Below are 72,089 nucleotides of genomic sequence, written 5' to 3'. Positions count from 1 at the left end.
TGAGGATTGTTCTCAAACATGATAAAAAAACCCACAAAGCAGGGTGGTAAAGGGAAGGACAAAGAAGTTTCCAGACCCAAACCTACTGCTCATGCTTTCAAACCTAGCAAAGGTATAACAAAGGTGAGCACTTGCATCCATTGCGGTAAAACTAGACACTAGAAGAGAAACTGCCCAAAGTACATGGGAGATAAGAAGAATGGAGTTGAGACATCAAATTTAGGTATTTTTGTTATAGAAATAAATTTAGCTACTTTTGCATCATGGGTATTGGATACTAGATGTGATTCTCACATTTGTACTAATGTACAAGGACTAAAAATGAGTAGAGAATTGGAAAAAGATGAAGTTGATCTACGAGTTGGCAATGGAATAAAGGTTGTTGCTTTAACCATAGAAACTTATGTATTAACTCTACCTAGTGGTTTAATAATTAGTTAGAGAACTGTTATTATGTACCTTCAATTAGCAGGAATATCATCTATGTTTCTTGTTTGGACAAGTTTGCTTTTTCATTTATAATAAAGAATAATTGTTTCTCTATTTATTTGAATGATTTGTTCTATTCTACTGCACAAATTAACAATGATGTGTATGTCACTGATCTTGAAATGCCAATTTATAATATTAACGAGTTAAATCCAACTTACATTTGTCATTGTCGCTTAGGACACATAAATCAGAAACACATTTCAAAATTCCATAAAGATTGACTCTTGGACTCTTTTGATTATGAATCATATGAGACAAGAATTTTTTTTAATTGGAAAGATGATAAAATCCCCATTCACAGGAAAACGTGAAAGGGATAATGATCTTTTGACCCTCATACATAGTGATGTATGTGGACCATTAAATGCACCAGTCAGAGAAGGTTTTAAAAACTCCATCACATTTACTGATGATTACAGTAGATACGGTTATGTGTATATAATGAAACACAAATTTTAATCCTTTCAAAAGTTCAAAGAGTTCAAAAATGAAGTACATAACCGAATAGGCAAGAATATTAAAACCCTTCGATCAAATCGAGATGATGAATATTTAAGCCTTGAGTTTAGTGACCATCTAAAAGAGTGTGGGATTCTATCTCAACTTACTCCTCCTAGAACACCACAGTGGAATGACGTACCTGAAAGAAGAAACTAAACCTTGTTAGATATGACTCAATCCATGATGAGTCACGTTGATCTTCCAAACTCCTTTTGGGGACATGCTTTATTGATAACGGCTTACACATTTAACCGTGTTCCATCCAAAAAGGTTGAGAAGACACTATATGAGATATGGAGTGGTAAGAGACCACATATGTCTTACATGAATATTTGGGGTTGCGAAGTTTGTGTGAAATAAAAAATTTCAACTAAGCTTGATCCCAAATCTTAAAAATGCTTATTTGTGGTGTATCCTAAAGAAACAAGAGGGGTATTACTTCTACAATCCTTCTGAGGATAAAATGTTTGTCGCTTGGCCTAGAGTATTCCTAGAAAAGGACTTTATTTCCAAAGGAATCAATGATAGGAAATTAGAGCTTGAAGAAATTCAAGAATCACAAGGCATTGATACACCTATGGAGGAACTAGAGTAGGAAACACAAGAAGTTGTGGAATAACAACCTGCTCAAGTAGAACAAGACTAGCGTATGTAAACTAGATATGTCACCAACCTAAGAGATATGGTTATCTGGTAATTGATCAAGGTGATGTATTATCCATGGATGAAGATGAGCATTTGACCTACCACGAGGCCATTATTGGTCCTGAGTCTGAGAAGTGGCTAGAAGCCATGAAATCTAAAATGGATTCCATGTACATAAACCAAGTTTGGACATGGTTGAGAATCCTGTAGGAGTTAATCCTATAGGATGCAATTGGGTCTTCAAAAGGAAGACTGGCATGAATGGTAAGGTACATATTTATAAGGCAGGACTGGTTGCTAAGGGTTGTAAGCAAATGGCTTAAATAGTCTTTTGGTCCCTTTAACTTAGCGAGTTTTTAATTTTGGTCCCTATATCTTCTTTTTTTGTCTGAGTCCTTATACGTCACTTTTTTGTTGGTTTTAGTCCTTAAAGGTAAAATCCGCAGGAAACTTGCGGATTTTCCTGTGGATTTTGACTTTAGGGACTAAAACCAACACAAAAAGTGAGATATAGGGACTCAGGAAAAAAAATTACAGGGACCAAAATCAAAAACTCGCTAACTTACAGGGACCAACAGACTATTTTAGCCTAAGAAAATTTATAGGGTAGACTATAATGAAACTTTTTCACCAGTTGCAATGCTTAAATCTGTTCAGATTTTACTTGCTATTATTGTATATCATGATTATAAAATATGGAAGATGGATATCAAGACTGCTTTCCTCAATGGGAATATTCTAGAGGATGTGTACATGACATAACCTAAGGGATTTAAGATACCAGAAGAAGTCCAAAAGATATGTAAGTTACACAATACTACAAATAATACATTTCATGACGAAACTTTCATTTCAGCTATTGAAAACACGAGGTCAAATGACATGGAACGTGCCATTTATTTTTTATTTTTTTACAAACTTAATCTTTTACCTTGATTTTTCCAGAAACCGACATAACAAGTTGCTCAGGGTTTGAAATTCGATTCCCAGCGCTTACAATTTTATGTTTTATTTAGAACTAAAATGGTGCCTTTATTTTTTATAGTTTTCACATCGGATATGTTCCCTCTCTTTTTAATAAAACCGAGATAAAAACTCTCTAAAAAAGTTATTATTCCTTCAAATTTAATATTAAGTCTCATTCACTTTTTGCGTCATAGCTAGCGAATGAAGCTGAAACACCATTATTCTCCAAGGAGGAAAGAAGCTCGAACCTCAAACCAACAATTTTCTTTGAGTCTCTCATCATATTTTTGGTATGTACAAATTCTCCATTACTGTTATTGTTTGTTGTTGTTGTTTCTATTGTTGTTGTTGGTGGTGGTGGTGGTATTGTGGTCGTCATTGATGTTGTCATCATCATCGTTGTTGTTGTTAATATGGTTTTCGAGACTTATACGGTTTATTTTTGTTGATCGTGTATTATTTTTATTTTATTTTCAAAAGTTGTATGTAATTATGGATCGTAGTTGTATGGAAGCCAATATATTAAGGAAATATTATGAGAATGGAGTGATTCACTTTCTTGAATTCACGGGAAAAAAACCTTCCTAGCGATAATGAGATTTTTTTTGTCCTTGTAAATTTGCCGAAATATGCAAAAACATCCAATTGTTGTTATATTCAATCATTTAGGCTGTGATAGAAATATTCAAAACTACACTAAATGGGTATGCATTAATGAAGTGACAAAACAAATACCTATGTCACATACAATTGAAGGTGATGATGAATTTATGAATGATACTTTAGAAGGCATGATTTGTGATATTGGCGTAGATGCTTTCGAGAAAGCTAATATGGTAAACACTTTACAAAGAGACATGGAAAAGTCATTGTATCTGGGATGCAAAAGTTTTACAAGATTGTCAGTTGTCTTAATACTATTTAATCTTAAGGAAATAGGTGTGTGGATGGATAGAAGTTTCACTGAATTGCTTGAATTGCTTGAATTATTGAAAGGAATGCTTTCATAAGGTAACATGTTGGCGAACCTTAGTTATGAGACCAAGAAGATATTTTGTCCAATGGTTTTGGACTATGTCAAAATACATGCATGTCATAATTATTGCATATTATATAGGAAAGAGTATGAAAAATTTAAGGAGTGCCCAATATTTGGGGAGTCATGCTACAAACAGAAAGAAAATGGTGTTGAAGATGATGATAGTGTAACTAGAAAGGGTGTTCCTTCCAAGGTGATGTGGTACCTACCGATAATTTAAAGGTTCAAGAGATTTTTTGCTAATATAAATGATGCAAAGAATAATAGATGGCATGCAGATGAAAAAGTGTGTGATGGAAAAATTCTCCATGTAGCTGATTCATTGCAATGGAAGGAAATTGATTCCTTGTTTCCAGATTTTTCCCTTGAACAAAGGAACCTTAGGTTTTGACTTGCCATCCGACAGAATGAACCATTTTGGTAATTTAAGTACTAACCATATGTCATGGCATGTTCTTCTCATAATTTACAACCTATCACCATGTTTATGCATGAAACATAAATATATGATGTTATCTATGATGATTTCGAGTCCAAAACAAACAGGGAATGACATATATGTTTATTTAACACCATTTATTGAAGATTTAATACTTCGTGGGAGGAAAGCATTAATGTTGATGACGTGTACGCATGCGATAACTTTAAGTTGTGTTCCATGTTGTTTTGCACAATCAATGACTTTCATGCATACATAAATTTGTATGGGTACAACGTCAAGGGACATAAAGCGTGTCCTATATGTGAGTTTGCTACATCCCACCACTAATTACAAAATGAAAAAAATACTGTTTATCTTGGGCATCAAAAAATTTTAAGACTGAATCATTCATACCGTAGATTGTAGAAGGTTTTTAATGGAGAGCCAAAGTTTGATGTTGCTCCAAACCCCTTAACTGGGAAGGAAGTTTATAAAAGACAACAACATATTAATTTGGTATTTGGAAAGAAACAAAAAGGGCTTGTGGAGAAAAATATTTGGAAAAAGAGGTCGGTGTTCTTTGATCTTCCATATTGGTCTAATCTTGAAGCAAGACATTATCTTGATGTGATGCATGTGGAGAAAAATGTATGTGATAATTTGATTGAAACATTTCTCAACATTAAAGGTAATACAAAATATACTAAGGAATCCCGTGAAGATATGGCGGTGATGGGTATACGACAAGAGTTATCCCCAAAAGAAATAGGAAAGAGAAGATATTTCCCCCTAGCTTGTCACATCTATCTAAAAAAGCAAAAACGTTTTTGTGAATTTTTCTGAGGTATCAAAGTTCCCCAAGGGTACTCATCAAATGTGAAGAAACTTATGTCAATGAAAATCAAATTAGTTGGCTTAAAATCTCATGATTGTCATGTTTGGAAGCAACAACTTCTACCAGTGGCTATCTGTGGCATTCTACCAAAAAATGTAAGAGTAACTATAGCTAGATTGTGTTTATTCTTCAATGCTATATATAGTAAAGTCACTGACTCTGGAAATTTAGACGAGTTGGAACATGAGCCTGCAATTATCTTGTGTCAAATTAAAGATATTTTCCCTCCATTATTCTTTGACATTATGGTTCACTTAGTTGTTCATCTAGTAAGAGAGATTAGAATTTGTGGTCCAAATTATTTATGGTGGATGTATTCGGTAGAGAGATACATGAAGATCTTTAAAGGGTATACAAAGAATCATCCTTGTCTGAAGGCTTCATTTGTTGAACGATACATCACAGAAGAAGCTATTGAGTTTTGTAGAAACTATTTGTCATAAGCGAACTCTATAGGAATTCCCGAGTCTCGTCGTGATGGAAGATATGATGGTAGAGTTATTTAAGGTTTAAATGTTAAGACTTTTGCCAAGATGTAGTTCTTCAAGCACATTTGTATATATTGAATAACATGGATGAAGTTAAACCTTACATGACCATTTACAAAAGTCTTATAAAGGAAAAATCCCCCCCAATGAATGAAAGATGGTTGTTGACAAAGCATAACAAAACTTTCATAAATTGGTTTAATGAAAGTATTTCTAAAGAGAGCAGTGCATCAGAGACAATTAAACGGCTATGACATATGCCTAAGTTGTATGTAATTACTTGAAGTGAATACGACATTACTAAATTTTCATTCTATATAAAGCCAAAGAATGATCCTAGTACCATACAAAATAGTGGGGTTATGGTTGTAGCTGAATCAATGTACTTCTCTAGTTCAAGTGATAACAATCATGTACTAGCATCTACAACATACTTTGGGGTCATTGAAGAGATTTTAGAGATTGATTATCGTGTTTTTAAAGTGCCTTTATTTAAGTGCAAGTAGATTGATAGTAACACTGATGTAGAAACCGATAAATTGAGATTCACACTGGTTGATCTTAGAAAGGCAACTTATAAGAACGAACCATTAATCATGGCAACCCAAGCAAAACTAGTTTTTTATGTCACTAATCCTTCTAACAGTAGATGGTCAATTGTTCTTCATAGAAAATATCTTCCTAATAATACTGATGAAAATCAAGATTTTAACTATGAGCCCCCTTATTTCATAACACGTGTACGACATTCATATGAATAAAATGATTCAGATGATATGCATGATATTCGTCGTGATCATAAAGAGGTGTTATGAGAAAACTAGTAAGTAAATATTTTATATCACTTAGTAATTTATAATTATTCATTTTACTCATTTTTATTCCTTTTACTAAAGATTTAATGTTGTTGTTGATTATTCTAATTGGTTTCAAATGTTGTTCAAATTATATATGCTTAACGACTAGTCACAAAACTTAGCATAGAACTTTTGGACACCCTAACGGACTTTCCATTTTGTTTATTTCCTTTGTTGGTTAATCATTTGATTCAGTTTTGTTGTAAAATTATAAGGTGTTTGTCATTTTGGCTTTGCATTTGGTGCAAACAATGAATATGTATGGTACAATGTTTATGTTTGAGAAATTGACAAAATGTACAAATTTCTATTTCAGAAATCTGTAAAGTATAGTTCTATATTCTGTGATATGGTTTTGTAATACAGGTATGAACGAAATTATAGAAAAATATAATGTTTCCCCTTGATTTTTACTTATAACCGAGATAAAAATATTACATTATTACCTCGGTTTTACACAAAACCGAGATCTAATATTGGATGCGCCACCCAATTCTGAAAATAATAAAAATGCATATGTTGGGGTTCGAACCCATGTGCGGATAAATTTACCCCTCAATTTTTAAATAACCGAGGGGTAAAGTGGAAGCTTTTAATGACGCCATTCGTTACCTCGCTTCTGTAGCCATGGTTAAATGCACTTTGCATCCGAGGTTAAATGTGTTTTTATAGTAGTGACAGTGATCAATCTACGGATTGAGGCAAGCTTCTAGAAGATGGAATCTTTTAAAAAAAACAAAGATGATACATGTGTCTACAAGAAGGTTAGTAGGAGCATGATCGTCTTCCTGATATTATATGTAGATTACATATTACTCATTGGAAATGATGTCCCTACCTTGAAGCAAGTGAAAACTTGGATAAAGAAATGCTTTTCTATGAAGGATCTGGGTGAAGCATCTTATATATTAGGAATCAAGATCTATAAAGATGGATCAGAAAGATTGATTGGCCTAATTCAGAGTACATACATAAACAAAGTGTTGAAGCGCTTTAATATACATGATTCCACGAAGGTATTCATGCCTATGCAACATGGCTTGTGTCTATCGAAAACAAAATCTCCTTCAACTAAGGAAGAAAGGGATTGCGTGAATAAGATTCCATATGAATTTTCAATAAGGTCTATCATGTATGACATGTTATGTACTCGACCATATGTCTCGTATGCTATAAATGTAACGAGTAGGTACCGATCTGATCCTGGTGATGCTCATTAGGTTGTTGTCAATGTTGATTCTAAGTGTTGGCAGCAATTTTGGTAAAACAAAGAGTGTTCACAAGATGTCATGTGTGATGTCTTAACATAAGATATCTATGTACCAGTTGGAGTTCAAGAACATAATTATGCAGGATTGTTTCAGGATGTAATACACGATGTCATGACATCTGATATTATGTACCTGCTGGAAATTATAAAAGGAATTATGGAATTATGCAGGATTGTTCCAGGATGTCAGACCCGGTGTCATGACATCCTGTACACAGAATATTCAGTATGAATGTATGGTGTTTTGTGATTGCACAATTAATGGCAATCATTGGATGATTGAAGATATGGCTAGCTGGCGCATTCAATCATGGATTACAACCAGATTTGCTTATTTTCCAAGGAGATCTCTACAACTGTTATAAAAAGATTTGATTGGAAAATATATTTAGGGTTTTCAAGATGTCCAATGCTTCTATAAAAAGGGACTTAGAAAACCTGTTTGAACACACAACCAAGACTGAGCGAAATAGAGAGAGAGAGCTAGGGTTTGTGTCTGTTTTAGTCGTAAGACTTGTAGGTCATTCAAGTCATCCATTGATGATTGAATTGGACTGATTTGTGGTTGTAATTTGTCACTCTAAAGCTGTTAAGCAAGAGTGTGTGTCTACTTGATCAAAGCTGTGAAGCAAGATCAAGTGTGTGTCTTCTTGATCAAAGCTGTGAAGCAAGATCAAGAGTGTGTCTTCTTGATTGAAACTGTGAAGTAAAATCAAGAGTTTGTAATTGAAAAGTATTTTCTTTTCACAAGGGATTGTTGTTTAAGATCACTGGTATGTGATTGTAAGGGAAGTGAGTGGGTTCTCATATCTAAGAGTGCTTAGGTAGAAGTTGCACGGGTAGAGATTAGGTGAGAAGGACTGTAACTTGTTGAAGTGTATGGATAGTCTTTGAACTAATTCTATTTTAGTGAATTTCCTTCCTGGCTTGGTAGCCCCTAGACGTAGGTGAGTTGCACCGAACTGGGTTAACAATTGCTTGTGTTATTCGCTTTACCATTCTATTTATTTTATCCATTGTGTGTTAGCAGAATTCAGTGTCGTAACATTACCTTCGACATCTTATATCTGATACCAGAATTTCAATTGGTATCAGAGCAGGCATCCTGCTCTGGTTCTGGGTGAGATCTAGGGGCAATACTTTCTGGTACAATGGAGAGAAATGGAGGATCTGTTCATAGGCCACCAATTTTGGATGGTTCTAACTATGACTATTGGAAACCTAGAATGGTAGCGTTTCTGAAATCCCTTGATAACAAGGCTTGGAAAGCTGTGCTAATAGGTTGGGCGCATCCTGTCATTACTAAAGAAGGAGAAGCCACCACTGAGAAGAAGCCTGAAGAACAATGGTCCAAGGAGGAGGATGATCTTGCTCTTGGAAACTCTAAAGCGTTGAATGCAATATTCAATGGGGTAGACAAGAATATTTTCAGGCTGGTAAATAACTGTGAAGTGGCCAGAGATGCTTGGGACATTCTCAAGGTCACTCATGAAGGCACCTCTAGGGTAAAGATGTCTAGACTTCAGCTGCTCACCTCCAAGTTTGAAAACTTAAGGATGAAAGAAGATGAAAACATTCATGAATTTCACATGAGTATCCTTCAGATTGCTAATGCTTCAGGAGCCCTGGGAGAGAAAATGACAGATGAAAAGTTGGTAAGAAAAATACTCAGGTCACTCCCTAAGAGATTTGCTATGAAGGTGATTGCCATAGAAGAGTCTCAAGACATCTCCAACATGAGGGTAGATGAGCTAATTGGCTCCCTCCAAACCTTTGAGATGGGATTGATTGAGGGAATTGAAAAGAAAACCAAGAGCATTGCCTTTGTATCCAACACATAAGAGGAAAATAGTCAAGATGTGGATAAAGAGTGGGCCAATGAAGTAGCAATGCTGGGGAGACAGTTTAACAGATTGTTAAAGAAAATGGATGTCAGATCCAAGGCAAATGTCAAAAACATCTCATCTGACATCAGCAATGGAAGAAGTGTAAGATCAGAAGAAAATCCCAAAGAAGGAAAAGAAGTAAAGTGCTATGAATGTGATGGGTATGGACACATTAGAACATAATGTGGTACCTACCTCAAGAAGCAGAAGATGAGTCTTGCTGCCACCTGGTCAGATGAGAGTGATACAGAGGAGGCTGCAAATCTTGTGACTGCTTTGACAAGAAGATGGGGATCTGATGAAGACTCAAGTGATGGTGAAGTAACCTTTGAGGAATTGGCCTCTACCTACAGAGAGATGTGTCAGAAAATTGTAGAGCTAAACAAGCAGTCTTGAAACCAGGAGAAAGACATAACTCAACTTGAGAATGAGAAGGTAGAATACTTGGAAACCATCTCCAAATTGAAAACAGAAGTTGTGGCTCTAAAGGTCAAGCTAGATGAAGATCAACAAGTTGAGAGCCAGAAGATAGTTCAACTGGAGAAAGAAAAAGCAGAACATGTGGAAACCATCTTCAAGCTAAAAACTGAAGTTGTGCTCTTAAACTCAAAACTAGAAGAGACAACCAAGTATGTAAGGATGCTGAACAATGGATCTGACTCCTTAGACAAGATTCTTCAAACTGGATAAATCACAGGAGTCAAATCTGGAATAGGGTACCATAAAACTAAGGCTGAAAGTAGTTACACTGGATGCAAACCTCAAGTTAAACCTAAATGCAGCAATAGTAAGAGCAGTTCTAAGATGTCACATCATATGTCACACCATCAGAAGAAAGAACAGCAGAAAGACAAACACCAAAGATGGAGATGTCATTACTGTGGGAAATTTGAACACTCAAGGCCCTTCTGCTATAAGCTTTATGGTTACCCTACCTCCTTTCATCAACATCATCAGAAGAGAAAACAACAGGATAGCAAACACCAAAGATAGAGATGTCAATACTGTGGGAAATCTGGACACTCTAGGTCTTCCTGTTATAAGCTGTATGGTTATCCTAGCCATGTTCATCAACAGACTCACTATCAACCCAGACCCAAACATCACAGGCCTATCAACAAGAAGCAATGGGTTCCTAAGACTAATGTTACAAGTCTAATGGCTCACAAAGAAGAGTGGTATTTTGATAGTGGATGCTCTAGACACATGACTGGGAACTCAGACTTGACAACTGATCTTCACCCTCATGACTTAAGCTATGTAACCTTTGGTGATGGAGCTAAAGGTGAAATAAAGGGGATAGGCAAGCTTGAGTGTCCTGGAGCTCCTAAACTTGGCAATATTCTACTGGTCAAGGGCTTGACTTCAAATCTAATAAGCATCAGCCAGCTAGGGGATCAAGGTCTGAAATGCAACTAACCAACAAGACTGCAAGGGATTGGAGTGTTGTTCAATTGAAATATGAAAAGGGAAAATTAGGGGATTGGTTTCTTGAGAAAATATGGCAATTAATGAGAAGTGGAAAAGGTAACAAAAATATTATCTGCCCAATGAAAAGAAAAAGCCACATTAATAATGAATCATCTCCTAGTATTGGAAATAACATCTATTTCATTTGCACACTCTGCCTGAACACAATTCTTTCCATCTTCATCAAACTTCTTAAAGAACCTCTGCTAGGGCAAAGAAAGTTTTCTCAAAAGTTCAACAACATGTCTCAACATCCGTCAACATCTAGCTCAAAATCCTTTCATACTAGAACTTCCTCCATGGAATTTTTAGATGAAGATTTGATGGACGCGACTCCTCTGCGTATGTTACCAGGTAACGTTCCAAGCTCCCCTTCAATGGCTAGAGCTAAGCAAGGTAACACTCCTGAAAAATCGCCTGATAAAGAGGACATGCACTCTACTGATCGCATCATAAGAAACCTAGTTACTAGGATACTGAATGAAGAGCATGGAGTTAAGAACATTTTTACCCCTCTGTCCCGAAGGGACCCCTCACCTGAGGTGGAAACCCAAGCTGAGAAAGATGATGACTCATCTAAAACAGAAAAGGAAGTAGCTGCTGAGGGACTATGTTCTCTTGGAAAAAACTTACCTAGTATGTCCCCTGATACTGCTCAGGACATTGAGGAAGAAGGGTCTGAGGAAGAAGATGGCATGTTGGTCAATCTTGTGAAAACAAGTGTAGCTAATAGACTGAGAAAAAGGAAGAGTATGGCTGAGATAAGGACTGGTAGGAAAGAGAAAAGGGTTGCTGGTATAGGTCCCTCCAAGACTTGGAGTAAAGTGGAGGTCAGGAAGATGAAGGAAAGTGAGAGTTCTGAATCTGATGAGGATGTCGAATATGATGTCTCAGACATTCCCCCTGTTAAAAGGAAGCCTGTAAAGAAGTCTCCAAACAAAGTGGTTGCTGTTCATCTTGACAATATCTCATTTCACGTGGAAGGTGGTGCTGCCAAATGGAAGTTTGTGACTCAAAGAAGGGTAGAAGTTGAAAGAGAATTGGGAAAAGAAGCAAGTGAAATAAAGGAAGTCATGAAGTTAATTAAGACAGCTGGTCTTATGAAAACTGTGACTGCTCTGCCTCAGTGCTATGAGGGGTTGGTCAAAGAATTCATTGTGAACATCCCTGAGGAGATATATGAAAGAAGCAGCAGGGAGGGCTGCAAAGTTTTTGTAAGGGGTAAGTGTGTGAAACTTTCACCTACTATCATCAACAAGTTCCTAGGGAGAGGAACTGATGGAGGAGTAGATCTAGAGACCACAGACAATGAGGTCTGTAGAATTATTACAACTGGCCAAGTTAAGGAATGACCTAGTAGGAAACACCTATCAACTAGTAAGCTCACTGTGAAATATGCCATTCTGCATAAGATTGGTTCAGTAAATTGGGTACCTACTAATCATGTCTCTACCATCTCCATCAATCTTGGAAGAATCATTCATGCTATTGGAACAAGGGTTAACTATGATTTTGGCAAGTTCGTATTTGAACAAACCATTAGACATGCTTCTACAAATGCTGTGAAGTTACCCATTGCCTTCCCCTCCCTTATTTGTGGCATTATCCTGAGCCAACAACCAGGGATTCTGAGCACAAGTGACATTCCAAGTAGGAGAAAATCCCCTCTGTCCATTCATTACAAGCTGTTTGAGGGAAGTCATGTCAATGATGTCATGACATCTGCCAAAAGGGAGTCTACATCTAAAGGAAGTCTGATTGACCAACTAAAAGAGACCTACAAATAATTGGACAATGGTATAAGGGTGGCCAAGGCCAGAAAAGAAGCGTTAGAAGTTCTCATCTGTAGCCTGGAAAGGGAAGACATAGAAAAGGCTGGAAAGGACTCAAATACAAGATCCCAATCCAGTTCTGAAAGCTTAGAAGACTCTGAAGGTGCAGGTGAAGATAAAGATGAAGGTGAAGGTGATACTTCTTCTTCTGACTAATGGTTCCTGCCTGAATTGAAGACTAGGAGGTGTGGTGGAAGCTGGGCTGTTGTTTGGAAGGCTATTGTCTTGATTGGTTTTTGTTTTTGTATTTTGTGGCAGTCCTCTTGATGCCTGTTATGTAATATTTAGGGCGCTTAATGAGTTCCTTGGATTTGTTCATTATTCCAGCTATCACAGTTGTGTTTACTGATGGTGTGTACTTCCTGACTTTTTGTTTTAACATGGTTAATGTTATAACATTTGTTCTAACATTCTCTGCTAGGCTAATAGACATTTATTTTGTCTAATTGGTCACCTTTGGTCAATTTTGACTAAAAAGGGGGAGAAATGCTGATATGGAAGTTGTATGTGGCTGGACTGGAAGACAACTGTTATTGAAAGAAGTGAACAGGTGCTACAACAGTATGTTTTTCTGATGTCAAACAGGATGTCTGATATGGTGCACAGGTGTTGATGTTGAAGCAGATGTCAGGATGACATTTTGGCTGGTACAGGTGCTGGAGTTACAGTAGTTGTTATGTTTGTTGTATGCACAGTTTTATGGGGAGAAGAAGTACCCTGGTGCATTTGTGTGTCTTACTAGTTGCATCCATAACTAGTAATTCTGATTGTTGCACAGATTTAGGGGGAGGAGAAGTACCCTTGTGCATGTGTGTATTACTAGTAGCCATAACTAGTAATTGTTTTGCTTCTGCTGCTGATTAAACTACTGTTATGTTGTTTAACTGCTGATAGTTTGCCTTGTGAACAAAAAGGACATATATATGTTTTAGCCAAAATTTGCCAAAGGGGGAGTTTGTTGATTCTAAGTGTTGGCAGCAATTTTGGTAAAACAAAGAGTGTTCACAAGATGTCATGTGTGATGTCTTAACATAAGATATCTATGTACCAACTGGAGTTCAAGAACATAATTATGCAGGATTGTTTCAGGATGTCATACACGATGTCATGACATCTGATATTATGTACCTGCTGGAAATTATAAAAGGAATTATGGAATTATGCAGGATTGTTCCAGGATGTCAGACCCGGTGTCATGACATCCTGTACACAGAACATTCAGTATGAATGTCTGGTGTTTTGTGATTGCACAATTAATGGCAATCATTGGATGATTGAAGATATGGCTAGCTGGCGCATTCAATCATGGATTACAACCAGATTTGCTTATTTTCCAATGAGATCTCTACAACTGTTATAAAAAGATTTGATTGGAAAATATATTTAGGGTTTTCAAGATGTCCAATGCTTCTATAAAAAGGGACTTAGAAAACCTGTTTGAACACACAACCAAGACTGAGCGAAATAGAGAGAGAGCTAGGGTTTGTGTCTGTTTTAGTCGTAAGACTTGTAGGTCATTCAAGTCATCCATTGATGATTGAATTAGACTGATTTGTGATTGTAATTTGTCACTCTAAAGATGTTAAGCAAGAGTGTGTGTCTACTTGATCAAAGCTGTGAAGCAAGATCAAGTGTGTGTCTTCTTGATCAAAGTTGTGAAGCAAGATCAAGAGTGTGTCTTCTTGATTGAAACTGTGAAGTAAAATCAAGAGTTTGTAATTGAAAAGTATTTTCTTTTCACAAGGGATTGTTGTTTAAGATCACTGGTGTGTGATTGTAAGGGAAGTGAGTGGGTTCTCATATCTAAGAGTGCTTAGGTAGAAGTTGCACGGGTAGAGATTAGGTGAGAAAGACTATAACTTGTTGAAGTGTACGGATAGTCTTTGAACTAATTCTATAATAGTGAATTTCCTTCCTGGCTTGGTAGCCCCCAGACGTAGGTGAGTTGCACCGAACTGGGTTAACAATTGCTTGTGTTATTCGCTTTACCATTCTGTTTATTTTATCCATTGTGTGTTAGCAGATATCAGTGTCGTAACATTACCTTCGACATCTTATATCTGATACCAGAATTTTAAGTCAAGAATATCTTTAAGCGCTTGAGAAGGACTAAGGACTAATTATTGATATATGGAGATCAGGAAGAGATCAGTGTAATTTGATACACGGATGCTACCTTCCAGATAGATAAGGATGACTTTATATCGCAATGAGGTTATGTGTTTTGCTTAAATGGTGGCGTAGTGAGCTGTAAAAGATCAAAGCAGGATACTGTTACTGGTTCTACAACTTAGGTCGAGTATGTTGTTGCCTCTAATACAAAAAATAAGTTGTTTGGATCAAGAAGTTAATTAGTTAACTTGGAATAGTCCCTAGCATTGTGGATCCCATTTATCTCTATTATGATAACAATGGTGCTATCGCACAAACTAAGTGTCATACCCCGATTTTGATCCTGAAATTTTTCCATTTTTTCTTTTATTTTTGCATTTGCATACATTCATCAGTATAAAACGGATTTTAATATCTTGACTTTTTTTTATTTTTAATTTGATTTTAATTTCAAATTAAGTTTAATTCCAATTGTCAATTTAATCTTAATTGTTTATTTTTACTAATGATTAAAACTCTAATCGATTTTTATTTCCAAATGAATGTTAGAGTTGATATCCAAGTAATTTTAAATGAATTATAGATTAATTTGTTTTTAATTCGGTTTTTTGCTGATTTGTTATTAGTAATTAAATTGATATTCAAACTAATATTGGATTATTACAAAGAAATCCACATCCATTTTTATAATCAAAATCCAAAAAATCCATTTTATATCCATAGTACATTTCAAAATCAGAATGGCATTACAACATTATCATGAATTACAAAGTCATCTTCCAAAGGACAAACAATTCCATATCAATACATTGCTAGTATTTATCCATGAGAATAAGCATTGATACTAAAATGTGACATTACATGTTGTTCTTACAAAAAGGTCCCAATCCTACACTAGCTTTTATGCTACATGACATAGTCCAAATACTAAAAGGAGAAAAATTGATGGACCTTCCAATGGATAATGATGGAATGTGAAGATTATTATTACTATTATGATTACAGAAACAGCTTGCAAAAATACTGCAGAGAGAGATGCTGCGGTTGGTAGAGAAAATTTTGATGAAACAATGTTGTTGTGGCTACAATGACGTCAAGTGGCAAATCTGTTTGCTACAACCTGCTTGTTCTAGAAGAGTTGCTTAAGAATTCATCCTCGTGTGCGTTGTACATATTTCCAACAAAAGGCATTAGCTCAAGATCAACTAAGGTCTTTGTTACACGTGACAAAAGAATTTGATGCCGACTTAAATATTGGTATATATGATGGTGATACTTCTCATAGCAAAAGGACATGCCAGCAGGTGCTTCCAACCTTTATGCTCACAAACCAAACTCAGTATGTCCTCCTGCAACATCAAAACACAATGAGTTTCTGCATAAATTTACCCAAATTTACCAAGTTTCGATGCATTGGATTGGCATGGGCAAAGAAGAAGTCTACCGTAAGTAAATGTCGGCATGATGTGAACTACGAGGCATGATTGTTGTTACTTTGGCTTCAAGTCCGTCCGACCGCCCCTTTTGAGCCTAGAAGCAAAATAGAATATCGTGTTAATACCGAAGTTGTGATAAGATCATTCGACTTTCCTGAAGAAATATAAACTGCATACTAGATTTGAGTACTGTGTTAAGTTCAAAGGCTACTGTGGATGATTGTTTGGTCACCTCTCACTTGCAAATCCCGTTATACCAGCTTCCGAATCAAGGCTCCCTCTTAAGCAATATAGCTGATGCATTTTTGTTAGAATTAACTGCTGCTGCTGTGACAGTGTCCACGTCTGCAAAAGGTCCGAAAATGTGCATAAAAAAGGCTGGAATAAAAAGATTGCGAAGACTACAAAAGAAAGGGACACATTACCATCAAGAAGAACGAAAGCTCTCGAAAGGCACAAAGTTTGTGAGGTTCACTCCAAAACTGTTGTAGTCATGGTGATTGGAATTGAGTAGAGGTTTCGTCAACAATGTAGCAGATTTACACCGACAGGTCCGGGGACTCCTTGGAGCAGGAGGGATACAATATTACTGAATCAAATGCAAGCATAATTCAGTGTCTTTTAAGCTAGCAACACCGTAGCTCTTTAGATGGCTCAATTTCTATCCTTTGGGATATTGCAAATTACCCTGTTCCAAGTAATGTACACCTAGCCGGAATCCCACTAGGTATCAAATGGAAGCATTAAAACCTGCATCTGCAAAAAGATCCAAAAAAAATGCGCATAAGAGTTTTGAAAGTGCAAGACATAATAACAATAGCAACAGCAACAACAGTTGCTTTTGTTCATTAAGATAAAACTCCTGCCAGTTACAGCACCAATTGGGCGGATCTACATCCTGAGTTCCGCTATAAAACCGAGTTTCAGAGTCATGAGCCTGAGTTTGACTTGGAAATAGAAGAGAAAATTAACAAAATAAATGGTGGCAAACAGCATACCAACTTCTGCAATAACACCATTTGTTCACCTGCAACAAACAATAATTCACAAAACAGCAAAAATTGAATCGGCGGCGAGTCGCAATCGGAACCGCTGCTCATCGTAAAAATGGTTAAGGCAAAGTTTCACCAGTACCGGGTCGTCGGAAGGGGTCTTCCAACGGAAACCGATGAGCACCCGAAGATTTACCGCATGAAGCTTTGGGCAACCAATGAAGTTCGTGCCAAATCCAAATTCTGGTATTTCTTGAGGAAGTTGAAGAAGGTTAAGAAAAGCAATGCTCGTGCAAGCGATTCCACAGCTATTCAACAGTCAACATTTTGGCAGTCCCAACTTCCCAGTGCGACACACAATCATCAAAATCAGAATATTTTAGAATCAATGGATATTGATGCATTGGACGAAACCACAAATCAACCAACCATAATCTGCAAAAAAAAATTAATTAAACCAAATCACGTTTTCACCATTGCAACCTTTTCACTGCAGTAACAAAGATTAACAGCAAAGAGTTAAATTCCAAAAATTCCCAAATCAGGGAAGAGACAAAAATCTAAGAGAAAGTTTGAGTTCAAGGTACCGTTTCCGGAAGTGTAGCGTGAAACAAGATAAAAGCACTTCTGAGCATCAAAAAGACTTCTGGAAATTTTCTTCTTTGAGCTCTAGAGGCCACATCCGAAAACCCTAATCTGGAGCATAAAAGGAGAGCAAGAGAAATCAATCGGAGGACGAAAAATTAACGACAAAAAAATTGAGAGAGGGAGGCGGATTGGAAAAACGGAGCAAACAGAACCCTAAATCGAAAAATCAAACACAAACCTATTTGGGAGAGGGAAGGAGCGAGGTTGAGCCGTCGTTACCGTCTTCACCACCGGAGGTGAGCTCTCTTTTGCTTCAGCCTTTGTTTTTTTGTATGATTCGAGAGTGATTGAGAGAAAGGGTTGAGGTCGAGGATGGATTGATTGAGGGAGATGAGGGCATTTGGGTGTGAGACGTAGCGAAGCGATTGAGGATGTGAGGGAGGTTGAGCGAAGCGTTTGGGAACGAAGTGGGAGAGACGCGATTGAGAGAGAGGGCTGTGGGTTAGATTGTGAGTCGAGAGAAGAGGGATTGAGAGAGACGATTCCATTTCTTGTTTTTCTTTCTGTATTTTCTTTTTTCAATTTATTATTAAATAGAGTAATTAGTTTTAAAAAAAATATTATGAAAAAAGATCCCTTTAATTTTCCTAGGTTAGTTAGTTGATAAATGTTTTAGTTTTCTAATCTATTCCTCTTGGTAAACCCAACAGCCATGCGGCTGGGTTTAATTGCCAGTAGACTAACAGTTCTTTTTCTATTTAGTTTTTTATTTTAATCTTTTTTTTAATTTACCTTAGTTTATATATTTAAAATTAGTACTAAAATAACATCTAGTTGGTAAGTGGCCTGGTGGAGAGGGTGGTTTTCATAGTTTCAAGAGTAGTGGGTTTGATACTTGTATGTAGCACTTTCTTTTTAGTATTTCTTTTTCTTTTAGTATTTCACTTCTTTTTTTTTTTTTTTTTTTTAGTGTTTTATTGTCTTTTAGCGTTTTGTTTCTTTTAATATTTTTTATGACCATCCATCATGCATGCAAAACCATTTTAAAACTATAAAAATCATTTCTTTTCTCGATTTAATATCGAGCCCTTTTTTTTTCACACCCTTGTAAGTCGATTGCTTTTTAAGCATCGCCGTCAACCTCACATAGCTTACTCTTGGGCTTTCTTACAATGAGTCGGTTCTCTTGCACTTACACTCATGCATTATTTGTTGTTTGGGCCCGATTTAATTATTTCATGATTTTGAATCCCCATTTGACAAAATGTACCCCACTCCCCCGATGTGTAATAATTTTGTACTATTTTATTTCTTTATTGCTTGGTTGTTTAGTTAATACTAACACAAGAATAAAATCAACAATTTCAAAAAATACAAAAAAATATGACTCGATCCAACGTCGAGTATTTTCTCAATAAACAAACCATTTCATTTCTCCTTTCTATTCCATCCTATTTCAAAAAAAAAACTTCATCAAACGCTTGATCCAACGTCAAGCCATTTTTTCTAATAAAAACTCAAAAAATATTAATTCATAGTTAAGACTTTTTCAATAAGATGGAAGTGGAACGTGGTGTATACCGCGCACTCCTGAGGCTAGGATTCGAGATGTATATCTCGCCAATCCTAGCTCTCGCCATCATTCAAGTTTATCCACTTTGTTTTCTTTCAAACACTCATTCAAATTTCTCTTAAACGTCCATCAATACTTGATCTAGGTCAAGTCATTTTCACAACAAAACTCAAAATACCTAATTCTTATTTAACACTTTCTCAATAAAGGTGGAAATGGAACATGGTGTATACCATGCACTCCTGAGGTTAAGATTCGAGACGTATGCCTCGCCAATCTTAACTCTCGCCATCGCCTAAAATTGTCAATGTGGTTTCTTCAAACCCCTTCACAATCAAATTCCAAAATACCTAATTCCTATCTTAAACTCTTTTAATAAAGATGGAAATGGAACATGGTGTATACCATGCACTCCTGAGGCTAGGATTCGAGATGTATATCTCGCTCATCCAAGTTCTCGCCATCACTCAAAATACATCCAACCAATCAAACTCTTTCTCGCCGTCGTGCGATTAATCAAAAACCTTTTTCGTAAACGAAAGGTATCTTGTCTTAAGTGATACAAAACAATGTTTCGGCCACGATTGTTGAGTAGAGATAAATGACGCTTTTCCGAATGTAGATTTATAAATCCGTTCGATGTGTGGTATGCATCCACTCCTCATCTGTTTTGGGTAAAACGATGTTTTTGTCGATTAATACAGTATAGTTTTCGCTAAAATCGACCAACAAACAAACATTTTTCTACCCAGAACTACGTAAGCCTTGATTTCTCTTTTGAGATACGTAGGAGCAGGATTTGTAAATCTTGTCAGGCCCACTAATAAAAAACTTAGGTTTAGTCCTTCGTCAAAAATCCAAAAACATTTTCCTTTCTTTTATTCTTTCTTTCCCACCTAATAAATTGAAAAGCCTAACATTTCAAACTAACATTAATGCACACAACTGACCTAATGGTTCCCGTTGAGTACAACGGACGTGAGGGGTGCTAATACCTTCCCCTTGCGTAATCGACTCCCGAACCCTGATATTGGTTGCGATGACCATATCTTATCCTTTCTTTTGTCTTGGGTTTTATCGATATTTCCCCTTTCCTTTTTAGGAATAAATAAAGTTCGGTGGCGACTCTGTTCAGTCCATCATTGCGAGCGTGCGATCGCGCTCCGCTTTGAAGTCGTATCCCCATTTTTTTTCGAGGTGCGACAGATGGCGACTCTGCTGGGGAGAACAATCAAATCCCTAAGCGAGTCAAGCCTAGTTAGGACGTTTGTGTGCCTTTGTTTGTTTAATTTTATGGCTTTTCCCTTATTTATTGCTTTTAATATCTTTATTGTTATATTGATATATGTTGTATGTTGGTTCTATTGCGATTGTTGGTACTTGGGTATTTGATTGCAAACCATGTGGGAAAGACTCTACACCCGAGTCTAGAGTGAAAAAACACATAAGATTGGACGATGGTTGAGTAGTACGGACTCCCGAGGTGAATACTTCGTAAGGGTCGGTACGAGAACCTCACTTAGAGTAGATTCTTTTGCAAATATTGTCGCCCGAGGTGTATACCTCGTAAGCGTCGATGTTTCAAAGGGGTCCATGACTCTAAGGACCTTTTAGAACATTAAACCTTTGGCCAACTAGAAATGATGGTTGCGTAGTATGGATTCCCGAGGTGTATACTTCGTAAGAATCGATACGAGAACCTCGCTCAGAATAGATTCCCTAGATGGAGTTGATGACCGGAAAGTATTTTCCGTAAGCGTCAAACAGTCTTTTGAATCCATGACTCTGAGTACCCTGTCTAGAACCCAGTCGATGGTTGCGTAGTACGGACTCGCGAGGTGTATACCTCGTAAGAGTCGGTACGAGAACCTCACCCAGAATAGATTCCCTTGATGGAGTTGACGACCGGGAAGTATTTCCCGTAAGCGTCAAACAGTCTTGTGAATCAATGACTCTGGGGATCCTTTGTAACAAAGCCCTAGATCATACCCGGTGAGAACCCCGTTTTGGAAAGCAATCAAATTTATCCATACCTCGAACCGTTGAACCTATCCAAAAAAAAAAAGGAAAAAAAGCATTGCATCCATTCATTCATTGCATATGCATAAAAAGCAAAACTCTTAGTTGTTTCGCATTATTTCAGGAATCCAAGACTTGTTAGCAAGATGAATCCTGAGAGAAGGGGTACTTTTCAGTTCAAATACAAGAACGTGGACCTTACCAGCCTACAGAAGTTGAGTGCCAAAATAACACCACTCAAACTCAACCGCTTCGTACAAAACTATGGAAGAATTCTGGACATCCTGAATGAGAAGATGGACATGATGACCGCAGTGACTATTGCTCAGTTCTATGATCCACCTCTACGTTGTTTCACATTTTCTGACTTCCAGTTGGCTCCTACTTTGGAGGAGGTTGAGAGGATCATAGGCCGGAATTTGAAGGATCACTATCCATTTCCTAAGCTTGATGAAGATATTCCTCCCAAGAGAATAGTTTCAGCTTTGGGTCTGAAAGTTTCTGAAGTCGTGGATAATTGGGATGTGAAAGGACCTTTCAGTGGTTTTTCTAGGAAGTTCTTGGAAGATCAGGCCAAGAAGATGGAAAAAGAAGGAGATTGGGAATCCTTCTATGCTGTGTTAGCCGTGTTGATATATGGGATAGTCCTCTTCCCAAATATTGACCATTTCGTGGACCACCTGGCGGTGAGAATTTTCCTCTCTGGTAACCCTGTACCGTTCCTCTTGGCAGATCTCTACTACACTCTCCATGATCGTCATGAGAGGAAGGGAGGAATTGTCTTATGTTGCGCACAGTTGCTACATGCCTGGTTCAGATCCCATATGCCCGAAGAAGGTCCTTTTGTCTCCAAGGAACTCAAGCCTTTCCAGAAGTTAGCTTCCCTCACCTCTAGTCATGTTAAGTGGTATATCAGGGATTGGGAAACTGAGAATGTGATTGTCAGCATTGGAGACTTCCCCAATGTGCCGTTGATAGGAACCAAGGGTTGCATCAACTATAACCCCATGTTATCTCTAAGGCAGCATGGATACCCTATGAATGGCCCTCCAAAAGCTGAAGCTCTAGAGCCTTTCATCTTACATGGTATTGAAGCGGATCATCCCATGGTGAAAAAGATCAAGAGGTCTTGGCAAGCAGTCATCAGAAAGGGTAAGGAGTTGGGTAAGAGAAATGTCATTGCCCGAGAGCCTTACACTTGTTGGGTTAGAGAAAGGGTTCAGATGATTAAACTCCCTTATCCATTTGATCCTTCTATCTATCCATTGGTTCCTGAGCCAGAGCCCATATTACCTGAAGATGTGGAGGAGCTCAATGCCCGTATCAAGGAGTTGGAGTTGGAAAATGCTGATTTGAGAATCAAGCTTGGCCGAGTCTCGATAGAGAATGGGAACTTGAAGGACGATCAACAAAAGAAGGACAAAGAGCTTGAAGTCTCCAATAAGAGAGCCAGAGAGTCTGAAGCAAGGAGAGAAAAGTTTGGACAAGCACTCTATAGCACTAAATCTGTGTTCAAATCAAAGGAAGAGGAGTTGGATAGAGCTTTACTCCGGATTCAAAAACTCAACAAGACTCTGGAGCTGACCCTTGAGATGAAAAGGGAAGCACGGTTGATTTCCGAGATTCGTACTCGTGAGCTGGAGAATACCATTCAGAAGTATCAGGATGCTCTGGAACGTGAGAAGCTGAAGACCGAAGAGTCAGAAAGAGTTTGCACACGATTGAAGCATCATTTGGATCGAGCCGATGCTAGAATCCAAGCACTTGAAGGTGGGGATCAGGATGCTGCCTATATGGTGTTGCTGAATGAATGCAGATATTGGAGAAACCTCTATAGGGACATAGAGGTGACAAAGGCTGAAGACGTGCGCATTATCCAAGATCTCCAAGGGCTCTACACTGAGTGGAAAGGCAAATTTTTGAAGCTGTCCGGATTTGCGAGTTCCATCATGCGTGAGCTACCTGAGAAGCTGCAAGAGGCGGATTGGTGCATGTGTCCAGAGAACACCCCGCATCAAGTCTTTAATTTCATTAAGTTTTGTAAGGCAATGTTAGAAGGGTTAACTACCGACCTTGCTACGGTCCGGAAAGCCCATAAACCATGAGCACGTTGTTTGTATTTGAACTTGAATATGAGATTAATGAAAAATTGCTTTTGAGATTCATTTTATTGTGTTTCATTTCCTTATTATTTTGAATATTTGCAAACAAGTGTTGTGACATTTTTGAAATGAATGATTGAAACTAACCAAGAGTTTTGCAAACAAAATGCATTCATACATACATTCATGCATTTTCAAAACAGAGTCTCATTCTGTCCTTTCTTCCTCCAGTTTCACGCTGAATTTTCAACACCAGTATAACACTCGTGCCAGAGCTCGTCAAAGAATGGCAGATCAAGAGCATGAATTGGAGCGAGTGAGCTCAGAGCTAGAAGACCTGCGTGGAAACATGGGGCAGGTCATGGAGATATTATAGGTTATCAGGGCAAAGCTAGATACCCAAACAACGGTTGTTTCTGAAATCGCAGGTCCATCGATTGAACCCCAACCTGTGAGGGCGGTACCAACAACCTGGCCAACCTATGGTTTACCTCCCGGTTTCACGCCTACAGTTGAAGGCGCCCCTGGTTTTGCACCACCTGCTCAGCAGACAGCTCCTCTACCGACCATCAATGAAAACCATCCAGTGGTTCACACGTTCGCACCTCCTCTCGTCAGGGCGCATGTGCAACCTTACTTTGAGGACCAGCAACATGCTCCAGACTTTTCAGATGAAGATGAGGAAAGGCAAGAAGACCTAAGAGGGATGAAGGAGAATTACCAGATGCTGGAGAAGAGATTGAGAGCTATGGAAGGTGACCAAGTCTTTGGTGCTACCGCTAAGGAGATGTGCTTGGTATCAGGTCTTATGATTCCTACGAAGTTCAAGACCCCAGATTTCGATAAGTATGAGGGCCACTCGTGTCCTAAGAGTCACCTTATTATGTATTATCGAAAAATGGTTGCGCATGTAGAGGACGACAAGCTCATGATACATTGCTTCCAGGATAGCCTGAGGGGTGCTCCCTCTAAGTGGTACCTAAGCCTGGATCAGAGTAGGATTCGTTGCTTCCAGGACTTATCTGATGCCTTCATCCAACACTACAAGTATAACATGGATATGGCCCCAGATAGGAGACAACTGCTCAGCATGTCCCAGAAAGACAAGGAGTCTTTTAAGGAGTATGCGCAACGATGGAGGGAAGTGGCCTCGCAAGTCGAACCACCTCTGGCTGAGAAGGAATTAGCGGATTGGTTCATGGATACAGTTAAACCTGTGTTCTATGAAAGAATGGTAAGTAGCGTATCTGCAAGTTTCTCCGACCTGGTCGCTGTGGGCATAAAGGTCGAACTTGGATTAAAGAATGGAAAGATGACGACTACCTCTGAAACATCTGGTAGTAATGCCAAAAAGTTTCCTGGAGGATTTCAAAGAAAGAAGGAGGGGGATACGAATGCAGTGTCAACCAGCCAAAGAAGGAGTCAGTCATGGAAGAAACAACACCAATTTTCTCAACAACAACCAATTTATCCAGTACAATATGTCCAACAACCGTATGTGGCAGCTGTCACACCAAATTTTAACCAACCACAAGCTTCAGTTTATCAACCTGTTCCTGCTCAACAAGCGTCGATATATCAGCAAGCGCCCGCGCCACCTGCTTATCAACAGCCGAGGGCACAGGCTCCTCGTCCGCAAAATCCTCAAAATCAAAATAGGGTGCCAAGAAGTAGAGTTCCGTTTGCTTCAATCCCTATGACATACACTGAATTGTACCCGTCATTGCTACAAAAAGGTTAGTGACGCCCAGATCTTTGGGTCCTCCACCAAATCCTTTACCGCCATGGTACAATCCAGATGCTCATTGTCCTTTCCATGGGGGTGCCCCTGGACATGATTTAGAAGGATGTTATGCTTTAAAGCATATTGTGCGAGACCTGGTTGAAAAGAAGATTCTGTCCTTTCGAGACGTCGGACCCAATGTCAAGAACAACCCTTTGCCAGCACATGGTGATGTCAATGCCGTCGAAGATGCTTCTGATGTGTGTGTAATCAAGAATGTGGAGGATGTTAAAACTCCGTTGCTAGTGCTTCATGCAGGATTGGTGAGGGCTAGATTGATTGATACCTGTCACGATAGCTGTGAAGAATGTGCCATTCAGCCGAAGGGATGTAAAGTAGTACAAAAGGATATTCAGAACTTGATGGATCAAGGCGTTTTGCAAATTTCTGGTCCAACATTAATGAGGAAATTTCGGTCATTGAACCTGTCTTTAACATACCAGAACCATTTGAGGTGACTTATCACAGGAGAGACATTGTTCATCCGTCACCCATGGTAGTTTGTATGCCTACCCCATTTCCTTTTGAGAGCACCAAGGCGGTACCCTGGAAGTACGACATAACAGTGGTGGATGGGTTTGTAGATGGAAAACCCAAAATTGCTGAAAGTAAGGAAGTTTTGGAGAATGTTGACACCGACATCACCAATATCGCAGGAACAAGCAGGATGACCCGTAGTGGTCGGATTTATACTCCCAATGTTAATGTCAACCCTCAAGAGCCAACAAGGGGAGCTGCAAATGTAAATCCTACCCCAGAACAGGGAGGGGCACAGCCGGCTGTGCAAACAGATGAAGCAAGTGAGTTCCTAAGGATAATAAAGAAATCTGACTACAAGATAGTTGATCAGTTACACCAAACGCCATCAAAAATATCTATCTTGTCTTTGCTTCTGAATTCCGAAGCTCATAGGGAAGCTCTGCTAAAAGTGCTTGCTCAGGCTCATGTTACCCAAGACATAACGGTCGGCCAATTCGATGGAGTGGTCGCCAATATCACAGCCTGCAACACTCTAAGCTTCAGTAATGAAGAGCTGCCCAAGGAGGGGAAGAATCACAACCGCGCCTTGCATGTGTCCATAAAATGTCAAGAAGATGCTCTGGCTAGAGTTTTAGTGGACACTGGATCATCCCTCAATGTTCTACCAAAGAGGGCACTCGCTAAATTGTCTTATCAAGGTTCGGAGTTGAAACCTAGTGCGCTTGTGGTGAAAGCTTTTGATGGCTCTCGAAGGACAGTAGTTGGGGAGGTAGAGTTACCGATACAGATTGGACCGCATGTATTCCCCATCAATTTCCAAGTCATGGACATAAATCCAGCTTATAGCTGCCTTTTGGGACGCCCATGGATACATGCTGCTGGGGCAGTAACTTCTACTTTGCATCAAAAGATGAAGTTCGTTGTCAATAACAAGCTCGTTATTATCTCAGGTGAAGAGGACTTTATCATCAGTCAACTCTCCTCTTTCCGTTACATTGAGGCTGATGAAGATGCCTTAGAAACCTCCTTTCAAGCCCTTGAAATATCCAATGCTACACTTGAAGAGGTTAAGGATCCTGTTGAGAAAGCTAGTTTGTCATTCGCTTCTTTGAAGAGTGCAAAATCAGCAGTTGAAAGTGGGGGCCCTGCAGGTTGGGGGCAAGTTATCAACGTCAATGAGAAAAATGACCGTTTTGGTTTGGGGTACAAGCCTTCTGCTAACGGAGGAGCCCTGGTCCCTGCAAAGGACCGTGTGCGGAGCATACAAGAAGTTTTCCTGAGCAAAGGATTTATCCATGGAGAACAAGTTGGTGCAGTGGAAGATGGCACTGAAGATGGAGAAACATCGAATCTGATATACCGGTGTGAAGCAGCCTTGACAAACTGGGAAGCGGTTGAGATTCCAGAAGTTTTTCCTGTGTCAAAGTAATTGTTGTTTTCCTTTGTGTTTTTTGAAAATCCTTAGCTCTGCCCAAGGCTAATGGATCATTTGTAGGGCCCCTTTTGAATTTCGAAAAATCATTATGACAAATAAAGAGCATTTTGTTCAAATTCTTGTCGTTCATTTATCTGTTGTTTTTCTTAAAATGGCAATCCTTTCAAAAACTACAAAAATATTTTTTATTTCTTTTGCATTTTATTTCCATTTTTCTAAAAAACCATCATTAAAAAAACATGCAGAATAATCAATAAACCAGTTGAATTCGATGACCCCGCTACTTCCTATAATTTTGAACTCCCCATCTACCAAGTGGAAGAGGAGAGTGAGGAAGATTGTGATTTCCCAGAAGAACTGGAAAGGATGCTCGAGCATGAGTCAAAGGCCCTTCAGCCACATCAAGAACCAGTGGAAACAATCAACCTTGGCACCGAGGAAGACAAGAAAGAGGTCAAAGTTGGGACTACACTTGAGGCAAGCATCAAGGAAAGATTGATCAAGTTGCTACATGAATATGTAGATGTATTTGCTTGGTCGTATCAGGATATGCCAGGTTTAGATACTGACATTGTTGTCCACAAGCTACCACTACAGCCAGATTGTCCGCCAGTGAAGCAGAAGCTCCGAAGAGCAAGACCCGACATGGCTTTAAAGATTTGTGACGAGGTGAAACGTCAATTTGATGCCGGTTTTCTAGCAGTTGCAAAGTACCCTCAATGGGTAGCCAACATTGTGCCAGTACCCAAAAAGGATGGCAAGGTCAGGATGTGTGTTGATTATAGGGATTTAAACAAAGCTAGTCCAAAGGACGATTTCCCCTTGCCACATATTGACACTCTGGTAGACAACACTGCTAAGTTCGCAGTCTTCTCCTTTATGGACGGATTCTCGGGTTATAATCAAATCAAGATGGATCCAGAAGACATGGAAAAGACCACATTCATCACCCCTTGGGGAACATTTTGCTACAAGGTAATGCCATTCGGTCTCAAAAATGCTGGGGCAACTTACCAAAGAGCAATGGTCACTCTTTTCCATGATATGATGCATAAGGAAATTGAGGTCTATGTGGATGATATGATTGCAAAATCTCAAAGTGAAGAGGATCACATAGACCACTTGCAAAAGCTATTTGAGCGTCTTCGGAAATTTCGACTACAACTAAATCCTGCTAAATGCACCTTTGGTGTCCGATCTGGAAAGTTGCTTGGTTTCATTGTTAGTCAACGAGGAATTGAGGTAGATCCCGACAAGGTCCGAGCTATACAAGAGATGCCTGCTCCACGCACCGAGCGAGAGGTTAGAGGCTTCCTGGGGCGTTTGAATTATATCTCAAGGTTTATCTCACATATGACGGCCACATGTGAGCCTATCTTCAAATTGCTTCGAAAAGATCAAGCAGTTGAATGGAATTCTGACTGCCAAATGGCTTTTGAGAGAATCGGACAGTACCTGCAAGAGCCCCCTATTCTAATTCCACCTGTTCAAGGGAGACCACTCTTTATGTACTTAACCGTGCTTGAAAAGTCAATGGGATGTGTGTTGGGACAACATGACGAAACCGGTCGAAAGGAACATGCCATCTATTATCTGAGTAAGAGGTTTACCGATTATGAATCCCGATATTCACTCTTAGAGAAAACTTGTTACGCTTTAGCATGGGCCGCTCGTCGTCTAAGACAATACATGATTTGCCACACTACTTTGTTGATCTCAAAAATGGATCCAATAAAGTACATCTTTGAAAAGCCTGCTTTGACTGGAAGACTCGCCCGTTGGCAGATGTTACTATCTGAGTATGACATCCAATATGTGTCTCAGAAAGCCATAAAAGGAAGTGTGTTGTCTGATTACTTGGCAAACCAGCCCGTTGAAGATTACCAGTCGTTGAAGTTTGACTTCCCGGATGAAGACATCATGGTAGTGAAAGACTGTGAAATCCCAGGACTCGATGAAGGACCTGAACCCGGATCTCGGTGGAAGCTCATGTTTGATGGTTCCTCCAACTACATGGGGCATGGCGTAGGAGCTGTCCTGTTGAATCCAAATGGTGGATACACTCCCTTCACAGCAAGGTTGTGTTTTGATTGCACGAACAATATAGCAGAATATGAGGCGTGCATCCTAGGCATTGAAGCAGCCATTGATCTCCGAATCAAAATCCTTGAAGTATGTGGAGATTCAGCCTTGGTGATATACCAAGTCAAAGGCGAATGGGAAACCCGTGATACCAAGTTGATCCCATATCGTGCCTATGTCATGGAATTAATAAAATACTTTGACGAAATCACTTTCCGTCATATCCCGAGAACTGAGAATCAAATTGCTGATGCTTTGGCTATGTTGGCTTCAATGTACCAGGTCAGATTCCATAATGAAGCACCTCTCATTCAAATCGAGCGGAAAGTTGAGCCTGCCTACTGCCAGTTAGTTGAAGAGGAAGCCGATGGTAAACCCTGGTTTCACGACATCAAGTGCTTTTTGCAAAATCAAGAATATCCAACAGATGCCACAACCCTTGACAAGAAAACATTGAGGAAGTTAGCATCTAAATTCTTCTTAAGCAATGGTGTGTTGTACAAGAGAAATCACGACATGATTCTGCTCAGATGCGTGGATGGACGTGAAGCAGACCTGTTGATCAAGGAGATTCATGAAGGATCCTTTGGAACTCATGCCAATGGGCATGCCATGGCCAAGAAGATTTTGAGAGCTGGTTATTACTGGTTGACCATGGAATCCGACTGTTTCAATTATGCTAGAAAATGTCATAAATGCCAAATCTATGCCAACAAGGTACACGTGCCTCCGACCCTACTAAATGTTTTGACGTCACCTTGGCCTTTCTCAATGTGGGGCATCGACATGATTGGCGCCATCGAGCCTAAAGCTTCCAATGGTCACCGCTTCATCCTGGTTGCCATTGATTACTTTACCAAATGGGTGGAAGCCGCCTCTTATGCTAATGTGACAAAACAAGTGGTTGCACGGTTTCTCAAGAAAGAGATCATTTGCCGTTATGGAATTCCAAGCCGGATCATCACAGATAATGGGACGAATCTGAACAATAAGACCATGAAGGAATTATGCGAGAGCTTCAAGATTGAGCACCATAACTCTTCACCATATCGTCCAAAGATGAATGGCGCTGTTGAAGCCGCTAATAAAAACATCAAGAAAATCCTGCAGAAAATGGTGAAAACCTATAAGGATTGGCACGAGATGCTACCCTTTGCATTGCATGGATATCGGACTTCCGTCCGCACTTCAACAGGGGCAACCCCATTCTCTTTGGTATATGGGATGGAAGCAGTTCTCCCAATTGAAGTAGAGATACCTTCAATGAGAATCTTGATGGAAACCAAGCTAGAAGAGGCTGAGTGGATTCAAAATAGATTTGATCAGTTGAACCTCATAGATGAGAAGCGATTGACATCTTTGTGCCATGGACAATTATACCAGAAACGGCTTAAAAGGGCTTTTGACAAGAAAGTACGTGTTCGGGAATTCAGAGAAGGAGACCTCGTACTTAAGAAGATCTTGCCAATACACAAGGATTCACGTGGGAAGTGGACTCCCAATTATGAAGGCCCATATGTTGTGAAGAAAGTTTTCTCCGGAGGTGCCTTGATTCTCACAACTATGGATGATGAGGAACTCTCACACCCCGTGAACTCTGATGCGGTTAAAAAATACTATGCCTAATAAAAACCCGCCAAATCGAAAACCTGAAAGGGCGATTTAGGCAAAAAAGGGTATCCCGGTGGACTGAAAACCCGAAAGGGCGGTCCAGGCAAAAGTTAGGGATGAATAAAAATTGGTAGCTCGCTAAGTTGAAAACCTGAAAAGGCGACTTAGGCAAAAAGAGCGTCTCGGTGGATTGAAAACCCGAAAGGGCGATCCAGGCAAAAGTTAGGGGCATAAAGGCATAAACTGCATCAGTTGTTACTGATTTACACTGAAGAATTTGAAGTGGAAGATTAATCCAGTTTCTCCCCTTAGAAGCAAGGTTTTGGGGGAATCATACCTATTAAGGATGTTAGTGGTCACTGAATTCAATGTAAACCTTTCCTTATTGCCATTTTCAAAAAAATGTAACACTCTATGGAGCTACGCCATTGGTGTGCTACCATTCTGGAATAAAATACAAGTTTTCCTAATCATTGTCAATTTGTGTTCATCTACGCTTTTCTTTGTTATGCAAAATGTCATTTATTTGTTAATAATGAAGTTTTGAAACTTGGAAAAAGAATTTTGAAACTTAGAACAAATTTACTTTGATACATGTGAAAATTGAAGGAAAATCATTTGTTTCCCCGAAAAGCCTCGAGGTTGCATAAATGTTCCTAGAGCACCAACAAAAGTCCCCATGGAATACAACTTATGAATCCTCTAGAAGGATGGACCTTTGGTTATTTATAACTGTCAATCATGATAGTTTCTCCCTTGGATGCGCCTGTTAATTGCACGAGTATGAGTTATTGGTGTTGATGAATCAGAATCTCTGTCTCTACAAACACCCAGTCTGCCAAGTGTCAGCATTCTCATAATCATGATCATTCATATATCATGCATAAAAGGAAATGCAAATCATGCATAGCCGAAATGTACTTCGTGCTCATTTTGCATTGACCCAGGTCTTGTTGTCGATCCTAGATCCTTTGACCTCTAATTCCAGCTTGTCTTTGGTATCCCTAAACCAACATCCGGTTTTCCCGGTCATTTTCAAGTCCAATTGTTGCTATTCCGGGGTCAGGTCATACTTGAACCTGCTCTGAAGAGTTTTTCCAATTTTTGATAAATACTATTCAGGTCATGTATGAACCTGTTGTTGAGCTTTTATTCCGGGGTCCGGTCATACTTGAACCTGCTCTGAAGATTCTTTGTTCAATCCTATTCAGGTCATATGTGAACCTGTTGTTGAACCTTTTTATTCCGGGGTCCGGTCATACTTGAACCTGCTCTGAAGATTCTTTGTTCAATCCTATTCAGGTCATATATGAACCTGTTGTTGAACCCTTTTATTCCGGGGTCCGGTCATACTTGAACCTGCTCTGAAGATTCTTTGTTCAATCCTATTCAGGTCATATATGAACCTGTTGTTGAACCCTTTTATTCCGGGGTCCGGTCATACTTGAACCTGCTCTGAAGATTCTTTGTTCAATCCTATTCAGGTCATATGTGAACCTGTTGTTGAACCTTTTTATTCCGGGGTCCGGTCATACTTGAACCTGCTCTGAAGATTCTTTGTTCAATCCTATTCAGGTCATGTATGAACCTGTTGTTGAACCTTTTTATTCCGGTGTCAGGTCATACTTGAACCTGCTCTGAAGATTTTTCTCTGTTTGTTCAATACCATTCAGGTCATGTATGAACCTGTTGTTGAACCCTTATTCCGGTGTCAGGTCATACTTGAACCTGCTCTGAAGATTTTTCTCTGTTTGTTCAATACCATTCAGGTCATGTATGAACCTGTTGTTGAACCCTTATTCCGGTGTCAGGTCATACATGAACCTGTTCTGAAGAGTTTTCTCCTTGATTATTCCCCAGCGTTGTCAGGTCATATATGAACCTGTTGTAGCATCTTTTCCTTTATTCGGGTTCGGTAAGTCATGTGTGAACTTACTTGTACTCTGAATATTGTTTATCAAATCTCACTTTGAATAATCCCCAGTGTGTGTCTGATTCTCCAACAAGACTGTTTCCCCAGCAAGTTGTTTTTTACCCCATTTGTCTGTCTTCCTGTGGATCATCAGTATTCCCCACATATTGGTCTGTCCAGTAGCATCTCCTGTCAAGGGTCCACCATATCCCTAGCAGGGAAGAAAATTAAAAAAAAGAATCATGCATCCACGCATATCATCCATGCATATCATATCATATCATATCATATCACATCATGTCATAGGGATTCAGGATCAAAATCCGGGTCTTCTTAGTATTTAACCATCTCCCACTATGATCATATGAAGAGTGTCCTGCTTCATATTCTCTAGTTGAAGATACTTAAATAGGGGCAACTGTCATACCCCGATTTTGATCCTGAAATTTTTCCATTTTTTCTTTTATTTTTGCATTTGCATACATTCATCAGTATAAAACGGATTTTAATATCTTGACTTTTTTTTATTTTTAATTTGATTTTAATTTCAAATTAAGTTTAATTCCAATTGTCAATTTAATCTTAATTGTTTATTTTTACTAATGATTAAAACTCTAATCGATTTTTATTTCCAAATGAATGTTAGAGTTGATATCCAAGTAATTTTAAATGAATTATAGATTAATTTGTTTTTAATTCGGTTTTTTGCTGATTTTTTATTAGTAATTAAATTGATATTCAAACTAATATTGGATTATTACAAAGAAATCCACATCCATTTTTATAATCAAAATCCAAAAAATCCATTTTATATCCATAGTACATTTCAAAATCAGAATGGCATTACAACATTGTCATGAATTACAAAGTCATCTTCCAAAGGACAAACAATTCCATATCAATACATTGCTAGTATTTATCCATGAGAATAAGCATTGATACTAAAATGTGACATTACATGTTGTTCTTACAAAAAGGTCCCAATCCTACACTAGCTTTTATGCTACATGACATAGTCCAAATACTAAAAGGAGAAAAATTGATGGACCTTCCAATGGATAATGATGGAATGTGAAGATTATTATTACTATTATGATTACAGAAATAGCTTGCAAAAATACTGCAGAGAGAGATGCTGCGGTTGGTAGAGAAAATTTTGATGAAACAATGTTGTTGTGGCTACAATGACGTCAAGTGGCAAATCTGTTTGCTACGACCTGCTTGTTCTAGAAGAGTTGCTTAAGAATTCATCCTCGTGTGCGTTGTACATATTTCCAACAAAAGGCATTAGCTCAAGATCAACTAAGGTCTTTGTTACACGTGACAAAAGAATTTGATGCCGACTTAAATATTGGTATATATGATGGTGATACTTCTCATAGCAAAAGGACATGCCAGCAGGTGCTTCCAACCTTTATGCTCACAAACCAAACTCAGTATGTCCTCCTGCAACATCAAAACACAATGAGTTTCTGCATAAATTTACCCAAATTTACCAAGTTTCGATGCATTGGATTGGCATGGGCAAAGAAGAAGTCTACCGTAAGTAAATGTCGGCATGATGTGAACTACGAGGCATGATTGTTGTTACTTTGGCTTCAAGTCCGTCCGACCGCCCCTTTTGAGCCTAGAAGCAAAATAGAATATCGTGTTAATACCGAAGTTGTGATAAGATCATTCGACTTTCCTGAAGAAAATATAAACTGCATACTAGATTTGAGTACTGTGTTAAGTTCAAAGGCTACTGTGGATGATTGTTTGGTCACCTCTCACTTGCAAATCCCGTTATACCAGCTTCCGAATCAAGGCTCCCTCTTAAGCAATATAGCTGATGCATTTTTGTTAGAATTAACTGTTGCTGCTGTGACAGTGTCCACGTCTGCAAAAGGTCCGAAAATGTGCATAAAAAAGGCTGGAATAAAAAGATTGCGAAGACTACAAAAGAAAGGGACACATTACCATCAAGAAGAACGAAAGCTCTCGAAAGGCACAAAGTTTGTGAGGTTCACTCCAAAACTGTTGTAGTCATGGTGATTGGAATTGAGTAGAGGTTTCGTCAACAATGTAGCAGATTTACACCGACAGGTCCGGGGACTCCTTGGAGCAGGAGGGATAAAATATTACTGAATCAAATGCAAGCATAATTCAGTGTCTTTTAAGCTAGCAACACCGTAGCTCTTTAGATGGCTCAATTTCTATCCTTTGGGATATTGCAAATTACCCTGTTCCAAGTAATGTACACCTAGCCGGAATCCCACTAGGTATCAAATGGAAGCATTAAAACCTGCATCTGCAAAAAGATCCAAAAAAAATGCGCATAAGAGTTTTGAAAGTGCAAGACATAATAACAATAGCAACAGCAACAACAGTTGCTTTTGTTCATTAAGATAAAACTCCTGCCAGTTACAGCACCAATTGGGCGGATCTACATCCTGAGTTCCGCTATAAAACCGAGTTTCAGAGTCATGAGCCTGAGTTTGACTTGGAAATAGAAGAGAAAATTAACAAAATAAATGGTGGCAAACAGCATACCAACTTCTGCAATAACACCATTTGTTCACCTGCAACAAACAATAATTCACAAAACAGCAAAAATTGAATCGGCGGCGAGTCGCAATCGGAACCGCTGCTCATCGTAAAAATGGTTAAGGCAAAGTTTCACCAGTAACCGGGTCGTCGGAAGGGGTCTTCCAACGGAAACCGATGAGCACCCGAAGATTTACCGAATGAAGCTTTGGGCAACCAATGAAGTTCGTGCCAAATCCAAATTCTGGTATTTCTTGAGGAAGTTGAAGAAGGTTAAGAAAAGCAATGCTCGTGCAAGCGATTCCACAGCTATTCAACAGTCAACATTTTGGCAGTCCCAACTTCCCAGTGCGACACACAATCATCAAAATCAGAATATTTTAGAATCAATGGATATTGATGCATTGGACGAAACCACAAATCAACCAACCATAATCTGCAAAAAAAAATTAATTAAACCAAATCACGTTTTCACCATTGCAACCTTTTCACTGCAGTAACAAAGATTAACAGCAAAGAGTTAAATTCCAAAAATTCCCAAATCAGGGAAGAGACAAAAATCTAAGAGAAAGTTTGAGTTCAAGGTACCGTTTCCGGAAGTGTAGCGTGAAACAAGATAAAAGCACTTCTGAGCATCAAAAAGACTTCTGGAAATTTTCTTCTTTGAGCTCTAGAGGCCACATCCGAAAACCCTAATCTGGAGCATAAAAGGAGAGCAAGAGAAATCAATCGGAGGACGAAAAATTAACGACAAAAAAATTGAGAGAGGGAGGCGGATTGGAAAAACAGAGCAAACAGAACCCTAAATCGAAAAATCAAACACAAACCTATTTGGGAGAGGGAAGGAGCGAGGTTGAGCCGTCGTTACCGTCTTCACCACCGGAGGTGAGCTCTCTTTTGCTTCAGCCTTTGTTTTTTTGTATGATTCGAGAGTGATTGAGAGAAAGGGTTGAGGTCGAGGATGGATTGATTGAGGGAGATGAGGGCATTTGGGTGTGAGACGTAGCGAAGCGATTGAGGATGTGAGGGAGGTTGAGCGAAGCGTTTGGGAACGAAGTGGGAGAGACGCGATTGAGAGAGAGGGTTGTGGGTTAGATTGTGAGTCGAGAGAAGAGGGATTGAGAGAGACGATTCCATTTCTTGTTTTTCTTTCTGTATTTTCTTTTTTCAATTTATTATTAAATAGAGTAATTGGTTTTAAAAAAAAACATTATGAAAAAAGATCCCTTTAATTTTCCTAGGTTAGTTAGTTGATAAATGTTTTAGTTTTCTAATCTATTCCTCTTGGTAAACCCAACAGCCATGCGGCTGGGTTTAATTGCCAGTAGACTAACAGTTCTTTTTCTATTTAGTTTTTTATTTTAATCTTTTTTTTAATTTACCTTAGTTTATATATTTAAAATTAGTACTAAAATAACATCTAGTTGGTAAGTGGCCTGGTGGAGAGGGTGGTTTTCATAGTTTCAAGAGTAGTGGGTTCGATACTTGTATGTAGCACTTTCTTTTTAGTATTTCTTTTTCTTTTAGTATTTCACTTTCTTTTCTTTCAGCATTTTTTTTTTAGTATTTTATTGTCTTTTAGCGTTTTGTTTCTTTTAATATTTTTTATGACCATCCATCATGCATGCAAAACCATTTTAAAACTATAAAAATCATTTCTTTTCTCGATTTAATATCGAGCCCTTTTTTTTTCACACCCTTGTAAGTCGATTGCTTTTTAAGCATCGCCGTCAACCTCACATAGCTTACTCTTGGGCTTTCTTACAATGAGTCGGTTCTCTTGCACTTACACTCATGCATTATTTGTTGTTTGGACCCGATTTAATTATTTCATGATTTTGAATCCCCATTTGACAAAATGTACCCCACTCCCCCGATGTGTAATAATTTTGTACTATTTTATTTCTTTATTGCTTGGTTGTTTAGTTAATACTAACACAAGAATAAAATCAACAATTTCAAAAAATACAAAAAAATATGACTCGATCCAACGTCGAGTATTTTCTCAATAAACAAATCATTTCATTTCTCCTTTCTATTCCATCCTATTTCAAAAAAAAACTTCATCAAACGCTTGATCCAACGTCAAGCCATTTTTTCTAATAAAAACTCAAAAAATATTAATTCATAGTTAAGACCTTTTCAATAAGATGGAAGTGGAACGTGGTGTATACCGCGCACTCCTGAGGCTAGGATTCGAGATGTATATCTCGCCAATCCTAGCTCTCGCCATCATTCAAGTTTATCCACTTTGTTTTCTTTCAAACACTCATTCAAATTTCTCTTAAACGTCCATCAATACTTGATCTAGGTCAAGTCATTTTCACAACAAAACTCAAAATACCTAATTCTTATTTAACACTTTCTCAATAAAGGTGGAAATGGAACATGGTGTATACCATGCACTCCTGAGGTTAAGATTCGAGACGTATGCCTCGCCAATCTTAACTCTCGCCATCGCCTAAAATTGTCAATGCGGTTTCTTCAAACCCCTTCACAATCAAATTCCAAAATACCTAATTCCTATCTTAAACTCTTTTAATAAAGATGGAAATGGAACATGGTGTATACCATGCACTCCTGAGGCTAGGATTCGAGATGTATATCTCGCTCATCCAAGTTCTCGCCATCACTCAAAATACATCCAACCAATCAAACTCTTTCTCGCCGCCGTGCGATTAATCAAAAACCTTTTTCGTAAACGAAAGGTATCTTGTCTTAAGTGATACAAAACAATGTTTCGGCCACGATTGTTGAGTAGAGATAAATGACGCTTTTCCGAATGTAGATTTATAAATCCGTTCGATGTGTGGTATGCGTCCACTCCTCATCTATTTTGGGTAAAACGATGTTTTTGTCGATTAATACAGTATAGTTTTCGCTAAAATCGACCAACAAACAAACATTTTTCTACCCAGAACTACGTAAGCCTTGATTTCTCTTTTGAGATACGTAGGAGCAGGATTTGTAAATCTTGTCAGGCCCACTAATAAAAAACTTAGGTTTAGTCCTTCGTCAAAAATCCAAAAACATTTTCCTTTCTTTTATTCTTTCTTTCCCACCTAATAAATTGAAAAGCCTAACATTTCAAACTAACATTAATGCACACAACTGACCTAATGGTTCCCGTTGAGTACAACGGACGTGAGGGGTGCTAATACCTTCCCCTTGCGTAATCGACTCCCGAACCCTGATATTGGTTGCGATGACCATATCTTATCCTTTCTTTTGTCTTGGGTTTTATCGATATTTCCCCTTTCCTTTTTAGGAATAAATAAAGTTCGATGGCGACTCTGTTCAGTCCATCATTGCGAGCGTGCGATCGCGCTCCGCTTTGAAGTCGTATCCCCATTTTTTTTCGAGGTGCGACACTAAGGAGCCTAGCTCTTACCAATAATCCAAAGATATACTTAGGTGATATAACCTTATTCGAGAGATAATGGATAGAGGAGATGTGAAGATATGCATAGTACTAACACATGGCAATGTCGCTGACCCACTAACAAAGCCTCTTACACAATAGAAGCATGATGATAATACTAAATCTATTAGTATTAAGGGTATGTGTGATTGGCTCTAGTGCTAGTAGGAAATTGTTGTTGTAAGCCCTAGAGACCAATAGTTCTATTAGAATATTGTACTTGTATCGAATTTTTTATTAATAATTAAAATATATTTCTTTATAATGTTTGTTTTTCCAAAAATATTAAGTCCCTAGAATAGCTAGTATGCTAAATGAAACATTAAGTGTGACTTAATCATGAGATCCATTAAACATAAGGAAATTATTCTTAAAGTATCGATAGTTGAGATTTATTGTGAAGTGAGATAAGAATAAAGCATTGAGACTATTATAAGGATAGATCGATGATTACATCTTATGGATCATGGATAAAGAGTTATCAAGTCTTCACATATGTATGAATATTAGGAGTAATATTTATACTGGATTGACCCGCTATTAGAATACTACATAGAAATTTATGCAAAGTGGCAGGAGTTATTTTCATAGTGAGAGTGGTGTATACAACCATTCGACATGAAACCACTATGGACCCTAGATGTGGAGTTGAGTATTTTATTGTTGATCAAACATTGTCCCTAACTAGATGACCATAAAGACAGTTGATGGGTACTCCACAAATCATATTGAGGTACATGAGTGATCTATATGGAACTTTTGCATCCTACGTAACAGGATAAATGTCAAAGGGCCCAATATTGAACTGGACAAGGGTGACACGGTCTATGCCTTGTGTTCAATATAGACATGAGGGGCAAAGGGCAATTTTACACACAACTACTATCACATAAAGGTTTTGTCAATGAACATAAAATTTTCGTGAATTAGGTAGCATTGATGTGTTGCTAGATACCGCTTACTATTTATGATATTAAATGTATGATATAATATAATTTCCAATGTCACGAGAACCTACAGGGTCACACATATAAGGACATATTTACGAGAGATAGAATAAATAAGGAAACGTGAGGTATTGTGTACTAGAGAGAATTACGGGACACCGTAAGGTACTGTGTATTTATGTGGAATATGGAACACTATGTAATATAATAATAATAGTTATTATTGTTGAGAATATAATTCATGGTGTCGAAGCATGTTGTTGTCGAAACACCTAAGTGTCGAAGTGTAGAAATGTCGAAGTGTTGAGGAGTTAGCCTCAACAAGGTTTTTTACTTAGGCCCAATTTTGTAGTGTCAGCAGAATTATGTATTTTGGGTTTTGCTTGAGGAGCAAGCAAGCCCAAAATCTATAAATAGGGAGTAACCCCTATCATTGTAATATAACACATACTTGCAGTTGCAAATAAAAAAATCTCAGTTTGAGAGCAGAGTGTTACTCTGCATAATTTCTTCTTCTTCTTCCTTGTCTGAAAACCCTAATCTCTCTTTCTTCCCCAATTCAATTTTGTTTCTTTCCATTAGCATTATGCACCGAAATATTGCAACCAAGATTGGTTGATTCACTCGAGTTAAGAGTGAATAACAATAGGAGTAATCAATCAGAAAGATTGATTCTTGTTCATCAAGATTCGTTCAAAATTTTCCATAGGTTTTAGTGAATTTTTTGAAGGAAAATTGTTAAATTTACAACAATTATTATTATTATTATTATTATTATTATTATTATCATAATTATTAAATATAATAATAATAATAATGATAATAATAATAAAAGTGTATTTATTATAATAATAGTTATTATAATAATATAATAATGTAATAATATTATTATACATATAGTGCACTTAAGTTGGGCTTTTTCAGCTTATTGCACATGCAAGTGGTTCTATAAATAGAACCCTTGTGTAGAAGCTTTTAAACTTGATGCAATTATGTTTGTAAAACCTTACCTTAATTTCTCTCTCTCTCTCTCTCTCTCTCTCTCTCTCTCTCTCTCGAAGTCTTCCTGCATAACAGTTAACACTGAGATTGAAGGCAAGTCATTTGTTTGGACTGAGTAGAGGTGATGATCACTGTTCATATCTTATGATCATTCATATGATTCTACATCAAAGGTTTTAATCTCCATGAGAGGTAACTATTTCTATCACCGATCATTCTCGTTCGTAAGGATCGACTTAAGGGAATTTTTTGTTCTTTGTTGCATATTATATCATGATTTCCCTTCAATGATCTCCACTGAATTACAAAGTATGGTGTGATTTAAGTTGCGCCCGGAGATGCATCTTCAGACACAGGAAGATAATTTTCGTGTTTACAGAGGTGTGAGGCGCATCCCATAGAGTGGAAAGAGCGTACCACAAACAAAACATTAAGCCCAAAAGGACCAAAACTCAAAATAGAAAGATAAATAATACTAGCCCAAACTAAGTAAGAATGATTATGTAAACAATAATAATATATATTCTACATTTTCTAGAGAGCGGTATGACATATCTCTCTCTAACTTAGCATGTTTTCCCATTTCCCTCTTCTCTAGGGTTTTGGGTGGCGTGTTTGATCTGTGTTTCCCCAGTGCATCTAGTTTCTTCTTCAAAAGGTTTTTGGTTTATTTCTTCTCTGTAGAATTGTTGGTGTCTTGCTTCAGGGCCGATTGGTAGGTGTTTGCTTATGGAGAAATGGAAGAATATCCCATTTTTGAAAAAGGAAGAAGAATGTGTTATAACGGCGGTGGATAAAGTTAGTAGTGAGGAAATTATTCAAATAACTTTAGCAAGGAAATTATGGACGAATAACAATTTCAACACCAGAGCATTCACGAGTACATTGATCAGCGCATAGAAGCTCAAAAATCCAGCGGAAATCCAAGAGTTAAGCAAAAATCTCTTTTTGTTCTGTTTTACCACAAAGCGAGATCTGGAGAATGTCATGAGAAATGGTCCATGGAGTTTTTATATGAATTTGTTGGTACTGGCTTGTGTCTCAAGTGAAGAATAACCCTTTAATTTGAACATGCATTTTGGTGTCTTCTGGGTTAGGATCTATGGGCTTTCCCTTAATGCTCAGATCTGAAATAATGGCAGAGAAAATCAGAGGGATTTTCAGAACTTTTGAGGAGATGGACCAGAAAGAAGCTCATAGGAATGGTTGTTTCCTCCGGATAAAGGTGACAATGGATCTGAAACAACCTTTAAAGCGGGGTACAATGGTGAGATTCAAATAGAAAAGTCTTCGGGTTCATTTCAAATATGAGCGACTTCAAACTTTTTGCTTTGCTATGGAAGACTAGGATATCAACTCAAGGATTATGACACATTAAGATATTTGAGCGAAGAAGGTTATGAAGATTTGGAAGAGCAAGAGCTGTCTTATGGCCTTTAGCTTAGATCTTCTCCTTTGTTAAGAGTTCTAGAAGAAAAAAAGAGGAAAGACTCCAGCTTTGGGACGTGTAGCAGGAACCTTTTGAACATTTCTTCTAGCCAAAGTTAGTGTGGTACTAAAGGGAATGAGAAAGAGGGGGATGTGGCAATTGACCAAAACTTAGCAAGTGGAAATTATCCTGAAGAGACTAAAGGTTTGAAGGATACAATCAAACAAAACAATATCCTGGAAATAGAATCGGTGGAAATATCTCTGGGTGCGGTGGATATCTCCAATATCAGGAAAGGGGAATGTCCAATTTCTAAAGGTGCAACAATCAAAAAGAAGAAATGGACAAGGAGGAAAGTCGGGAAGAAGGAAAAACCAGTTCAATTAAAATTATTAGAGGGTGAAGGTGGGAAAAGAAAGTTAGTCGATGTGATGATCACAAACGGTAACCCAAAAGACTGTGGAAATGGAGAAAAGAGCTTGTACCAGAGGTGGTGTTGGAAATCTAACACTGCCTACCTCAATGAAAATCCTCAGTAGGAATTTTAGGGGGTTAGGGAATCTCCATGATGTTCGAGCCTTTACAAGGCTCATACGTCTGGAATATCCCAATGTGGTGTTTCTCATGGAAATATGCCTTCGGTAGGAAAAAATGTAGGTTATTCAATTTAAATGCGGTTTTGACTTTGGTCATATTGTGGAGTGCAATGGGTCAGAGAGATATATATCAAGAGGGTTGGCGTTGTTCTGGAAGGATAACCTAAATATAAACATCATGTCCTTATCCTCCAATCATATTGGTGGTTCGATCTTAGAGGACTATGAGGATCAGGATTGGTTCTTCAATGGAATCTAGGCTTCTCGGAAGAACAACATAAAAGGAGAACTTGGTTACTTGTTAAAGAGTTGGTGTAGTGAAGTGGTGATCGTGTAATCTATTTTAGGGACTTCAATGATATGTTAGCTGAGAATGAAAAAGTGGAGAAAATTCCAGAACTTTTGGCCAAATGTCTTGGAGCCATCAAACCTTGGAGCTATGTAGTTTATTTGATTTAGGTTTCAAAGGATATCCATTCACTTGGTCCAACGGTAGGCCAGAGGAAGAAAACATTTAGTTCCACCTTGACATGGGATTAACAACTGATAGCTTTATAAACATGTTCTCTCCACTCATGGTTATCCACCTTTCTCACTTTGGATCAAATCATGCAACCATTCAGATTGACCTTGAGTCTAATATGGAGTAAGCTAACATGTGGAGATCTCACATTTTTAGATTTGAGGAGATTTGTATGAGAGATTCCATGTGCAAAAAATCTTGTGAGGCAGTTGTGGAATGGGAATGAGTACAAAGGGCACCTAAATCTAAAGGTTATCCAATGGTTGTATGATTCTTTCAAAGAGTATAGATTAGGAATGAGGACTAAATAAATTAAGAGAATTGAGTTTTTTCTCGAAGACAAAATTAATTGGTCAGCTAGCAAGGAGGATATGAAGAATTTCAAGGCGCTCGAATGTTAAAGGAACAATCTCTTACAAATGGAAGAGACTATTTGAAGGAAGAAAAGTAGAGCAGTTTGGGTAAAGGTTAGGGATCACAACACATAGTTCTTTTAGGGCAAAGAAAATCAAAGAAGGAAAACTAACTCCATCAAGAAACTTAAGGATGATAATGGTTGTTAGTGGAGAGGTGACCTACATTGTGAAAGAATCATGGTGAACTATTTCTCAGACATTTTTCCACAACCTCTCTGTCATACCCAAAAATTTTCCTTACCCTTAATTCAACTTTATCTAACTCATGTTTTCAAATTCATATGCATTTCATCTACCATAAGCATTCATCAAGACATCCATTCATTTGCATACAATCATTCATTCATTGGTTCAAAGGGTTGCAATTGGATTGACTAAATATTGGGTTTTGACCAGATGATTAGATTGATATTGTGACTTGTGATGCAAGATATTGTGAATTCCATGGAAATTCTTATGGTATAAGGGCCTCTTGGTATGTGCTTACTTGAAAAATAAGTTATCATGTTGCAATTGACTTTTTGGTCAAGGTTACCTTTTGAAGATTGACTTTTGCCCAATTTGTTTGGACTTTCTTATTCAAGTTGGATCAGGAATTCATTTTGGATATATCCTTGGGAAAAGTAGAAGTTGAGGACATTCACACAAGAATTGACTTTTGGTCAACAAAGTCAATCATGAAAGGTTGACTTTTTGTTGACCAAGTCATGATTGATTATTTCATTACTATTTTCCTTGGAATACACTATGGTTTCAATTGAATACTGATCCTTGCACTTATTGCATTCAAGAAGTAAGAAATTCAAATTTAAATGATCCAAAATGGAGGGATAAATTTTATTACTTAAAGGATAAGTTACAAGTCATTTAGTCAAAGAGCCAAAGTTCAAATATAAGTTACAAGGATATTGGAAACTTAAAAAGAAATTACACTTTTTTTATACAATTGACTTTTGGTCAAACGGTTGACCAAGCCTTGCCCAGAGTTTGACCTAACCTTAAATCTACCTTAGAGTTATCTTTTCTCAAACTCCATCTTCATTCAAACATCTTTATTCAATGTCAGATTGGCTTTCATGTATTTATGACCTTGGCATGCCATGACCAAGCTTGCAACCAGCTGTACGAAACTTGCACCAGACCTGCAACATTCCAAAAACCAATGTAATACATGAAATCATGTTCAATCAATCCACACCTAATCCATAATAGTGCAGCAAAACACAAACAGATATATCATTGTTAGATGCCAAAAAGTGCTTATTTGAGCTATCATATGTGGGCATCTTTCACTCTATTTCCTTGCTAAATTGTCAAAACCACCTTTGTTTTAGATGAAATGCATTACATTGATAAACGATCTTGGTACCTTTGATTTGTGTGTTATTGTGCAGGAAGAAGGCATGAAATAATTGAAAATGAAGACACAAGAAAGTTGGCAAAGGAACCAAAGAAATCAAGCATTCATCAGCCTGCTCGCTAGGCGAGGGTTGTGGCGATGCACTCGCTAGGCGAGCGCCCAGCGAAAAGCTCCAGTAAAATATCAATAAATTCGCTAGGCGAGCTGCTGGCGAAGGTGGTAGCGAGTTCGTTCAGTTTTGGTGAAAAGCGCAGCCAGCACTCACTCGCTAAGCGAGGCTCTAGCGAGTTTCCAGCGAGGATTCCAGTAGCCAAACCTTTCAACCTCGCTGGAGCGAGGGTTGAAGCGTGCCCTTCGCTAGGCGAAGGTTTTGTTCGCTAGGCGAACATGACAGTCTGAGATACCCTGTGTCTCTGGGCGCAGGTGCCTCTTGTGCCTCAATTTGACCCTCGCTAGGCGAGCCATTCTGCTCGCCTAGCGAGCATGACAGCCCAGTACAACTCTATAAGTAGCAAGTGCCACTTTTGAGAGCCATACCTTAGTTTTTACCTAATTTTTCCACTTTTGTACTTTCTTAGAGATATTTTCCAGCATTGTTCTTAGGATCTTTTATGCCCTAGATTTCATTTCTCTTCATCTAGTAACCATCGTCTACAAAAAGAAGGTGGATTCCCATCCAATCTCGATTATCCGACTTGGATGTTGATCAACCTTCTTCCGAAACTTGCCGACCAAGCTACCATGAAAATGAGTAGCTAAGTCATCCATTTGTCAAGGTTAGATGTAGGTGATTACTAGCTTTGTGTGTAAATGTAAGGATCTTCATGTGTAAACTCTTTAATGGTGAATATATGATGAAAACTTTGTTTCTATTTAAAACTCTTTGTGTTGGTTTATGATCGAGAGATGTTTACCAACTCTTGACCTAGGTTTTCATCCAATCTTGTTTATTAGCTAGAGATAGTAATGAATGATTTTGTTCACCATAAGGTTGAACCAAAAAGTTGTCATTTTGATAGATTGTGTTCGAGAGAAACAATGGATCAAAATGGGAAAACTCACAATGTGTGTTCGAGAGAAACATATTGGGAGGACTTTGTGAAATGATTTATCATCTAAAGGAGTTTATATGATTGTTGACCGAACAAATACATGCAAAGTGATCATCGAACCCTAACTTTGGCAATATTTCTCATTTATTCAAACCAAAACTTTTACCGCAATTTATTACCTTTTTATGCAAGATAACGTGACAACCAACCAAAACCCTACTGTTACATTGAGCTAGAATTAATACAACCATCGAACGGCGGTGATATCTTACAATCCCTGTGGATACGATAACAAAAACCCGACACTTAAAATTACAACTAACAAAATGGCGCCGTTGCCGGGGATTGTAAATTGATATTGCGAGCATCGCAATGGTTGTTTAAGTTTTAGCTTGTGAATTTTTGACTTGTGCTTGTAATTTGTTTGGTTTAGTGTGCAGCTTACATTTTATGCGAGGGCAAATCCCTGTGGACGAACTTCTTTTTGATCCCGAGATCGAGAGAACCGCAAGGAGGCTCAATAGCAAAACGAGACGTAGGAGGCAACAGGCTAGACAACGCCAAGAGAAAGGAGAAAGTTCTTCGACCACAAATCCACCACCATTCATACCAAACATGGAGCCACCACCGCCACCACCTATTTCTACTCCATGCATAAATAGTCCCAGGAACACCGCTCAGTTTGCCAACCACACAGGAAGGCAAGCTGAGATGAAAACGGGAACTCTAAATTTATTATATGGAAGTCCATTCACCGGAATGGACCATGAAGACCCATTTGCTTTTCTCACAAAATTTTATGAGATAGCATTGGCTGCCGGAGTGGATCAGGCTCAGGAGCTTCCGTTGTTCAGACGATTATTTCCCCACGCTTTGCTCGGTAAAGCAAAGGATTGGTACTTAGATCAAACACCAGCCGTAATGACAGACTGGAACGTGTTAGAAGAGAAATTCATCGAAAGATTTTTCTCCCATAACCGATTCATGGAATCCAAGACGGCCATCTCGGTGTTTTCACAAGGAACCAGTGAATCCTTAAATGAAGCGTGGGAAAGATTCAAGTCCATGCTTCGGAAATTTAAAGCTCATCTCACAACAAGTGGAACTCTTAACGCAACAAATCAAAGAGTTAAGAGAACCGTCAAAAGCTAAACAAATAGCTTGTTGTGAACTTTGTAAAGGTGAACATGACACCGGATTTTGTCCACCTCCCGGTTTTGACGAAGTAAACTACATGGCTAATCAACGGGACTATCAACCGAGACAACAACAACAACAACAACCTTATCAACCGCACCCTCAAAATCAACAACAATTCCAAGGGAACCAAGGGTTCCAACCTAGAAGCAACTATTATCATAATCAAGGTTATGGAGGTGGTTCTTCTAGCCGTCAAAACCCTCCCCCAAATCCGTATCAATCTCAACAACCGTCGGTCGTCAATTCTAAGTTAGAAGAGACATTGACGCAATTCATGCAAATGTCAATGGCCAATCAAAAGAGCAATGACGCGGCTATAAAAAATCTCGAGACTCAAGTTGGGCAACTTGCCAAGCAACTCGCGGAACAACAAACCGGTCCTTCCTTTTCGGCAAACACGCAAACAAATCTTAAGGAGCATTGTAAGGCAATCATGACGAGAAGTGGGAGGGAGTTGGGTAGTGAGAATAAAAAAAGAGTTGAGAGTGAACAAGGAGAGAAAGAGAAAGAAATTGAGGAGGAAATATTAGAGGAAAATGTTGATGGTGAAGTAGGAGAGTGGAGTGAGGGTGAAGAAGTTGAAAAGAATAAAAATAATGGTGAAGTTAAAAAGAAAAAAAGTGTGGAGATTGAGAAAAATACAAGTGATGAGGTAATAAGGGAGGTAGTGAAAAAGCCTAGATGGAAGAGTGCTAGAGTTGCAAAGGGAAAGGAGGTAGTGAGCGCTACTCCAATCCAAAACCTTCCTTATCCTCATGCCCCGTCCAAAAGGGAGAATGAACGGCATTACGCCCGGTTCATGGATATTTTTAAACAGTTGCAAATCAACATTCCGTTTGCCGAAGCCTTGGAGCAAATGCCCAAGTATGCCAAATTCATGAAGGACATACTAACAAAAAAACGGAGGTATACGGAACCGGAGACCATCGTCCTTGATGCGAGCTGTAGTGCCATTATTCAAAGGACGCTTCCTAAGAAAGAGGTTGATCCGGGAAGAGTTACATTGCCGGTTAAAATTGGTGACGTCTATGTCGGGAAAGGACTTATTGACTTGGGGTCAAGCATTAATCTTATACCTTTGTCAATTATCAAGAGACTTGGCAACATTGAGATTAAGTCCATCCGAATGACGTTGCAATTGGCGGATAAGTCGACGACCCATCCTCATGGCGTAGCCCAAGATGTTTTGGTGAAGGTCGACAAATTCTTTTTCCCGGTCGATTTTATTGTTATTGATATGGAGGAAGATGATGATGCTCCGCTCATCTTGGGCCGACCGTTCATGAAGACTGCGCGAATGATGATAGATGTTGATGACGGTTTAATGAAGGTGAGAGTTCAAAATGAGGAAGTTACATTCGATCTATTCGAGGCAATGAAGCATTCAAAAGATAGAAATGATAGCTTTTGCATCGATGTGATCGAAGACGCTATTATGGAGGTTTCAAAGCATATTCATGAGATATCTCCTATGGAGTTAGCTCTTGACGACTCATTGGAGGTTTTCACTGTTGAAGAAGAGCTAGCTCTTGAGGAATGCTTAAAGGAACTTGATAGTTTAGACGACCTACAACCATGGGAAGTAGAGGAGGAAAACTTGAAGAAGGAGGTTATTGACGAAAAAGCGCCAATTGAATTGAAAGTGCTACCCTCTACTTTGAAGTATGTATTCCTAGATGAGACCGAGGCAAAGCCGGTCATCATAAGCAACCTTTTGACAAATGAAGAAGAAGCCCGTCTAATCATTGTGCTAAAAACAAATCAAGAAGCCATGGGTTGGACTCTTTCCGATCTAAAAGGAATTAGTCCATCCTATTGTATGCACAAGATTTTGATGGAGGAGGATTTTAAGCCGGTGGCTCAACCACAACGCCTCTTAAATCCTACCATGAAGGAGGTTGTTCGAAAGGAAGTTGTAAAGCTATTGGATGCGGGAATGATTTACCCGATCTCGGATAGTCCGTGGGTTAGTCCTGTGCACGTTGTTCCGAAGAAGGGTGGAATTACCGTAATCCGAAATGACAAGGACGAATTGATCCCTACTAAAGTTGCAACGGGATGGAGAATGTGTATTGATTATAGGCGGTTGAATACCGCGACTCGAAAGGACCATTTTCCACTCCCATTTATGGATCAAATGCTCGAAAGACTATCGGGCCAACAATACTATTGTTTTTTGGACGGCTACTCCGGGTACAACCAAATTGCGGTTGACCCGGCCGATCATGAGAAGACGGCTTTCACGTGTCCGTTTGGAGTGTTCGCATACAGAAAAATGCCCTTTGGGCTGTGCAATGCACCGGCGACTTTCCAACGATGTGTGCAAGCCATTTTTGCCGATCTGATAGAGAAAACAATGGAAGTCTTCATGGATGACTTCTCGGTATTTGGTGGGTCTTTTAGTCTATGCTTGGCGAACTTGAAAACGGTGTTGGAAAGATGTGTGAAGACCAATTTGGTGCTTAATTGGGAGAAGTGTCACTTCATGGTGACCGAGGGGATCGTGCTAGGCCACAAAGTCTCTAGAAGGGGGCTTGAAGTGGATAGAGCTAAGGTTGAAGTGATAGAAAAATTACCTCCTCCGGTGAATGTGAAGGGCATCCGTAGCTTTTTGGGGCACGCCAGGTTCTATCGACGCTTTATCAAGGACTTCTCAAAGGTGGCTAAGCCTTTGAGCAATTTGCTCGCTAAGGACCAGGTATTTCTCTTGACCGATGATTGTTTGCAAGCTTTCGAAACTTTAAAAGAAAAATTGGTTACTGCTCCAATAATAGTCGCTCCCAATTGGAATGAAAATTTTGAACTAATGTGTGATGCGAGCGACTACGCAGTTGGAGCGGTACTTGGCCAAAGAAAAGATAAAAAATTTTATGCGATACATTATGCAAGTAAGGTTCTTAACGAGGCTCAAATAAACTATGCCACTACAGAAAAAGAACTACTTGCAATAGTGTATGCGCTAGAAAAGTTTAGATCTTATCTTATAGGGTCTAAAGTCGTTGTGTATACCGACCACGCGGCGATTAAACATCTGCTAACCAAACCGGATTCGAAGCAAAGGCTCATCCGTTGGATCCTCTTGTTACAAGAATTTGATGTGGAAATAAAAGACAAGAGGGGGTCGGAAAACTTGGTAGCGGATCATTTATCCCGCTTAGTGAATGTGGAGGTTACCGTGTCTGAAAAGGAAATCCGGGAAGAATTTCCTGATGAAAAACTGTTTAAAGTTCAAGTTAGGCCGTGGTTTGCAGACTTTGCGAACCACAAGGCTAGTGGTTTTGTGCCTTCCGACCTAACTTCGAACCAAAAAAGGAAGTTCCTTTCGGATGCGAAGTATTATGTTTGGGATGACCCATACTTGTTTAAGTTGGGTAGTGATAACCTATTAAGGAGATGCGTTACTGGCGATGAAGCGCAGAGTATCCTTTGGCATTGTCACAACTCGCCTTACGGCGGACACTATAATGGGGTTAGAACGGCCACTAAAATTCTTCAATCGAGATTTTATTGGCCCACTATTTTCAAAGACGCACATACCCATGCGCAAAGTTGTGACAGTTGCCAGAGAAGCGGAGGGATTGGTAAGAGAGATGAGATGCCTCTCCAAAATATCCAAGAAGTCGAAGTATTCGATTGTTGGGGCATAGATTTCGTAGGACCATTCCCACCCTCTTATGGGAACGAGTACATGCTTGTCGCAGTCGATTATGTCTCTAAGTGGGTTGAGGCGATTGCCTCACCTCGGGCGGATGCGAAAACGGTGATAAATTTTTTTGAAGAAAAACATATTTTCCCGTTTCGGAACCCCCCGAGTGTTGATAAGTGACAGAGGGTCACACTTTTGTAATGCACCTTTGGAAACTATTTTAAAACATTACAGTGTATCGCATAGGGTGACAACTCCGTATCACCCACAGGCTAACGGGCAAGCTGAGGTCTCTAATCGTGAGATTAAGAGAATCCTCGAAAAAACCGTGTCTAATTCAAAAAAGGAGTGGTCCCAAAAATTGGACGAAGCATTATGGGCCTACCGTACGGCCTTTAAAGCTCCAATTGGCCTAACTCCCTTTCAATTGGTGTTTGGTAAAACTTGCCACTTGCCGGTTGAATTGGAGCACAAAGCCTTGTGGGCCCTAAAATTTTTAAATTTTGAAAATGAGTTGGCCGGTGACAAAAGGAAGGTGCAACTACTTGAGTTGGAAGAGATGCGCAATGCCGCATACCACTCAAGTTGGTTGTACAAAGAAAAGGCAAAAAAGTACCACGACAAGAAGCTCCGAAGCAAAGAATTTGTGTCCGGACAGTTGGTCCTATTGTTCAACTCCCGGTTGAAATTGTTTCCCGGGAAGTTGAAATCAAAATGGTCCGGGCCATTTCGGGTGAAAGAGGTGAAGGAGTACGGGGCTATTGTCATCGAAGACATGGACAAGAAAGATAGTTGGACCGTGAATGGCCAACGATTGAAAGTTTATCTCGGCGGTCATGTGGATCGCGAGAGCTGTGCTATACCGCTTGATGCTCCTCTATGAGCATCACACCGTTGAGCTTAGCCAACGTTAAACAAGCGCTAGTTGGGAGGCACCCCAACATTGTAAGTATTTACTATTTTTTGTGTTGTGTTGTGTTGGGTTTCCTAGTGCTAACCATGCTGGATGAACATGAAATTGCTGCCTTTGAAAAAGCACTTGCTGTCATGCTCGCTGGCTGCTCGCTAGGCGAGGCAGTAGCGAGCAGACTCGCTAGGCGAAGCAGCAGCGAGCGCTGCATGACAGCACTTATTTAAAATCTCAGCAGGGCACTCATTTTGCCCCAAACACAATTTTTCTGTTTTTCGACTCTGCTGAGGAAATTTTTACAGAGCTCTCCACACTCTCTCATTTTCATCTCTCTCACTAACAACTTGGTTCCCTATTTGGAGATTGCAAACCCTACACCACTTCACATTTCAATCTATCACTGTAACTAAGGTTTGCCCTACTACATTTTCTTTATTTTTGAACTCTGTATTTCCAATTTGAATGACAATTAGGATGAGTTGTGGTATGGGAAACTTTAGGTTTGCATTAGGGAGTTTAGGTTTTGCAAATTGGGATTTTAGGTTTTGGAATTGGGGATTTTAGGTTTTGCATGTTAATATGTAATCCCCAATAGCTTAGAACGGTTGTTTAATTGATAAATCATTAGGTTCTGAGATTGAAACCATTAGAGTATGGGTTTTGGGGAAATATTCTCTGAACATGCTGAAAACCCCCAAAACTCGTAAGGTTCGCTAGCACTCGCTAGGCGAACCTGGGGCGAGCGTTTGCTGCCACTTCGCTAGGCGAAGCAGCAGCAAGCCTGACAGTCTTTTGAAAAATGGTTTTGCTGTCTAATCTGTTTGGTGTGTGTTGTTTCCTTTTGTATTGTGCAGATGGAATCAAGGTCTGGAGCGTCAAAGAAAAGAAAGGGAGGAAACACTTCCCGGTCTGTACCTATCCAGTTTGATAACGACAAATTTGTCGGTCCGAAGCAGGCCGCCAGGTACATTTCTCTGGAGAAACGGAAAATTCTTCCGGAGAAGCGATTCCTCATCAACCCTCAGGGCACGAACAGAGCATTTGCCGGGTTGATGGACACTATGAAGTGGGATCGGTTAATTTCCCCACTTGAGCATTATGACATAGCAACGGTGCGTGAGTTTTATTCAAACGCACTGCCTGATGACGACGAGCCCTTTACTTGGATATCTAGAGTGGTCGGGCGTCCAGTTGCATTTGATTGGGATGCCATCAACCGAGTCCTTGGGGAACCGCTCCAGCTGGGAGCTGAAGAGAGGGACACATACCACACTGACCTACGGCTTCACCGGGATGTTCCAGCCATTTCTGCCGCCCTGCTATTAAGGGGGAAATCTGTTGAGCTGAACCCATCTGGGGTTCCAATGAGGTATCACAGGGAGGACATGACTCCCATGGCTCAACTGATACTGCTGTTGGTGCTGACGAACATCCAACCTAAGTCCCACACCTCTACAGTGCCGATCCCAGTGGCACATTTGGTTCACAGTATCCTCTCCAACGTCCAGATCGATGTGGCGAGGATCATCGCTAATGAGCTTAAGTCCGTGATCGAAAGCGGGCTAAAGTCGGGGGCTCGTGTGAATTGTCCCCTAGCTTTCCCGTGCTTGATCATGAGTTTGTGCATTCAGGCAAAGGTGAAACTACCGTCTCGGGGTCAGGTAAGGATCCCGCCACCTATCGATGACCGGTACGTGGCCAAATATTGTAGAGCGAAGAATGCCAGAGGCAGTGCAGCTACAGAGAGTACCCGGGCTTCTGATGGTCCTGGTACTTCTACTCCTGGACTTGATCCCTACCTGCGAGCTGTGTGCGATTACAGTTTTGAATGGATGGCGGCATCCCAGAGAGCCATGATAGATATGCACGACTCTATGCAGCTGTTACAGCTGCAGGGAAGTGGTGCTCATGCCTTGATGACGCGTGAGCAGTTTCTGCTTAACGCCAACTGGCCTGTGGACAGGCCTGTCTATGGTGAGGGGGCGGGCGCTGGTGCGTCTTCAGGTGCTGCAGCTGATGATGATGATGATGTTGAGGATGATGAGGCTACCGGTTCTGAAGCCGGTAGCGAGGAGGATTCTGAGCCCTTAGAGGGTTAAGTTTTTGTATTTTTCAGTTTTTATGTTTATTTCTATTGTATTTTCGGATTCTGTATTTTGACTTTGGTTTTGTACTTTTGGGGTGTTTTGTCCCCCATGAACAAATTTAAATTTTCAGTAATGTTATTTATTTATGTTTTTAATTTTTTTTGTTTAATAAATTTTTGGTTGATTGAGTGGCAAACCTTCTAGATTGGTTGCTCCTCAAAGAAGTACCCAATGAAGGTGCATCCGAGCTTGGATGGCAATGATAAGAATAAACAAGTGAATGAGGCTAAGGTACATGGTTACCTCCGGCTAGAATTTTAGAATGCATTAAGAACTTTACTCTTTTTGGTAAATTGAATATTGTCTTTTTGCAACATAATTGAATGAATGTGTCATCTAGAACTTAAAACCACAAATTGTGAGGAAACCTCCATTGTACACTTAAATGCTGGATTCTAATAAGTTTTGTTGATTCATTTTATTCATGCTTTGTCTTTTATTATTGTGAAATTGTGGAAGCAATTAGAAATGATCAAGGCACTTGTTTTCTTTCGAGCACAACTACATCCAAAAAAACAACTTACCTGTGAGCAGAGAGTATTCGTTAACCCCTTTGAGCTTAAACAATTGAATCTCAGCTTGAAATAAAGCGAGATTTCAAAAATCTTTTTTTTACAACCCGGAAAATCTTGATTATTGTTCTTTTGCCGTAAAAAGTTAAGAGCATTCACTTAGGGTGAGTAAGAAATAAGTTGGGGAGAATCGGTAAGTACCACAACTCTTGAAAAAAATAAAAGAAAAACCGAGCAAGCATTGAAAATAAAAATATAGAAAAGAAACATCTGTTTTGTAAATATGATGTGAAAGAAAAGAACAAAAATAGAAAGAATGAAAATGAATGCTTGCTTGGAAGAAAAATAGTTAAAAATAAAAATTGAGTTGTGGAATATGAGTTGTGAAGGTTTCAAATAAGAAACAAATGAAACAAAGTCGAGATGTGTGAATAATATACTGTGAATGTCTCTTTTGCATCGGCACTTTCGTTTCAATGGCCTTAGAAATGACCCTTGTTTGTTAACCTAACCAAGCTTCAACCGAAAAGCCCTTAGTGATCTTTATGCTTCCACATTACCATTTATAATTGTTAGACATTGTATGAATCGAATTGATTTCTTCATTATTTGTTAGAGAGTGAGATCATTCCCGCGGTTGCAAACGCGTAAATTCTTCATTCCTTATTCGAAGAGGAGAGATAGGGTGATTCATTCAGAATAATATTTGTGTAGATAGATAAATATTTCGCATTGCTATTAAGTTTTAGTTCTTGTGTATTATTTTATTCGAACCGTTGGAAACTTGTATATGCTGACTCACTTGTGTTTGAGCCGTTTTATCCAACTTCGGAGAAACCATTTTCTTAAAGCAAATCCTCTTGTCCTTCAAGGGGCATACTTTGCTTGAGGACAAGCAAGAATCTAGTTGGGGAGAGTTGTTAGATGCCCAAAAGTGCTTATTTGAGCTATCATATGTGGGCATATTTCACTCTATTTCCTTGCTAAATTGTCAAAACCACCTTTGTTTTAGATGAAATGCATTACATTGATAAACGATCTTGGTACCTTTGATTTGTGTGTTATTGTGCAGGAAGAAGGCATGAAATAATTGAAAATGAAGACACAAGAAAGTTGGCAAAGGAACCAAAGAAATCAAGCATTCATCAGCCTGCTCGCTAGGCGAGGGCTGTGGCGAAGCACTCGCTAGGCGAGCGCCCAGCGAAAAGCTCCAGTAAAATATCAATAAATTCGCTAGGCGAGCTGCTGGCGAAGGTGGTAGCGAGTTCGTTCAGTTTTGGTGAAAAGCGCAGCCAGCACTCACTCGCTAGGCGAGGCTCTAGCGAGTTCCCAGCGAGGATTCCAGTAGCCAAACCTTTCAACCTCGCTGGAGCGAGGGTTGAAGCGTGCCCTTCGCTAGGCGAAGGTTTTGTTCGCTAGGCGAACATGACAGTCTGAGATACCCTATGTCTCTGGGCGCAGGTGCCTCTTGTGCCTCAATTTGACCCTCGCTAGGCGAGCCATTCTGCTCGCCTAGCGAGCATGACAGCCCAGTACAGCTCTATAAGTAGCAAGTGCCACTTTTGAGAGCCATACCTTAGTTTTTACCTAATTTTTCCACTTTTGTACTTTCTTAGAGATATTTTTCAGCATTGTTCTTAGGATCTTTTATGCCCTAGATTTCATTTCTCTTCATCTAGTAACCATCTTCTACAAAAAGAAGGTGGATTCCCATCCAATCTCGATTATCCGACTTGGATGTTGATCAACCTTCTTCCGAAACTTGCCGACCAAGCTACCATGAAAATGAGTAGCTAAGTCATCCATTTGTCAAGGTTAGATGTAGGTGATTACTAGCTTTGTGTGTAAATGTAAGGATCTTCATGTGTAAACTCTTTAATGGTGAATATATGATGAAAACTTTGTTTCTATTTAAAACTCTTTGTGTTGGTTTATGATCGAGAGATGTTTACCAACTCTTGACCTAGGTTTTCATCCAATCTTGTTTATTAGCTAGAGATAGTAATGAATGATTTTGTTCACCATAAGATTGAACCAAAAAGTTGTCATTTTGATAGATTGTGTTCGAGAGAAACAATGGATCAAAATGGGAAAACTCACAATGTGTGTTCGAGAGAAACATATTGGGAGGACTTTGTGAAATGATTTATCATCTAAAGGAGTTTATATGATTGTTGACCGAACAAATACATGCAAAGTGATCATCGAACCCTAACTTTGGCAATATTTCTCATTTATTCAAACCAAAACTTTTACCGCAATTTATTACCTTTTTATGCAAGATAACGTGACAACCAACCAAAACCCTATTGTTACATTGAGCTAGAATTAATACAACCATCGAACGGCGGTGATATCTTACAATCCCTGTGGATACGATAACAAAAACCCGACACTTAAAATTACAACTAACAATCATACCATTCAAAATAGTCACCCAAACACATCACATTTTCAATCATCCAAATACATATCATACAGATTGGATCCCAATGGTATCCATACAATTCAAATAACATAAGGAAATGTATTCTAAAATAGCTTGCCCCATTGGCCAAAGACATGTTCATTAGTCATAATAAGGATGCACAAGTATGATTCAAATATACATGCATCATCACATATGCACAACAGTCATGCATCAAGGCATAAGCATAGCTATTCCAACCTATAATAAACCTAAGCCATGGCATGAAATTCATAAACACATTCAATGCCACAAATCCTCAAATCAAATCCAAACATACACCAATCCAATGCAACACATCCATAACAACATAGCTCACATATGACAGTCCACACACACATACAAAGCTCATACATAAAAAATGGCCAGCATGTGCACATCAAACCCAATCATCCATAACAGTAAACCCTAACTAATCAGTTAACTAACTTGTAACAGCTATTAACTAACATTTAACAAACTTAACTACCCATAACCAATTAACTAAACCTACCATCTAATTGACTTTATCAAACTGGCATAACAATTAACTGTCAACAAACCCAATAACCAACACTAACATGATTAACTACCTCAAGTCAGTTACCGATTAACTCCCATTTAACAAAATTCAAACTGATTCATAACTGACCTAACTACCCTAACAACTAACCTTGAAACAAACCCTAACTAACTCTAAAAATGCAAGTGCCATGTACTCTAGGATCAATTACCAAATGACCCTCTCATTTCAAATTTCCCTCTGAGTTAGATTACACTCCTAACTAATTGCTCACCTCTAAACAAACACATTTTCCATTCATTTTTCAACTGAATTTAATATAAAACTAACACAAATTCACTCAAGTTCTTCACTTTAATAAAATCATAATCTAACCAACTCATCAAACATCCTCCACCCCTTGATTATTTCTTCCCATGGATCGCCATCTAAGGGTCAGGACCCTTTCATTCCTAACTGTTTGTAACTAACATTTTCCTCTCAAATTTCATCTTCATTCATCTATATAAACCCTACTTCTCTCACTTCATGATCAAGTTTTCAATGACCTAACAAAGCTCTCCTAATTATCCTCTATAACCTCTCAAACGCAATCTAAATCTCTCAATCCACCATTGATCATAGCTTCACATTGAAGCTCTGGATTAATTGAGCTAGACTACATTCATCAACCTCTATCAAATATTCATCATCACTGCAAATTCAACCTAATCTCCTAAACTCATCATTCTAATCTCAACACTATCCTAAGACTGTGTCTCGCCATTCCAAGTAGCTTGGCCTTCCAGTTGTCTTTGATAGATAAAAAAGGAGATTTTTTCCTTGGTGGTTGAGAGAGTGTAAGAAAAGATCAAAGGTTGGACATAAAAGTTCTTATCTAGATTAGGGAGAGAAGTGTTTATCAAAGACGTGGCACAAGCTATCCCTATCTATATCATGACCTATTATAAGTTACATGAAGGTGTTTGCTTGGAGATTGAAGTTGTGCTTGATAAATTTTTGTGGGGATCGAAGAATGGTGATAGGAAAATTCATTGGCTTAGTTGGGAGAGGTTGTTTGGCTCTAAAGGAATATGAGGTTTGTGGGGCTTTAGTGGTTTCAATACAAGCCTGCTGGGGAAACATTACTGGAGGCTTCTTACAGGGGAAGCTTCTCTACTCTCAAAGGTCTTTAAGGGAAGATATTATCCTAGGCGTTCAGTCTCTGATGCTTCAGTTGGATTCTCCCCGAGTTATGCCTGGAGGAGAATTCTTAGTGCAAAATACCTAGTGACCAAAGGTGTTCGTTGGAGAATAAGAAACATAGCAAGAGTTAGAATCTGGCCAATTGCAAGAGATTTTTGTGTGCTTCAAGTGGATGCATGTTGTTTTGATGAAGGATTTGTGACTTTTAGATGCGTTTTCAAAGATCATGACAAGAAGATTGTCATTGCTTCAAGTCGAAAGGAACTCATCATAATTGATTCCGCAATTGCTGAGATCTTAGCCACTAGATGGAGTTTGCAGTTGGCAAAGAAGCTCAATGCGGAAAGAATTCTTGTCCAATATGATGCCTTGAATGTGGTGGACTGCATCAATTCTCATTGTTCTATTGCTCTCATTGTTCTATTGTTGTTTTAGATTCCTTAGCTATGGATTGTAAAATGTTGCTTGATAGTTTTAAGTCTGCTTCTATTATGTACTTAAGTAGGTTGTTTAATGAAATAGTTTTCCCATAAAAAAAACTAAGAATGATTATTATATCATATTGGAATTAAACTTTATAAATGGAATACAGAAGATGGGAACAAGTATTTTCCCAGACTAACAAAGAACAAACAAGACAAACAAGCTTTTACCATTAAACAAATTGAAACATCCACTGCATCATGTAACTCACAGACAAATACTTTATGAAAATTGGGAGAAGAAAAAAATATTCCAAGTCTAAAAAATGTAAAAGGTAACGGTTTTCAAGCAATATTTTGGTGTAGTTTAAGATATAGTATATTGTCTATATATGAAATCAACATTATGCAGCTTCCTTGAGTTTCTTTGTGATGGTGGCAAGATATTTCCCTTGATGGAATGCTTGTTCCAATTCAAGCTCACTCGGCTGCCTTGAGCCGTCTCCGGCATATGTTCCTGCACCATATGGACTTCCACCTTTCACTTTCTCCATCTCGAACATGCCGGCTCCAAACGTATAACCAATTGGAACAAATATCATTCCATGATGAACCAGCTGAGTAATAGCAGTAAGCCTGCAACATAAAAGATTCCACAAATTTTAAAACAATACTAATGGAGCAAGTGCCTGTTTGGATTACTGATATAAGCACCTGTAAGAGCTTATTGAATATAAACTGTTTTCTACTTATTTCGATGAATATTTCAAGATAGCTTATGACAACAGCGGATAAACTTATATGAAAACAGTTTGATATTTTATCTTATCATCGAATGTCATGGAATATGAGCTATTGTTATATAAACACTTATATAAGATGTTTACTCAAGTAGGATCTAAGAAACCAAACAATGAGACAGATGCACTTACGCTGTAGTCTCTTGGCCCCCGCCTTGAGAGCCGGTGCTGTAGAAGATTCCGGCAGGCTTGCCTGCGAGCTGTTGTGATCTCCATAAACCACCAGTACCGTCTAGAAAAGCTTTGAATTGAGCAGCCATCATTCCAAATCTTGTTGGGAAGCCAAACACAAAGCCATCAGCCTCAGCGAGTTCATTCGGGGTGATGATTGGTACATCACTCTTGGGTGGTGCACTCATTTTACCAAGCACATCCTCTTGCAGTATCTCAGGTACCTGTTCACAGAATTAATCGGAGATAAAATGCAAGAGATCATCCTTCATTTCAGACTTTATACAGAAATCTTTGAAGTAAAATTGGCATTGAGAAGTTAAAAACAGAATTATCTTAAAGCTCAAAGGCAACATGATACGGGGTCTGTTTGGATTGGTTTATTCGAGCTAAACTAGTGACATGAACACTTACGAGATTGTTTGAGAGAGCTTATAGAAAGAACTTATAACATATGCTCAAATGTTGTTTTCAACTTATTCCATAACCTAATAGCTTAAGAAAAATATTTATATAAAAACAGTTAGACTTCATTTTATCTTTAGTTATGGAAAAAGCTTATATGATAAGCATTTCTGCTATAAGCGTTTGACTAAGTTGTTTATCCATACAGGGCCATGATCACAACAAAGGAACTTGGCAAAAGAACATTTAACTAACCATGTAACAATTACATGGCAGAAACAATAACATTTAGTTCAAAACCAATTATTGACCATAAATAACAGTTTAATCAGTGTTAGACAAACAATTCTTTCACTTTATTATCGGATTTATGTATATGTCTATGGACGACGAGACTTAGCTTAAGGATTGATGTTGCAAAATCTTATGACATGAAACTATGCAATGCAGCAAGGAAATGTAAAATTTTGTAGAACAAAAACATGCCTGCCACAGTTTGGCCTCAACACCTTCCACAGAAGAAGCTCCTTTCTTTATTTCTTCTGCCAGTTTCTCCACATGTCCATACATGGAGTAGTACCTGTCAAACCAAAAAATACCGTAATAAGTAAGAACACTGAGAAATTAGACAAATTCAATAGAGCATTTTCACAAAAATTCCATGGATGAACTAAACATTCATATATTTGAAAGATCATGATCATTTTTTGAGAGAATTGATTCTGAAAAATTGGTTATGCTGTAAAAAAAATTGATTTTGAGTGAAATGATTCTGAAAAACTAATTCTGATTTCTGACTAAAATTGAGTTAAAGGTAATGTGATTTATGTATGGATAAATTTAGGCAAAAGTGAGTTTAATCATAAATTTCAGTTTAAAAATCACAGATTCAAAAGTTACAAATTCTAAGCAATGCCATATCACAATCACTCATCACAAATTCAGCACAATTATTTCCCCTAAAGATCAAAGAAAATCAAAACACTCCAAGATCTTAACTGAATTGAAATTCAAGAATCCATTTCAGAATTAAACAAAGAAGATAAACAAAGATTAAATATTAATCAAAAAAATAATACTAGTAGTAATTAAAAGAAAGTGTAAAGAAAGATACACGATGTAAAGTTTGACTGCCATTGATGAATTCTTCAAAAGTCTTTTTCTTTTTTTCTGTGATTCGAATTTTACAATTGAGAAATGGTAGGGGATGCTGCTATATATACGCGTGTTTATGATTAAGGTTTTGTACTAATTTGAAATTGGATTAATTAGCTTAGCTTGCTTAATTATGATATTTAATTAGGGGTTAATTTGTTTAATTATTTGTAACTTGAATGAAACGACATCGTTGTTAAGAAAATATGATTGTTGATGATGATAGGGTGGTGTCACGCTCTTCATCATCATTATGGTCTTCATGTGCTAGAAGCAGTCAATTTTTGCGGAACACTTTTTAAAAAAAAGCTGTCTTTTAAACATTTGAATGTACAATTTTTGGAAAATACTTTTATTTTGAAATTTTTAATATGTGCCTAAGAACACAAATTAAATATATACGTGTTTATTATTCGACTTGAATTTTCTCCCGTGAGAATTGCACTGAAAATGGTCCCGTGTACATCACCACCCTCCAATTATTATTTAATTAATTAATTAATTAATATTTTATCAAAAAATTAATGGTCATTGTTCAACTGAATAAAAACTCCACGACAAATAATCTTTTCACATTTATTATTATTACTTAATTTTCTTTTTTAATTTTATCCTCTGATTATCATTAATGCATTACTTCGATTTTTTTAAATAATTATATCTTTCAATTAAAATATCAAATCAAGCCAATTCAAATGGCATTATTGTTTTGGAGTTCAAAAAAGATGTCTAAGGCATATGCTTTTTATTTTTTTTGTTTTCTATTTTAATTAAAATAATTAATTAATTTAAAAAGTTGATTAAATATTAATATTATTTAATTTAAATCGGAATGCATAGGAGAATAGTTTTTACATTAATAATAACGACCTGCTTGATCATATAGGTCATCGATTCCACACCATCTAGATACTCTTTCTTGTACAAATCTATGTTGATTCACATGAGATGTTTGATACGAGATCCCTAAAGTTCACCATCACTATCATCCCTAAGAATTTATGGTAACTCTTCGTAGTTTCAAGGTTGATTCGAACTAAATAGAGGTTGGAAAAGTCTCAAGCCTTCCATATACTTTACTCTCATGTCATTGTGACATGTTCAAGTATTCACCAAGATGCTTTCTTGCATCTATATTTCGATTATAAAGTCTTAAACTTATTCGATGTATACAGTAATAGTTTCCCAATGATAGCAAAAGAGGAATAATGACTTCCATATCAAGAGGATATAATTTGGCACAAAGAAAATACGAGAAGGAAGAAAAAGGGTCGCCCGAATTGCACGTATATTAGAATCAAAATAGATACGACTACCAAATTGAAAAGAAAATGTGGTATATGTCGTCAGCTCGGACACATACGAAAACGTTGTCCTAATATTGGAACAAGCTCAGGATGATAATTTATCATCTTGTTTAATTTTTTTATAACCTTGAAATTTAATATAGATAACAATCAAATAAAAGACTTAACACCACAACATATCTAAGAGCATACAATAATTAAAACAATACCATATAATACATAAATCATATCCCTAACATCATTGTCATCTTTAACCGACACTCACATACATTGGATATCGTCATTATCATCCGTAATAGAGATGTACGAAACAAGTATGTCAATTCTTTTAACTCTTTCACCACCATTATTCTCTCTGTCTAACTAAAGGATCAAGTTCCTCTCAAGTTGCTTGAAACTTCAGTTAACCCAAAAATTCATCTTCGGATGTTTGGTTCTCGAATAAAAGACATGCTCATGTCTTTTACTATTCATGTTAGAGAAAATGAAGAAATTATTAAGAAGAAAATAAGAAAATATCTAAAAAAAGATAAAAGACACACCTCTATTTATAAAATTACTTTATTTCCAATTTTAAAAAGGCAAACAATGAAAACGCTAGATCAATTGGCGCTCCCTATTGGATTGACTTGATCCAATAGAGGCATCAATTCGTATGACTTATTTTTTAAAATCTTAAATGAAGGCGCTGATAAAATTGAATTGAACTTTGCGTTGAATTTTTTTGTTCGAAATATCAGTAATTTAGAAAAATATAATTATTTAAAAAATATTTTATTATTTCTATAATATTATTTTACTCTATATTAATGGGAACTCATGATAAATCATTTAACTTTTAATAGAAATCTACATATAAGATTTTCTTTTAGAATTATAAAGATAAAATATATAAATTGCATATCTTTAAACAAATTGACATCTCATTTATTTTAAATAAATTATAAAAGTGAGAAGAGTGAAAAAAAACTTTAAAGATAAAATACATAAATTATATGTTATTAAAAAATAGAAATGTTATTAACTCTAAGTGCATATTCTCAAATGGACCATATTTTTTTGAATTAAAAATTAAAAATTCCATAATTGAAATAAATAAAAAAAGTCAAAACAGTAAGTGCATATTCTCAAATGGGCCATATTTTTTTGAATTAAAAATTAAAAATTCCATAATCGAAATAAATAAATAAAAAGTCAAAACAGTAATTAAATCTAAAAATAAAATAAAGTTTATTAAAATTCAAATTTAATTTATTTTTAATAAAAACTATAACAAAACTAATGGAAACCTTGATAACGGCCTTAAAACACTCTTTATTGATATAAAATAAATAAGAATTTATATTAGTGTATTTAAATCTTAAGTTAACTGACAAAAACTGATAGTGTTACATTCTGTCATTATTAAAGTTTGAAATTTAAACCTTACCGTTATATATGTGTTTTTTAATAATTATTATCAATTCATTATATTAAAGATATATTTATATGTTAAGAATATATATTTTTCAAAACCCTCACTCCTTCTCTTTAAACTCTCAAATAAAACCTAAAAAAAATTACTAATATAAATGTAAAAAAAAAACATGATGAGAGACACTAGTATTAGAGCTATAATAATGAGATTTTTAAAAACTGTATTTGAATTAGGAAAACCAATGAGTGATGTAGGACAATAATTAAGGGTGTTGTTTGTGAGATGAGAAGCTTTGATTTGTTTGCTGGTAGGTTAAGTGCAAGACGTGATCATGTGTTAAGTGTTATGATTGGGGTCCACAAGATATGATTTTGTCATAAAAATGATGGAAACTATAGGTGTTGAATAAGGTTTGATCACGTTTGATGTCATTTGACTTTTCTATTTGGCTTAGTACTAGACAAAAGGAATTTAAAATGACGTATCATATGGTGCATGCTGACCAAATATTATCATATTCTATGCTACACTAAGTTTAATTAAGGTGTCTATGACCAGAAAATATTCTTTATAGGGGTGTAAGCATCTTCAACGTCCTTATTGGGAGGTGAAACCTTAAAGTACTAGAGATATTTCTCATCACACTCTTCCAGATATGTTGTTAGACGTGCTCAGGTGCAATAAGGGATGTATATAGAAAAGAAAATTAAGAAGAAACAAAAATCAAATATTTATAAATGAAAAATATTTATAATTGAAAATAAAAATAAAAATTAAACATTGTACCAGCATCGTCTTGTTGAAATTATAAATAGTTTTTGGTAACGGCGTCAAAAATTTGATGATTTTTCGACAAGTGTGTCGATAATGTCATAGTAATAGAAAAGATTGAATTCACGGGGATTGCTATTTAACAAGACAATATTATGTAATGCGTAGAAAATACTAAATTTGAGGGATTTTTCGAGTTTTTAATGCGAAAAGAAAATAAAGTGTTCTGACAATAATGTGAAAGCGGTCAGACTGTGTATAGAATCTCTTAGTTCTTTATTGATGATGTTTGATGTCTTACATGAATAATCTCATCACTATAATTGCACGGTGAATTAACAAAACCGCTATAATCAATCTCTTGCGATATAGGTCACTAATCATTACTCAGAGTTTCTTATCCCTAGTCCACTAGCGTGAGCAGGATTAGACGATGCAACAGAGCGTTAATTCACTAGTCACTACTCAGGATTTTCTATCTCTAGTTAACCAGGGTAAACATGACAATTTCCTTAAGTCTAACACATAGACAAATGGTCAGTATTCGTTATGTGCCTAAAATCAGATTAAAAGAGTATCTCACATAAAAAATATTACGAATAAGAAATAATTGAATAAAATTATAGATCAAATAAATCATGCAAAGTCAAATCAACATATTGTCCAACAATATTGAAATAGTTTCGCCAAAACACAACCTTAACATAAAGGATTTTAGTTACTCATAATTCAAAATACAATACCAAAAATAATTAAGAAGAATTATATATGAGATTTCTTGAAGGATTGATCTTCAATGACTTCAAATGCTCTCGAAATCACCTCTGATGCTGTAAAAATCGTACTCCTTATGTCAAAATTCGTCATTTTTCATGTAAAGTGCATAACCCCTGGAAAAAACCAAAAATCCCCTTTTAAAGTAGTCAAAACATGTTAGAAAAGTCCAGAACATAGTCCATCGCGTGCGTGATACTTTTCCATCGTGCATGTGACTTTGAACATGATGCATCGCGTGCGTGATCTTTTCCATCGCGTGTGTGATGTTTTTCATCACGCGTGTGATTATTTTAGAATATAGATATTTCTTTTAGGTTTATTTTTCAAAACCCCTGCGTCAAAACGAGTTACAGAACTCCATATATTATCAATTTACTAAATAGACGTCAAGATGTAAATTATGCTTAAAATTGTCGATTTCTTCATAATTTCTTCCCGATTTCTTGGCTTTGCTTTATTCCTTCTACTTCTTCACTTAGTCATATTTCTTCACATTTAGCTAGTATTTAACTTGAAATCCCATAAAAAATACTCATAGAAATCATGTAATGACAAAATGTCATCATAAACCTTGTTTGAATCCATTCTGCCTCATCTAGCTTAGCCTCCATTAAGACTCTCATAAAGGGGATTTCAACTTCTATTGGAAGGACCACTTCCATGCCATAGACTAAGGAATATGGGGTTTCCTCTGTTGAAGTGCATACTAACGTATGATAGCCTTGCAACGCAAAGGGTAGCATTTCATGTCAATCCTTATATGTAATCACTATTTCTATATGATTTTATTGATATTTTTTATCGTTACTCCAACAACGTTGTTCATCTTGGGTCGGTATGATGATGAGTTGTGGTGTTCTATTTTTGAAATTGTCACACAACTATTTCATTGTTTTATTGTTGAGATTGGACCCATTATCACTGATGATTTTGCTAGGAACCCTGTATCGGCATATAATGTTGTTCTTCAAGAAGCAGTTAACCACTTGTTTACTGACATTGGCATAAGACACAACTTCGACCCATTTGGTGAAGTAGTCTATGGTAACCCGTATAAATCGATGTCCATTTGAAGCTTTCGGTTCAATAATTCCAACCACGTCAATTCCCCATATAGAGAAAGGCCATGGTGATGCTAAAACATTTAGCAGAGTAGGTGGCACATGCACCTTATCAGCATATATTTGGAATTTGTGGCATGTCTTGGCATAATGATAACAATCATTTTCCATTGCTAGCCAGGAGTAGCCTACCCTCAGGATTTTCTTTGCCATCACATGTCTTTTTACATGGGTACCAAAGGGTCCTTCATATATTTCCTTTATGAACATGTCTACTTCGTGTTTATCCACACATCTGAGTAAGACCATGTCATAGTTTCAATTGTACAACACACACCCCTTTAGGAAGAACTTTGATGCTAATCTCCTTAGATTCCTCTTGTCTAGGCCAGAAGCATTTGTTGTATATTCTTGTTTCTTAAGATAGCATTTAACATCATAAAACCAATGTTTGTCATATGATTTTTCTGCTATTGTCAAAAAATAAGAAAGTTCATAAAAGCACTTGATTTCAATAGAAGGCCGGTGGTTGGGCCATATCATTTTGTACATGGATGCTAAGGTTTCTAGATCATCTGCCATCTGACTTTCTTCTCGAGGAATATGGGAGAAGTTGATCTTGTTGAACTTTGGGAGAAATTTCAACACAGAATCTTGATATGGAATTAAGTTTTGATGTCTTGTCTCCCAATCACCTCTGATACGATGTATCAGTAGTGCAAAGTCTCCATACACTTCAAGGACTTTGATCCTTAAGTCAATAACTTTCTTTAATCCCAATATACATGCCTCCCATTCAGCAATGTTGTTAGTGCAATTGAAGTAAAGCTTTAATATGAATGGGAAATGAAAGTTCTTGGGATACATCAGCATTACCCCAATTCCATGGCCTATAGCATTTAAAGCACTGTCAAACATAAGATTCCATCTCTCCCCTAGTCCAGGTCCTTCATTGGGACCAGGGGTTTCATAGTCTTTTATGACCATAATATCCTCGTTCGGGGAATCAAACTTCAAGGGCTGGTAATCTTCCATCGGTTAATGAGCAAGATGATCTGCCAACACACCACCCTTGATTGCCTTCTGAATGACATATTGAATGTGATACTCTGATAATAGCACTTTCCATCGGGAAATTCTATCGGTGAGAGATGGTTTCTCAAATATGTATTTAATTAGATTCATATTGGAGATTAACAATGTCATGTGGGTCATCATATATTGTCTAAGGCGTCGAGCAACCCATGCGAGTACACAACAAGTCTTTTCGAGCAGTGAATATCTGGTCTCACTGTCGTTAAACTTCTTGCTCAAGTAATAAATGGTATGCTCTTTCTTGCTAGTTTTTGTCTTGCTACCCCAACACGCATCCCATAGATTCGTCAAGTACTATCAGGTACATGATAAGAGGTCTTCCCTGAATAGGGGGTATCAAGATCAGTGGTTCTTGCAAATATTCTTTGACCTTGTCAAATACTGCTTGGCAGTCATCATTCCACTCAATCACTTGATCCTTCCTCAGAAGTTTGAATATTTGTTTACACGTGGCGGTGAGATGTGAAATGAATCTGGAAATGTAGTTTAATCTCCCTAAGAAACCACGAACCTCTTTTTTTGTCTTTGGCGCATGAATGTTCTGGATGGCTCTGACTTTATCAGGGTCTACCTCGATCCCTCTTTGGATTACAATAAAACCCAATAGTTTTTCAGAACAAGCCCCAAATGTGCATTTGTTAGGGTTAAGCCTTAGCATGAATTTCCTTAATCGAGCAAATAACTTGTGCAGATTGGTAATGTAATCCTCTTTGGTTTGAGATTTCGCAATCATATCGTTAACCTATACTTCGATCTCTTTATGTATCATATCATGAAAGAGAGTCACCATTACAGGTTGATATGTTGCCCCAGCACTTTTCAATCTTAAATTCATCACTTTGTAGCAGAAGGTTCCCCAAGGGGTGATAAATATGGTCTTCTCCATGTCTTTCGAGGCCATTTTGATCTAATTATACCCGGAGAAACCATCCATGAAGGAAAACACTAAGAACTAAGTCGTATATTCAACCAATACATCAATGTGAGGTAGTGAGAAATCATCTTTTGGGCTCGCTCTTTTCAAGTCTTTATAGTCCACACATATTCATACTTTTTCATCCTTCTTTGCTACCGACACAATTTTGGAAACCCATCGTGAGTACTTGGCTACTGCTAAGAAACCAGTTTCGAACTGCTTTCGTACTTCCTCTCTGATCTTGAGGGCCATATCTGGGTGAGTTCTTCTTAGCTTTTATTTGACAACAGTACATTCTTCCTTGAGCGACAACTTAGTCATAACGATATTAGTATAAAACCCAATCATATCTTGATATGACCAAGGAAATATGTCTACGTATTCGTGGAAGAGCTCTATCACTGTTGTCTTTAATTCAACAAGTTTGATTTCACTTAAGGGCTTAAACTCGAAAAGATTTCAGGATATATTACGCAAAAATCATAAGTTTGAAAAATGTTGACATTTAAAGTCGAAATTAAAAGATTCGAAAATAACTTCAAAAGTAGTAAATGACTTGAAACTAAAGAACTTAATTAATAAAATGGAACACAAATACATATATTCTCGGAACACTATTTTCTCATAAAAAACTTGGATACTTCGAGTTTTTATAATTTGCGTAAAATTTCAGACCCCTAAATCTATAAGTTAACACTAGTTATATACTAGTCCAATCATAACCGTCTATAACGGTCAACACAACTAATTATGCCACGTCTTCGTCTCCATGCAATCTTCGTTCTCGCCAGGATTCCATGTGTCATGAAGTAATTGTATGGTCTTATCCACTTGCTTCATTTGACTGCATACATTAACATTATATTGAAAATTTGGAATTTTACTAAGTCCAAAAACTTACTCTCCACGACCTTTTAAAAATGATTACTTAAGAAACTCGACCAAGCTTAGCAACATCTTCCAATAAGACAAATTCGTGGAAAGACATATTCCAATTCCATGGTTATGGCTGACTACTTCGACCTAGATCATAAACCCAAATAACAAATCAAAACTTGTCGAATCCTTACAATCAAGGCATGTGTCAAAATTTGATAAGGTAACACATCCCTATCTTCTTACAATAGAGCAGTATTTGGGAAGATTTTAGTATTCTAATCCGTGTAAAATGTGTAGCCTCATATTTCAATAATAATTTTGTATTTAATTTCACATAACACTTCCATATCAACTAGAAATCTAATAGAATGGCCAAAGGTCCTTTCCATCGCTGGCTTTGTTGAGGCTAAGTCAAAATAGATTGGTGTGCCTATACTACTAGAAATTGCAAACATGAACATAGGTCTCCAGTATTCATGGGAAATACCATAGAAATGAACCTATACCTAATCAGTATTGTCATGTTGAATGATAGACTTGAAATCTCTTTCCAAGGGAAAAGTTTCAATAGCCACGGAGATAAGTTCCATTCTCCTGAAGCACAGACTCTTCTAACATTATCAAGAGAGGAAAATGAGAACTCAAAAAACCTTTTCCCAAGAAGATGAGGCCCCATTATATAATGTCACTACAACAAAAATGATTTTAGGCAACAGACGAATAGACAACTGCTAAAAACCGTTGCTTAATGGTATTATAGGCTGGAAAGTATGATTTATAAAAAATGTGAAACCTAGAACTTAAACCTAGGTTCTTAGCCTTCACAACTAACAACGCTATCACTAGACCACATCTCACAATTTGAATTTTAATATCCTAAAGTATATTTATATATTAATTGTTCATATTTTTTTAAAACTCACTTAACTTAAAAACAGTTTTGCTAAAATTGTTTTTCATATTAAACTCTAAACTTTTCCTCTTCCTCTATGTACAAAGAGTGTGTTTCCTATGTAACTCCCCTCTCTTTCACGGCGGCCATCAACGTGTTTGATTTCTTCTATAAGTTACTCCCTCCCGTTCACGGCGGCCACCGGTAACAGCTGCAACACCCATTATACAACCTGTTATGAAGAAAAGTGTTATAATTTGTTGCTTTCACCTCTTAAATCTCTTAAATGTAAGTTTACCATTCTTTTTTTTCTGAATAATAATATGTAATATTCAATCTCTAATGTTCATACTTTTTTTCTATAGTATTCACTAAGTTTCAAATATGTATTTTACTTTCACTCTCATCCCCAATCTTTCTTGTTCTCACTTTCAGAGTTTCTTATTTTTGTATAATCATCTCCTCAACATAAGATACTTTACTTACCTCTAACTTGCAAAATCTGTGTAATTTGGATTGAAAAAGTGATTGTCACTTTGTACGTTCACGTTAATTATTCTAATGTGATTGGTCTCCCATCTATAGTCTGAAATATTTTCAAACATTGCTAGACAATAATGTGATGTCCAACATTTATGTTTGAACTGCATGCCATATGTTTGATTCACATTTTAATTTCCTTTTGTTACTCCTATTATAAGGTAACTTACTTTTCTTTTTCTCATTTCGATCTATTATTATTATTATTGTTATTATTATTATTATTATTATTATTATTATTATTTTCTATAACCATTTCGTTATGATGTTTCTACCTTATCATTTGAATTCGATATATGATGAATTTAAGGTTTGTAGTAGTACTAATTTGTGGTGTTATGTGTTAAACATTATGTGTGTTGTCATGCACACCACATGTTTGTCATAATTCTTTTGGCGTATTATGCTGTTTTTTAAAATACACACCTTTTAGTTTTTTTGCTGACTTTTATGCTTTTAAAGTTTATGTCCAGCATTAAAAATTTGTATTTGTTGTAATAGAAAATATTTTCCTTTATCAATCAACACTATGTATTTGTTCTGATGATTCTTGCTCTAACTATGTTACAGTTTAAATAAACAAACATGTGTGATTCTTGCAATAGTAGATTGAATTTTAAGCAATTGAAGTAGTCTTATTAGAATTATATTGAAACTTCCATTTTTTTAAACATATGCATACTTTTAACGTATGCTCCTTACTCTTAATTATAATAGTGTATTATAATTATGATTATCCTTAGGTATTTATAC

General features: G+C 37.6%; 2 protein-coding genes and 1 long non-coding RNA gene across 3 annotated transcripts; 1 reads left to right on the top strand and 2 right to left on the bottom strand.

Moving 5' to 3' along the window:
- Positions 1-17,417: 17,417 nt before the first annotated feature.
- On the top strand, positions 17,418-30,978 carry LOC127082076 (uncharacterized; the record flags this gene model as incomplete). Its single annotated transcript, XM_051022302.1, has 10 exons — positions 17,418-17,573; positions 21,875-22,646; positions 22,764-23,469; positions 23,969-24,559; positions 25,836-26,167; positions 26,798-26,976; positions 27,787-29,281; positions 29,357-30,001; positions 30,104-30,467; positions 30,576-30,978. Coding segments are annotated over exons 1-10 (5,643 nt in total), but the record flags the coding sequence as incomplete, so codon positions are not given.
- A 2,800-nt stretch (positions 30,979-33,778) lies between these two features.
- On the bottom strand, positions 33,779-34,460 carry LOC127083207 (uncharacterized). Its single transcript, XR_007788336.1, has 2 exons — positions 34,429-34,460; positions 33,779-34,333 (listed from the first exon to the last, which is right to left on the bottom strand). It is a non-coding gene; the product is annotated as an uncharacterized LOC127083207 (long non-coding RNA).
- A 24,798-nt stretch (positions 34,461-59,258) lies between these two features.
- On the bottom strand, positions 59,259-61,808 carry LOC127086439 (probable NAD(P)H dehydrogenase (quinone) FQR1-like 1). The gene is made up of 4 exons (XM_051027202.1): positions 61,641-61,808; positions 61,013-61,106; positions 60,083-60,345; positions 59,259-59,786 (listed from the first exon to the last, which is right to left on the bottom strand). Exons 1-4 carry the CDS (start codon positions 61,661-61,663, stop codon positions 59,555-59,557), a joined length of 612 nt encoding a protein of 203 aa, XP_050883159.1. The 5' UTR covers positions 61,664-61,808; the 3' UTR covers positions 59,259-59,554.
- Between the last annotated feature and the right edge of the window lie 10,281 nt (positions 61,809-72,089).

The sequence above is a fragment of the Lathyrus oleraceus genome, chromosome 5 (genome assembly GCF_024323335.1).
Source record: "Lathyrus oleraceus cultivar Zhongwan6 chromosome 5, CAAS_Psat_ZW6_1.0, whole genome shotgun sequence".
In the NCBI taxonomy this organism is placed as follows: domain Eukaryota; kingdom Viridiplantae; phylum Streptophyta; class Magnoliopsida; order Fabales; family Fabaceae; genus Lathyrus; species Lathyrus oleraceus.
This window is presented reverse-complemented; position numbering and strand designations above follow the sequence as displayed.

Coding starts and splice junctions, on each gene's coding strand:
- LOC127086439 (XM_051027202.1), bottom strand. CDS start 61,663: ATGGCAGTCAAACTTTACATCGT. Junction 60,346..61,012: donor TTGAGGCCAAACTGTGGCAG/GCATGTTTTTGT, acceptor TTCTGTGAACAG/GTACCTGAGATACTGCAAGA. Junction 59,787..60,082: donor GGGGGCCAAGAGACTACAGC/GTAAGTGCATCT, acceptor TTTATGTTGCAG/GCTTACTGCTATTACTCAGC.